General features: G+C 40.7%; 4 protein-coding genes and 2 long non-coding RNA genes across 7 annotated transcripts; 3 read left to right on the top strand and 3 right to left on the bottom strand.

Annotated features, from left to right (window-relative positions):
* Positions 1-16,074: 16,074 nt before the first annotated feature.
* Positions 16,075-17,225, top strand: LOC126801645 (uncharacterized). Its single transcript, XR_007672864.1, has 3 exons — positions 16,075-16,348; positions 16,488-16,628; positions 17,000-17,225. It is a non-coding gene; the product is annotated as an uncharacterized LOC126801645 (long non-coding RNA).
* Positions 17,226-20,828: 3,603 nt separating this feature from the next.
* On the bottom strand, positions 20,829-22,826 carry LOC126801644 (uncharacterized). 2 transcript variants are annotated; one of them, XR_007672863.1, is made up of 3 exons: positions 22,587-22,826; positions 21,687-22,369; positions 20,829-21,404 (listed from the first exon to the last, which is right to left on the bottom strand). It is a non-coding gene; the product is annotated as an uncharacterized LOC126801644 (long non-coding RNA). The 2 variants fall into 2 exon arrangements; XR_007672862.1 differs by having other exon boundaries at positions 20,829-21,979; positions 22,070-22,369.
* Positions 22,827-26,375: 3,549 nt separating this feature from the next.
* LOC126801630 (heat shock 70 kDa protein 4) lies at positions 26,376-29,185 on the top strand. Its single transcript, XM_050529049.1, has 2 exons — positions 26,376-26,690; positions 27,305-29,185. Exons 1-2 carry the CDS (start codon positions 26,477-26,479, stop codon positions 29,038-29,040), a joined length of 1,950 nt encoding a protein of 649 aa, XP_050385006.1. The 5' UTR covers positions 26,376-26,476; the 3' UTR covers positions 29,041-29,185.
* A 1,843-nt stretch (positions 29,186-31,028) lies between these two features.
* Positions 31,029-32,572, bottom strand: LOC126803553 (F-box/kelch-repeat protein At3g06240-like). The gene is made up of 2 exons (XM_050531340.1): positions 32,553-32,572; positions 31,029-31,806 (listed from the first exon to the last, which is right to left on the bottom strand). Exons 1-2 carry the CDS (start codon positions 32,570-32,572, stop codon positions 31,029-31,031), a joined length of 798 nt encoding a protein of 265 aa, XP_050387297.1.
* A 593-nt stretch (positions 32,573-33,165) lies between these two features.
* LOC126801635 (metacaspase-1-like) lies at positions 33,166-35,941 on the top strand. The gene is made up of 5 exons (XM_050529056.1): positions 33,166-33,630; positions 34,672-35,002; positions 35,103-35,223; positions 35,308-35,556; positions 35,762-35,941. The coding sequence occupies exons 1-5, from the start codon at positions 33,270-33,272 to the stop codon at positions 35,819-35,821; spliced, it is 1,122 nt and encodes a 373-aa protein (XP_050385013.1). The 5' UTR covers positions 33,166-33,269; the 3' UTR covers positions 35,822-35,941.
* A 374-nt stretch (positions 35,942-36,315) lies between these two features.
* LOC126801628 (eukaryotic translation initiation factor 4G) lies at positions 36,316-44,968 on the bottom strand. Its single transcript, XM_050529048.1, has 9 exons — positions 44,487-44,968; positions 44,161-44,300; positions 43,883-44,032; positions 43,621-43,694; positions 43,456-43,512; positions 41,947-43,248; positions 38,785-41,789; positions 36,985-37,179; positions 36,316-36,848 (listed from the first exon to the last, which is right to left on the bottom strand). Exons 1-9 carry the CDS (start codon positions 44,642-44,644, stop codon positions 36,518-36,520), a joined length of 5,412 nt encoding a protein of 1,803 aa, XP_050385005.1. The 5' UTR covers positions 44,645-44,968; the 3' UTR covers positions 36,316-36,517.
* Positions 44,969-57,870: the final 12,902 nt, after the last annotated feature.

Here is a 57,870-nt window from a genome sequence, read left to right as displayed (position 1 = left end):
AAGAGAAGCTTTCCAGTATCGTTAGCTTTGTCGCAGATTAGATTGTTGAGCCTCATTTCTTCAGCGTCAGACACCGCCAGTTGCCTTTTGCACTCCTGTATTTGGGGCACAATACGTCTTATATTTTCCTCCACAGCCTTGAGCTCTCTAGCTTGCTCAGCTTCAAGCTCCGCTAGTTGTTGCCGCAATACACTGATCTGTTGCGCACGGCTGGTCTTGGCATGATGAAGCTTGGTCCTAAGTTGAGCAGGGCTTTGCATAATAAATTGTCTGGCATCAGCATTGTGTTGTGACAGACTCTGAGATTGGTTCCTCAAGGTGTGGCATTTTGCCATGAGGCCCAGAATGGTGTTCAGTGCATGTTCAGCATTCGCGACTAGGCTGGGATCAGGTGAATGTAGCTTCAGGTAGCGAAAGGCGTCCTTCACCTTAGCCAGACGAACTGGATCAGTTAGGTCTTCAGAGGATAGTTTCGCAAGTTGTGTCCGGGCATTGACAAGTTCTTGAGACTCTAGAGACATTAAGGGGCTAGCCGGACCCAGCATATCATCCAGAAGATCTTCCAAAGAGGGACTAGGATAATTCCCAAATGGATTAACAGTAGGTGTAGATCCAGAGGCTCCAGCAGTTGGCACAATTGACAGGCTGGAAGTAGTTGTGATTGCCACAACCTACAGAGAACAATTAATAAAACAGTTAAGTGTTTACAAAGAAGAGCAGAAACGTATAAACCAAGAAGTGGTTAAGGGTGTTACCCCATCAGAATGAGGAGAGGGAGCATCGTTTCCTAGAAGAGGTTGCGGTGCAACATCAGGGCTCGCTGGGGCCGCAGTTGCGAAGGGATGCTCCACATCTTCATCTTCTTGGTGAGAGCTGCTCACACCTTCTTCATCTCCTACCTCATTCTCCAGAATTTGAGTTGAAGAGGAGTGGGAGAGTACCGCCGTGGGGATGATTGACATTTGCGACTCCAAGGTCTGAGTGCTCACAAGCGTAATAGGGGGAGTGGCTTGAATGGTTTCTTGGTTCACAGCCACAGTTAGTGGGATAGCAGTCGCGACTTCTGTGGTAGGTGATTGAGCGCCAACATGAACCTGTGTTAGAGACCATGAAGGATATCATTGATCCACAAACAATCAATATAAGTTAAAGAAACTACATCTTAGCAAACAATAAAGTGTTGCTTTGGGGGCAACATCGTGTTTGACTACTCACGGCAACATCTTCCATCGCGATGGCTGCAACTTGAGGGGTAGATAGAGGTGGTGAATTTGGGTTCTCGAGAACCTACAAATCAAATAAGAATCAGTCGAAGTGGTTCATGAATATATTGACAGTTGGAACAAATAAGGTGTTCTTTTCTACCTCAAGTGTTGTATCTGGGTTGCTGGTCCTAGTCACTAGTTCAGGGTTGACCTGGTTGGTTGTTGCACGCGGTATTGCAGCAATCGCGAGCGGGGCAGAGGTACCTAAGGCAGCTATTCTTCTCCGCTGAGTCAACTGAAGGTTACTGATATTGTTAGTGACGAACGTTTAACATCTTTTAAGAAAATCAAATAAGGGTAAGGACTTACAGGATTGAAGTCGAGGCCATCAGGATCATCCTCGTCATTATCAGGGCTAGAGGTTGTTCTCTCTCGTTTATGGCATTGGGAGGAGGAAGCACCAGCTGTGTTCTCAAAAACCTGCAACATGAACTAGTTAGTGGTTTTTAATCAGTGTTGGAACAAGAACTGTAGGAGTTTGAAGAGGCGTTAGGATTTTACCCTTGAAGGAACGATTCTGACAGCATTTGGAATAATTGTCCGCAGCAAATCCTCATCTCCAGGAACCTCAGGGTCTTCCTGCAAGTATCGCCTGAGCCCCGTCTGGAAGATGTATTGAAAGATAACTCGCGAGCGTTTCTCCCACTGGCCAGAGTTGATCATTTCCCACCATTAAGGATAAGCTTTGTTGACGCGAAAGCAGCGAAGGATACTCCCACTTGCTAATACAGGAAGGGGAGTGGGTTGCAATTGAGACGGTGGCTGGTGTCCAGGATTAGTGTCAGTAACGGGGACCATGGGGCGTCGCCATGAGGAAAACAGGTTCAGACTCTCAATGGGAGGGAATAGAACCATTTGAATCATGCCTAACTGCCTCGCGAATAGATGGGGGGCATAGAGTTCCACTCCGTTGCAAGGATGTCGGGGTAGGTCCGCTATAGATACAGCCTGTTCAAACAAATACCGACTCTCACCATCATAACGTTTGAGGGTTAAGAAGCCGCCTCAGATGCCATCAGGGTGAGTGCGGTCTAGCAGCAGCTGTGCGGAGTCAAGAACTGAGGCATCCAGGGTGTAGAAGTACTCGAAGCATGCTGCGTAACGAAGAGAGAAGTTGGGCTCCAAACCAACAAATGCTTTTCCTAATACTTCTGTTAGACGGAAGTCCCTTGCGTTTTCATTTCGCAGCTGCACAAAGTAAACCTGGATCCAGAGGTCTAGAATCCACATAGGCTCTGAGAGCTTATGATAATTGAGGGGTTCCAGGGTAAGCGCACGCAGCATACGGTAGAGTTCTGCCAGAACTATTTGCGCTAGACCCACAATGTGGCCATTGTAGAGAAGGGTCGCGAGATGCAGGTGGTGCCCAATCATCTTCTTAGAGTTGGAGCAGAACAGGAACTTGGTTAGCCAAAATTCCAAGAAGGCGATTCCAGCATTGGCAGTATGATTGAGATCAAAACTGGAAACCCAAAAGCCATACGATTGGTAGATACCAACGTCGCGAGTGGCAGTGACCGGGCACTCAGCATCAAAATAATCCTGATCTCTATAGGGCCTGGTACCAACTGGAAGACCTATGATATCATATATGTCTAGCAAAGATATACCCATTTGACCAAATTGAAAGTCGAAGGTATTACTTGCGGAATTCCAGAAGCAAGCAGCAGTCATGATGGCACATCTGTTGCCTCCAACCCGAGTGAGTTTGAAGGAGAGGTCGATACTTTCTAAGATTCCTGTCGCTTGCCAGATGTCGCGATTGATCAGGCGGCGACCTGCATTCCATAGCTGCATGGCTTCGGAAACAATGGGCCATGCTCCGACAGGGGTATTGTGGTGACTGTGTACTTGCCATCCCCTGAAGGTGGCCGGGGTGTTCCTAAAAGCAAGCATAGGAGTTCGCGAGCAGTGGTGGTAGTCAGTGTTGATGCACTCTGGGATTCCGGCAAGAGATGGGCCCAAGTACACGGTACTGTCGTCAATCACTCCGATGGTGGTGCGATTTGTGGGTTCGTTGTTTGGATAATCGCGAAGAGGTCTTACACTTGCTTGGGCATCACGTTGGTTGGGTTTTGGGGCCATTGTTGTCAGAGAGTAAGAATTTCAAAGGAGGGCTTTCTGGATTTTCTGATGATAAAGCAATCGGGTTGGATGGATTTGTTGGGTTCATGAACGCGATTTATATAGGAACTGAAGGGGTTTCTGAAATCGAAACTGACGGGTTCGGGGAAGAGTCGTGTTTGCTCGATTGGAATTGGTTTCTGAAACAGTAAGCGTTTCTTGCGTACTTCAGCTCGAAAGGTTGTAGTGGTTTGAGGACAAGGCGCGCGTCAGTTGGTAACGGGGGAACGTAAAGCGTTTCAGATTATTTTTGAAAGATAACCGTTTGGGGTTTTCTTCTAGCCCTTCTCAATTTCGCGGGGTCTTCAATTTCAAGGCCTGGGGGGCAATGTTTGGGCCTAAAATAATACTCTGGTATTATCTAGACTACTTAGTCTCGTGGACCGGATATTTGGGGAAAGTATATCACAAAGCAAGATTACCTGCCGTATTGGAATAGATTTAGGGGACTGTCGCGGTATAGAATCGGAGTTGATTAAGGAAGATAAATCTAAATCAACTAAGAAGTTCTCAAGACTTGATTCGCAATAAAGAACAAGTTGTGTTCTTTATATAAAGGGGTTGAATGCACAGAATAACACACGCAACGTCAAACAAACTATCGCGCAATCGCATAGTCAAAATCTCCCCATGGAGTAAAAGTCTGATTCGCTTCGGCAACCAAGTTTCCCATCGGAGCGGAGCTACCCAAATGCACGCCTCGCGCGGCATGTAGCAACAAGTCCGATTAACTTCGGCAATTCGAGTCAAGTCCATCGAGTCGCTAGCCTAACTTCTAGCAAACCCAAAAGTCTGCACTAGTCAGCAAATTCCATTCGCGAGAGAGTCTGGCTATTAACGACACAATATAAACTCTTTTTTTTCCCAAGCGGTCAAAAGTAAGATCGGCCATCTACTTGAGGTGGAGTGAAAGGTACCTAGCAACTCCGGTTGTGTATAGGTCATTCGAACTTCAGCGGTTTATCAGCAACTGCGGATCAATCGTCTGAGAGGAAGACAGTACGTGAGCGCGATCATTGTCAAACAAAACAACAGTTGTACCTAACTCAAAGGTATTGGCACGCTAACAACAACAGAGAATGAAGGGTCAAACCGTCCAGGGTTCAACACCGGGGCTTGCTGATTGTTCTCTGAGGAGGATCCGTTTTCCCAGCTCGAATACCCTGTTTATGTAGAGCTACAATCCTCTTATTTTTCTTTCTTTTTTTTGCCCCAAACTTTCTAATTCTCTTAGAGCCATGATAATACTATATTTTCAAAAAAAAAATTAGACATCAATATAATATCAAATAGGTTGTTATCACAATCTGATTATCATTCTATCTATTTCCTAACATAGCATATATAAACAATTATAATCAAAGAGTCACCCACTTAGCCCTGTATATGAAGCTTCAAATTATGATCAAACTAGAAAAGAAATAGGCAAATAGATTTAGAGATGAAATTGACATTGAGGAATGAAAATCATACCTTTATGAAGATTATTCTTCTTCTTTTTTATCTCTTTCTTTCTCTTTCCTTCTAACTGACAAACTTATTCTTCTTTTTCTTCGTCTCTTTCTCTCTGTCTCTTTTTCTCTCTTTCTCTCTAACTGACTAACTTTCTTCTTCTTCTTCTTCTTCTAATGGATCATATGTTGCTCGACTGCCTCGACAGAACCTTAGAGAGAGAGAGAGAGAGAGAGCCCGCATGCGATTATTTCTTGGCATTAGTTAACACGTCATGGATATATACAAATATAAAACTCCAAAAACAAAAGCTTAAAGCCTTAAACCACCGAAAGCTTTCCAACACTTTTTGAAACAAGAAAAAAAAAAGCTTTCCAAAACTTTTCATAATTCATTCCACTAAAAAATGCACCAGGCCACTAGCTCCCTTCGGTCAAAAGCACGCTTATATTAAAAAAAAATTGGAGGCCCCAGGCACAAGCCTGGTTCGCCTTAGCCCAGGGCCGGCCCTGCATGTCTGTTCCATTACGGTGAGATAAGATAATTACGGTGGGATGAGATGTTGGACAAATAAATAATAACTCACTTAGTCTTGTCTTGTCCCACTTTAAAGATCATTTGAATCTCAACCATCAAATATTTCATTATCACCATATATTTATAATTTATGAGAACACCTTGGATGCATTTGATAAGAAAATGGCTAACATCAAAGAATGAATCTTGGACCTTGGTTCATTTCCTAAAAATAACAAGTCCCGGTTAATTTTCTCATAAATATATGGTCTGAGTTATATGATAGAGATGAAGATGATTCGTGTATTGCAAATTTCTATGAACTTATCAATCAGAACCTAGCTAATCTTATATACAATATGTAATTATTTATGTTTCTCTTGTATGATAACACTAGAATTTTCATGTACAATATCTATAACGCTATAATTTGAATGATTAATCTAATTTTATAATAATTAAACTCATGGTATCGAGTGGATAATGAAAGATATTTGAAACAATCTATATGTTTATTCTATTACAATAATTCGTACTAAAATTTTATTATTTAAAGTCCGGGAAGGTGGGATAAACCAAATCTCATCCTGATCCAGTCTCGATCCTGACAAAATTGATCCCGGGTGAGACGCATTTTTTAAAACACAAGTCTCGTCCTGATCTCTTCTTGAATTTAATGAGTGGAACGGGACGCGAGATACGGATCCCGTCTCATCCCATCCAGCGGCCACCCCTACATCGGAGTGTAGCAATGTAGGATCCCACAACGCTAATGCATATTCTAGCCTAGTCATGTTTGAGTATATATTTAAAGAAAACTAATAGCTATTAATTATATTATACAGAAATAATGTTGAGATGCATAGTACGTATGCACCTGAAACACCTAATCTGACATTAATAAACGAATGCCCTAGCTAGCCTACTAGCGAGATGGACACCTTTCTTGTCTCTCGCTAGGTATACATATTTCAATTTTTCACTTCCCATCAAATTTTGAGTACGTAATTATGGGCGTCATTATCCATAATAATTTGATCCTTCGTTTCATTATATTAATTAGCATCTTGAGTAAGCTAGCTAAGAATATGATACCAAATATAATCCAGAATTCCTCATGCACCCGGCACCAGTACGTTAAGATCCACTCGATCATTCTCTGATCTATAAGTGCCTATAAATTTAACTCTCACTCACACAACCCGTGCATGTTGATGGGTCAAATACCCCTCCTTATTTGGAGGAGAATTATGTCATGTGTATTCAATTTTGTGAAGTCTCAAGACCCATTCACTCAACAAAGGCAATTCAACTCAAACTTACTCAACCCGTGCATGATGATGGGTCGAATATCCCTATGTTTTTGGAGGAGAATGTCAAGTGCATTCAATTTTGTGAAGTCTCAAGACCCATTCAATCAACAAAGAGGCAATTCAACTTTCGCTCACTCAACTCGTGCATGGTGATGGGTCGAATATCCCTATTTATTTGGAGGAGAATGTCATGTGCGTCTAATTCTGTGAAGTCTCAAGACCCATTCATCAACAAAGAGGAAATTCAACTCTCTCTCACTCAGCCCGTGCATGTTAATCGGTCAAATATCCCTCTTATTTAGAGGAGACTGTCATGTGCATTCAATTTTGTGAAGTCTCAAGACCCATTCAATCAACAAAGAGGCAATTCAACTCTCGCTCACTCAACTTGTGCATGCTGATGATTCAAATATCCCTCCTTATCTGGAGCAGAATGTCATGTGCATTCAATTTTGTGAAGTCTCAAGACCCATTCATCAACAAAGAGGTAATTCAACTCTATCTCACTTAGCCCGTGCATGTTAATCGGTCAAATATCCCTCTTATTTAGAGGAGAATGTCATGTGCATTCAATTAAAGTCTCAAGACCCATTCAATCAACAAAGAGGCAATTCAACTCTCGCTCACTTAACTAGTGCTTGATGGTTCAAATATTCCTCTTTATTTGGAGAAGAATGTCATGTGCATTCAATTATGAAGTATCAAGACCCATTCAATCAACAAATAGGCAATTCAACTCTCGCTCACTCAACTCATGCATGTTGATGGTTCAAATATCCCTCTTTATTTGGAGGAGAATTATGTCATGTGCATTAAATTTTGTGAAGTCTCAAGACCCATTCAATCAATAAAAAGGCAATTCAACTCTCGTTCACTCAACCTGTGCATGCTAATGGATCAAATATCCCTCCTCATTTGGAGGATAATGTCATGTGCATTCAATTTTCTGAAGTCCAAGGTCCATTTAATCAACAAAGAGGCAAGTTGCTATATTAATAGCAAAGTTGATGGTGTACGTATGTGGAAATGCAAGAGAGAAATATAGATTGGAGGTGAATAAAATGTTTGACTTAGAAATGTCATGTGCATACAAACATTGATGCTTAAAATAAGGAAAAAGTTTGAATTCTCTTCCTTGTGCATGGACGTATTGGATTTGCATAAGAAATACATGAAGAGGTTTGCCTATATAAAAGCATGAGGAATGGTACAATTGTAGTACTGGAGGAAACTCATCTTGTGTATTATCAAGAGTAAGAGATAGATAGAAAATTTCAAGTAAAGAGTTTTGTGTGTAACAAAATAAAGTGAGTGTGAAAGTGTATCTCTTCAAGTATGAATCTTGAAATAGTGTTTCTCCTGATGTAACCTTTATTCGTATAGTGGAGGTTTTTTTATTGTTGTTACCTGTTGTTGGCACCCCTACTAGCATAGAGCTAGTATGACATGCCACCGAGCATAAGCATCACTCTATAGGTGGATCTACAAGTCACTATGTGGCTCAACCATGATATCCATAGCGTACCTCGTCATACAAGCTTTCAAATGATAGTCGGAACTCACCAAGACACCACCGGAAAGTCACATTTCCGGCCTCATCAAGATGGCTCCATAGTAAGCCTAGAGGGGCACCTGTCCCACATTGAAGAATATGTAATGAGAGAGGTTCTCTCACCTATAAAAGGGGCCCATCATCCCACTTAGAATGAGGGAATTGATGTGATTCCCGCAAGTATACAAGGTGGATGTAATATAGTATATGGAAGAGAGGGGTTGTCGTTCCCACGAGGATATTAGCTTAATTCAAAGTATGAAAACCTAAATTACTCACTACTAAGAACACTAAAAATAAGAAACACACATGAACTAAAACAAACAAAGCGACTCTAAATAAAATTGTTCTTATAATTTTTGGGTTTTGAAAGACTTTAATATAACAAGAAAACAAAGTTACCAAGTGTGAAAACACAATAAGTCTAAAGATCAGAAGTGATTATATGATGATGATAAGTTTAGGGTGTCGGAATCAACCACAAACAATCTTATCTACTGTTTGACATAACTAACGGATTCTTTCGATTCTAAAGATAACAATTCCCGTATCTAAGTCCAGGTACGGCACTTAGGCCAAGTTTTTCTTACGTGTATGATACTCTCCAGGTATGGCAGAGGTCGCATATCTTAACATGCAATCTATCCAGGTACGGCATAAATTTAACACATAGGACTCATTAAGTTTAGAAAGCAATGAAATCATGCAAATCACTACTCCAGTTACGGAAATAATGTAATTCACAATATTTAATCTCAAGAAGCTAAATATAATTATATTGAAGGTACGCCTCAAATTATTCTTCTAATAGTTAGATGCAAAGCCTAAAGGTCGCGAATCAATAGAACGTTAACATAAGCAACAAATCATGTAGAGATTAAGGATTTATCTAAAAGAAATTAGCAATCCATCAATTGAATATCAAAACATGTAGACAGTCATGCTAGGACCTCATCCTAGCCCTAGAAAAGGAGTTTAGCTACTCATGCTTTTAGAAAACATAGCCAATATATTTAAAAACATAAGCAAACTGAATGAATGAATAAGGAATGGTTGTGATGGTAGCAGCACTTTTTCTCCCTCTGGTATGGAATGGTTTCCGTCTGTCTAGAATAGTCCCATGTCGTTGTCACAATCTTATATATATAAGCACATCTTTTCCTTCTTGCACACGGCTTTAATGATTTTGACTCCAATAGGGTATTGCAGTACGGGTCAAACTCCAAGAAAATATGGATTGGGCTCCTAGACAGTCCTTAATGATGTATTAATTATCCTGGAATTTTACCGAGTCATTCAGGCCTTCAAAACAACTCGAGCTAATATAACACATAGCAGATTCGCGCGTAATTGCTTGTACTCAAATTGCCATATCTCCCTTTAGGAATATCGGAATCATGAACCGTAAAATCCTCCATAAAGTAGACATCTAGGGCTTTCTTTTGATATAAGACATATCCTCTAGTTCCTTCTAGATTAGTACAGCTTAATCCTCAAAGTTGGCAGTTCCGCAGGGGCTTCCTCTGTTTCAGCATCAGGAATTCCTCTTTAATGTCTTTCCTCTTGTTTTGCTACTTTTTCCTCATATTTGCTCTTCACACCTACATGACATCAAATTAAGTAAAAGAACTAAAAACATGAAGAACTAGACATGGATATCACAATTACGAGGCCTAAAAGTATAACACATTGTGAACATATCAGGAATCACTACTTGTATAACTGAAGGCTATTTTCCTATACTAGTGGATTCAAGTGGACGTAGCCTACCCCAAGAGAGGGAGCTGAACCACTATACTTCTTGTGTCAAACTAACACTGATTAATAGCTAACTGTGTGATCAGCCACCCATCCGGTAATCACTACATTAACATTGGTGCCGTCTGTGGGAAGCTGACAATTAGCTTCATCGCATACCACCAACAGACCTCCCACGGTCCCCCACACCCCGCAGTGCATGAGCTCACTATAGCGCAGTCAGCTCTTAAAAAAAATATTCTGACCCTCTTGCGGTCCATGCCTTCCACGGTCCTACTCCACGGTTGACCTCTACAGTAGCCCTCCATGGTGACCTCCATAGTAGAGTTCTGCGGAACGCAACAACAAAGCCAAACGCAACACGATAATGCACCGCAGGGAGGTCACTTCCAAGCTTTGATTGCGTCGATTGTTCCATAATGGTCAACCAAAGGAACAATTGAGATTTTGAAATTAGTTCGCACATGCTATTGTGGTCAATTAATTGCGCTAGCTGGAGGGCTAGAGAAGCGCACAGAATTAGCGCAACACCAACAAAGCTAAGTCCATCTCCATGTTAATTGTTTAAAGTGATCTTTGCAAACAAGTTCTCTATGGCATGCATCAGTATATCACCTGTCACTCCGCTGGCATGGATCTAAAATTTTATAGACATTTAATACTCATGCTCATATGCATAAAGCATGCTAGAGCCTTGGCTGCGCCACGATCACAACGCCGAGCTACGAGCACCAATCCCTCACTCACGTTCTTAGCAAATGCAGCATAATGCACCGTCTAAGATGGTTTATGCGCAACTCCTCCGTGGAACACCACACACTTCTCCTCCAACGTAACAACCCCAAGTTAGTCCGCAGTGCGATGAATACCACATCACACCAAGGAAGTCAAAGAGCACACCATCACAACACTCACTCTGGGCCTTCACCACCATGCAACAAAACCAATGCAGCGTTGTGACGCCGCACGCAACATCGATGTCTCACAAGACAACATTAAAGCAAAGTATTGTGGCGTAGTGCTTACCCCGTTATCGTCATGTCTAGTTGTCAACTACGGGGACTACCTCGGAACGCCATGCACTACGCTCTGCACTGCAATATCAGTGCCACACAGCACCGCCTTCGCATTACGCTAAGTACATCAAGGCCAGCGGCCATGTCAGAGCGGAAACGTTGTGGCTTTGGGGACTCAAAGCCCGCAACACCACCTCCACATAGCTCTCCAATCTACAGTCCAGTGACACAGGTGACCCTCTACAACACTAGATGGCGCAGTCCCCCATAACGCCAAGGACAACACCGCTTTGGCAATGCTAAAACTAGCACGAAAAGAAGCAGCACTAGACTACTAACTGCCGCAATAGCCTCTAACGGCCAAGATAAGCCCGCTATCGAAAGTTTTGTCATTCCTAAAAATTACTTCGAGCAATGGAGCGCCATGCTTGGACAACTCCAACATGATTTTGATACTTGTATCTGGATCGCAACTCCACTCCAAATCGGCATAAGATAAGTAAAATGTTATATCTCCCCATACTCTTACGTACAACAGAGTCATTACCATGTCTTAGCATGATTTTATTACGCTACAAAGCATACTTACAATGAGTACCTGCCACATATGCTTAGAGAATGTATGACTCACACACTTGAATATCAAACTTGATTGTGCTAATGAAACTAGGAATTTTTTCTAACCATTGTTCACGAGAACAATTAAATTCCTTATGCAGACTGTTTCATCACACAACACTCTGACATCACGGAGTCAAAAATACTTTCCTCACCAAAAAGTGAAAGATACGCCTAAGAGGGCTCAAGCCGCGTAAATACGCGCACAAGACATCCTACGCGTAACGCTTATCTACACTACGATGGATACATTATGCCCGAAGTGGCTCAAGACGTCCTACGCGTAACGCTTATCTACGCTAAGATAGATGCACTATGCCCAAAGTGGCTCACGACGTCCTACGCGTAACGCTTATCTACGCTAAGATAGACGCACTACGCCTGCAGTGGCTCAAAGCCATCCCATGCGCACTGCGATATAGGACACACTAGCCTTCAGAGGCCGCACTAGCTTTCAAAGGCCATATTGGCATATAGAAGCCACATTCGCCTGTAGTGTCCATATTAGTCCAAAGCGTCATCGCACAAGACTACTTCGCCTAAGTACACCGCGCACATAGGCCATATCACTCGAAACCGCCTTGCTGACTAGGGGTTTCGGGGACTTACGCACACTTGAGTACTAAATCATATTCGGGACCATACATATACACATGCATCATTATGTGTCAAACTGTGGGGGGGACATGTTGGCACTCCTACTAGCATAGAGCTAGTATGGCATGCCACCGAGTATAAGCATCACTCTCTAGGCAGATCTACAAGTCACTATGTGGCTCAACCATGATATTCATAGCGTACCTCATTGGAACTCACCAAGACACCACCGGGAAGTCACCTTTCCGGCCTCATCAAGATGGCTCCGTAGGCATCCTGTCGAACCACATTAATTTGTGGTGTTCTCTATCATTTTATTTTTTGTTCGTGGTTGTGAGTTAATTTTCGATTTTATTCTATAATTTATTCTTTTTCATTCCCCAACAATGGTATTAAAGCTCCTGGTTCTGATTTGGAGCTACTAGAATGGAAGGATCACTGAGTACAATGATCAGACTCAACCACTCCAACTAGATCACCTGGAAGCTGAGAATGGAGGATATTCTCTATTGTAAAGATTTGCATGAGCCAATCGAGGGAGACGAAGCCAAGCCAAGTGAGACTACACTAGCAATTTGGACAAAGATGAACCGCAAAACAATCGGTCATATTCGAGAATGGGTGGACGATAGTGTATTTCACCATATTGCTAATGAAACTAGCGCGTATGAGCTTTGGTTGAAGCTAGAGTCTTTATTTGAGAAAAACACTACTGCCAAGAAAGCTCTTATCATTAAGAAACTTGTTAACATGAAGTATCAGAGTGGCGTTCGAGTGACGGAGCACCTCAACAACTTCCAGAGTGTACTGAATCAATTAGCCACGATGAACATGAAGATTGATGCTGAGTTATAAGCATTTCTACTGCTCGGGTCATTACTAGATAGATGGGTGACATTTGTTGCTACTGTAAGTAACTTAGCTCGTAATAGTGTATTATCTATGCAAAATATTAAAGATACTATATTGAACGAAGAAACCAGAATGAGTTCTTCATCAAGTTCAAAATATGGTCAATTCTTCGTTGCGGAACATAGAGGAATGTGCAAGAGGCAAGGACCTAGAGGCCATGAAAAGAGTATGAGCAAATCTAAAACAAGGCTCAGCAGAAAGTGTCACCATTGTAGTATTCTTGGCCACATGAAGAAACATTGTAACAAATTGAAACGGAAATTCAAAGGAGTGCGAGAAGCCGCTACTCATCAACAAAAGGAGAACACGAACAATGTTGTTCTTGTAGTGTCTCATGATGAGTGTGAGTTCTTGGCACTTGGAGGTGAATGTCTACTAGTAGATAATCTTGGAGTTCAATGGATTGTTGACTCTAGAGCCTCGTTTCATGTCACCTCTCACGTAGAGTTCTTCACTATGTACAAAGCATGTGACTTTAGTAAAGTGAAGATGGGCAATGACAACTACTCCAATATTGCTGGGATTTGAGGAATTTGCTTGCAGATAAATGTGAGATGTCAATTAATGTTGAAAGATGTGAGACATGTTCCTGGTGTACGTCTCAATCTTATGCCAATGGGTGTACTTGATCGACAAGGCTTTCATCATCATGGTGATGATGGAAAGTGGAAACTTATAGATTTCTTGTAGTTACTAGAGGACAAATGTTTTGCACACTCTACAAGACCTATGGAAAGATTTGCAAGAGTGGGTTGAATGCAGTCGAGGAATCTTCTCCAAGTTTGTGTCATAGACGTCTTGGCCACATGAGTGAGAAATGATTGCAGATGTTGGCAAAGAAGTCACTAATTCCTGTTGCCAAAGGTAACTCATCACTAGACACTTGCGATTATTGTTTATTTGGTAAGCATAAGAAAATTAGTTTTTTAAAGACTTTCCCAAGGATAGAAATATTCTAGATCTTATACATTCAGATGCGTGTGGTCTGATGAAAAAGAATCATTGAGTATGCATAAGTATTTTGTTACTTATATCGATGATCACATAAAGTTTAGATATATTTGTTAGAATAAAAAAATCAGATGTTCCAGACGTTTTCAATTTTTCACACTATGGTAGAAAGGGAGTCTGAAAGAAATTAAAGTGTCTTCGTAATAAAATGGCGGAATTGACTTAATTTCCAATGTTCTCTATTTTTAATATTTCCACTTGTGATTTTGAATTAGTTTCGATTGATTTTTTTATTTTATAGTTTATTCTTATGCATTCCCTGACATATGCATATCTTTCTCCCTCAGATTCAAAGATGTGCAGTATCCTCAACATGTAAGTAGCCATTGACTGTTCCTATTGCCATGGTCAACTAAAGCTGCCCCTATCACGTACACAACCCGAGTCCGCTGCCTTCGGTGCAATACTATAACCCGCGTCGCCCATCCATACTACCTCTACCTTGGAGGTGCAAAGCCTTATGAAGACTCCTCCAAAACTCCCTCTGATGAGAAAGATTCGACCGGTTCTTCTCAAACACAACCCAGAAAAGACGATGGTAACATTATTGTTAATGGTGTTGATAATATTATTGTTTTAGGTAATCAAGTTAGTGGGAAAAAAAGCAGACTGTAATGAACAGTTCTTGTTAGGAGGTGCAAAGCCTTATTTAGACTCCTCCAAAACGCCTCTGATGAGAAAGAGTCGACCGGTTCTTCTCAAACACAACCCAGAAAAGACGATGGTAACATTGTTGTTAATGGTAATGGTAATATTATTGTTTTAGGTAATCAAGTTAGTGGAAACAAAGGACACTGTAATGGACAGTTCTTGTTGGGAGGTGCAAAGCCTTATGCAGACTCCTCCAAAACGCCCTCTGATGAGAAAGAATCAATCGGTCCTTCTTAAACACACCCAGAAAAGACGATGGTAACATTGTTGTTACTGGTGATGGTAATATTATTGTTTTAGATAATCAAGTTAGTGGAAACGAAGGAGACCGTAACGGACAGTTCTTTGTTGGCAACAAGAAATAGAAGACTGTTACCAATACTTATATATGGATGTGTAGCATCTTCGGAAGGATATGTATAGTTGTTATTTTTGTGTTAATCTTTCTAGAATTAAATAATGAGGAAAGAATTAATTATGTTGCACAATTTGCGTATAATAAGCCCATATTTAGGGAGAGTCGGTCTTCGTGTCTGTGTGCATACTCAATGTGTCTTGACTGCTCTAGGTGGGTGGAGAGTTTCTTACTTCATCAAATGGTCGTTGCCGCCTAATGGCAAAAGGAGACTAAGTGTCGTCGAATTTATTTTCCCGCAGTAACATAATTGGGTAGCTGGTTTATTAGACATTTGGATATGTAGGCGATGCTTCATCGTTTTTAGGTTTACATATCTACTGTCCTCTCAACTATGTCACCGTTTTTTCAAAATAGAGCAGTCATTGGTGTACTTAGTACTCTTGCTATTTGATGTTTTGTTGGGTACTTGTTTATAGAGATTATCGAAATTATTTTAGGTCTTTGTAATTAGGAGTTTAGACTTCATGTCCCCCATTTGTATTCGACAATTTCATTTGAGAGTAACCACATGTGAGCCCCTGAAAAAAAAATTCTTTCTTTTTTCGGCGTTTCTAACATGCTTACCGATATTTTTCTGAAATGGCAAAACCAAAATTTATTTTCTTGTGTTGTATATAAACTTTGCACTAGACTACACGTCGTCACGAGTGGGTAGATTTTCGCGGAATATTTTTTTCCGCCGCTTGATTAATTTTCTACGCCATTTTAAAGGTTACGAATCCTTAAATCGCATTTTTTTTTTCAGAAAATACATGCCGTACATATTAAATCTCAGCCCTTAATCTTCATCATACAATCTCCACCGTTGGTTTCTCTTTAAAAAAGTCAAACCCTACCATCAGCCCACATACCCAAACTTACTGTTCACACACACTCTCTCTCTCCCCCCTCACGCGCCTCCCTCCCTCTCCTTTTCTCTGTTTGAAAACAGAGGGAGATACCGACGACATCTCTGAGCCACACCGCCTCCGTCCAGCGACTCCTCACCACGAGACCGCTACCACCATTACCGCCTCCATCTCCTTCCTCCGAAGGTGCCAGAAACTCCGACATACAGGCCGGTTTTGGCAAGATTTCGGCTTGAGGCAGTGACGACTCCGACGAGGGATCCACCGGTTCCGACGGTTGAATCTGCCTCCTTGCTGGTAAATTCGAACCTCATCTCCCTTTCCAGCACTTACCTTCCCCGAATCCATCAAGTTTGAGCCAAAAGCTCTAACCTTTTTCGTTTCTGAACTCGCCGGCGTGTTCTTGAACTTCGGCGAATGTGTTCTTCAATCACAGGAGCTTGCGAGTGTTTCTGGGTTGCTGGTGAAGCTCGGAGAGGCGGCAGAAGCGGTTGGAAGGAGTGGACGACGTCGCAGTAGCTCGGAACGGTGGTGCTGCAGCTCGGAGGCGACCAGACCCGTTCAGATCTTCGTTGAGGTACTAAACGAACTCAAATCTCACTGAAATTGTTGTAATCCTGTTGGAAATCTCGTTCTGGTGCATGTCGAAAGTAGTTGAGTTTAGGTGGAGGTCTTGGGCAGAGAAACCCGTCGGAGAAGAAAGGGTAATTCTCTGGTTTTTATCGCGGCGAAATTACTCTTTTACTGTTACTGTTTACCTAGACAGTAATAAATCTGAAATTACCCTTTTACTGTTATTGTTTTACTTAGACAGTAATAAATCCGAATATAACTTTTACTGTTACTATTTTACCTAGACAGTAATAAATTCAATTATACCTTTTACTGTTACTTGAAAGCCGGCCAACCCAGTTTTTTCCTTAAACGCCATTTGTTCATGATATTCAGGTGATCGGAAATTGTGCGGTTCCCCTTGATATTCAAGAATCTAGCCACCCCGGAATCACGCAGTAACAATTACTAATGTCTGACAAGATACCAATCGCGCTTGTTGCAACCCTAGAGGAGCTAGCTATGGAGTATTCTCCATAACATATTACTCTTAACTACAACTCAAAATATGTACGTATAGCATGTACAATAGCACACGTACATCACTTCTTCCACATGTAGATGCATGTATATATATATATATATAGAGGAACTGAACTAACTCAGCGGAAAATTATGATCAACTACTGATTTTTTTTAAGTAAACACCTTGTTTACTAAAGCCTTTGGCGTTTCCAAATAAGAATAAGAATGAAGGATAATTGCTAAAGGCAAGCAAGAGTCCAGGGCGCACGATGTCACATCCCGGGATTGGTTCTACCGTAATATGATATTATCCGCTTTGGGCATAGTCCTCAAGGTTTTGTTTCTGGGAGCTCACAAGCAATTTTCTAGTGGGTCACCCATCTTGGGATTGCTCTAGCCCGAACAAGGTTAACTTCGGAGTTCTCATCCTATCCGAAGTCATTAAGCCCCCAAAAGGCCTCATGTTAGATGGAGGTAATCATGTACATATAAGGCACATCACCCCTTCTCTGTTAACTGATGTAGGATATTACAATACCGTATATATATATATATATATATATGTCACACCCCGAGATCAATTCTGGTCCCGAAATGCAACAGTAATCGCCGCAGTCCCGAATTAGAAGCAACCGATACGGGATCCAATGTATTGACCACCCTCATTCGCTACTGCAAGGCTAAAGGGTAATGAAAAGAAACAAAGAAATTGAACATCGCAGCAAAGGAGGCTCAAATTTCGATGATCACAAATATGCGGAAGGTAGCGAAATATAATAAGGGTTCAATTATGATATGAGGAAAACACATCAACTTAATAAGTACATGCCAAAAAGGAATAACCGCACGACTAAAGGCAGACAAACAGAGTTTGCATCATGCAATTATTTAAACAAGAACGGAGATCAAGAAATAAGGGAATCACACCGGAAGCTGACTCTTCGGTGCCAAAGGTAGACCACGAGCAATGCCATGCCACTAGCGCCTAGTCCAAGTGCTCCTGAATACTGGCTCAAGATCGGTACCTGAAAATTAGGGGTGAGCACCCTCGTCCTAACATGTCTCCTAACAAATAGGGCAAATCAGTAAAATCATGCAAATGTGAAATACGCCGGTATCGCCAAGGTATCGCCTTCGGGCGAACCGAGAGCTAAACATTTACTACAGTGCCAAACACGAGCATCACTGTAACAATAAATATAAAACTACAGTGTCAGACACGGACATCACCATAATAATAAATATAAACTACGGTACCAAACATGGGTATCACCGTAATAATAAATAAAAACTATAGTGTCGGACACGGACATCACCGTAATAATAAATGTAAAATACGGTGTCAGATACGGGCATCACCGAAGAATAAATATGACATAAAATAAAAATGTTAGTCTCGAGACATCATGACCAAAGTAAAGTGCAAATGAATGCAAGCATGTGATAAAGACGTATAGCATATACATTTTATATATAGAAAACCACAAACCCGGAAGGTACCGGCTTACCCTAGCGGGCGGTCACCCTACTTGAGATAGCAGTGCCGAAGTTCGCGCCCCAAGTCTTGCTCCTCGTGCTCCGCGTAGAAACACATCCTTTAAGTCCGTCTCGTAACTCAACGAAGACCCCGAACAAGGTCTCGTCGCCTTCGAGCTGCAGCGCTTCCGTTCCGAGCTGCTGCGACGTCGTTCGCACCTTCCAGTTACTTATGCCACCTCTCCGAGCTTCACCAGTAACCCAGAAACACTTGCAAGCTCCAAAAAGGAGGGAGATTTGGCCATCAAAATTGGTGAATCTGACGTTGGAGTCGTCACTGCCTCAAGCTGTAATCTCACTGAAATCGATTTGCATGTCGGAGCTGCTGGCAGCCGGAAATAGGAGAGGGAGGCGATCACGGTGGTGGTGGTGGTATCTTGGCGAGGCGTCATTGGATGGCGGTGGTAGGCTTGGAGAAGAGAGCGGTTGCAACCTCTGTTTTCTAACAGAGGAGAGAGAGAGAGAGAGAGAGAGAGAGAGAAAGACGAGGTGAGGGAGAGAGCAAGTGAACAACGGGTTGAGTGTGTGGGTTATTGTTAGGGTTGAGCTTATTTAAAGAAAAAAAAGGTGGAAATTAGCCAAGAGGAATTAAGGGCTGAGATCTAATAATGTAGAAATTGTATTTTTTTTAATATAAGATTTAAGAAAATTAAACTTCGCAAATGCGTAGAAAATTAATTGAGTGTCGGAAAAATATTCCACGAATCTCTCCGTGCTTGTGACGACACGTAGTCTGACGCAAAGTTAATAAAACAAAATTTTGGCATTCCGGAAAAATGTTGATAAACAGATTAATTAAGCCGGAAAATTAAAGAAAATTTTCAGCAACTCAGTGTACTTCATACCGAAAGCGTGGTGTATACCGGCCGGTACGTACCTTACTAACTACTTGCGCCGCTACTCCAAATTAGTTAAAGAGTATTTCCACCTGTTACTAATCAAACAATTTTCTCAACGAGTTAATTAATTAAGGCCTTCATCTAGACTCTGTTTAATTCCCCGGCCTCCAAATCGCGATGAAGCTACAACTTAGTATTTGAGACTCCAGCTGTACGTCCGTGTTATGAATAAATTAATAAGGGGGTTTGAGTTCTTTTAAGCTACTCTTGGCCTGTGCTAACTTTCTATCTTTTGAAACATCTATTGCAATTAATATTCACAGAGATAGTTTCCATTTTCTCTCAAGTCTCCAAGTTTTCTTCGGTTCCAGGTTAGCCATGCACGAATGCAATGTTATCAGGAACATCGTGACCAACTCTGAATTTCTTTACCTACACTTTGATTACTGCCTTACTCATGTTCAGTTTGTTTTATATCATACAATTAAGGATGCACGTAGGTTATTTAGTGCATGCTAGAAGCTTGTAGCTTAGCTTTGCACAAACCACTACAAGAAATATGACTTGAGGGGACATTTGTTAAGTGTCATTTGATACCTATAGAGACATATATGTGTTCCCTTTGAGCTATAGAGACACATAACACAAATGTCCCTTTTGCTAGTGTTCCTATTGATTTATGGCACATATAAATTATATGTCCCCAAATAAACACAATGGGGCCTATGATTTCTCAAACTACAAATGTATTTCTACTCTCATATCTTTATACAAATACACTACACTTACAAGGACACTTGAGCTATTTGTGCCCATTGACAATCTTTTTCTTTTGGTTTCCCCTCCTAATGTGGAATAATTGCAGATCTAGGCACAAAAAAAATCAATGTTTCATTACTTACCACAACAGTAACTGCAGCAAGAATGTAATACTTACTGAATCAAAAATATATATTGAACTCAAATATTCAAAAATACATCAACATGACCTAGAACCTCTTGTTCTGAAAACAAAAACATATCCTAGAACCTCTATTACATTCTCTCATGAACAATAGATCAACCCAGCTCTATAAGAGGTACTATTGGGACAACTTGTGATAATAAGGACATAGAGAGACATATGATGGCCAAATTCGCTTATTACTGCCCTATCAAGTAGAAAAAAGTAGTAAGAGGTAGTCGGAACCTGCTCTCTGACGTCATCACTGCTAGATCTTAGAAGGTGCACAAATAGGGGAACTGCACCATTTTCAATAACTCGATCTAGGATGCATATATAGCTGAGGTGTGCCCCCAAAAGGTCTAACTTTAGTTCCCTGCAACCATATAACATGGCATTTAAACGAAGACTTCATATACTGATTTGAACAAAACTGAAAGAACACGTGCACATGTAAGTACAACCTATTCATCCAACATTGTAACACAGTTCAAAAAATGAGATTCATAACACTAACAGACTGTAGCATAACCAGCTGATGCAAGGAGAATCTCTCCAACAATTATTTTCAAGATTGTGTGACATATGTGCATTCCAACCTTTAAGAGTCCATGTCATGTTAAAAGTACAGAAGGAATGATATAAGCACTCACGTCGACACAATATTTGCAGAGTGGAAAATATCACCCTGTCTGAGTTCAGAAATGACTCTCAATCAACTGGTTCAAGTAACCAAATACCAACTAGAAGGTGTAAGTATCTATATCTAAACAGGGTAAACTAAGAGATACTTAAAACTGATACTTATAAGTTTGTGCATGTATTGTGTAAATCCCTTTAGTACATAATAGAAGTCTTCAAGGCCTAGATTATAACCTTCTACATCCACAGCATTATAATCCATTTGTTTGTTCAAATTTTGCTGCTTTTGCAAGTAACAGTCTTGTAGGTCGTTGTACTGTTGCAATATGAAGAGATGAAATCAGGAAAAGAAAAGCCCCAAATAATGATTCAGGATACTATGAAAGTTTAGCTAGTAGCCTATCTGAAGTGCAGAACTCCTCGGCCTAACCACAACAAGGAACTCTTAACATCACACATTTCTAATGTCACATTAAGGTACAAGTCCTGTTCTGGAAACAAACATGATAAGGAAAGATATAGTGGATAATCTAAAGGTCTTTAACATCCACAACAATTGGCCAGGCTATTAAAAAACTCACTTCACAACATTGCTAACCTGTGAATGGACTCGCCTTTTCCTTGCCACCGACAGTCCTCCTTGTGGATTTACAGGCTGCATATGCCTCGTATGGGTTTGCACATTGTTTACAACCGCCTTGTTGCTATGTAAATTGATAGAACTCATATGCACTTGCACATCTTGCGCACTATAACAATGTCATTTCTCTGCTGTTCATCACCAAGCAGCCTCAATCTCACTAACTTACCCTGTTGTTGGCTGTATAGCTCAACTCTACGTCACTCCACCGCAATCATGTCTTTCTTAATGTAATCAATATCAGCTTGTCTCTACCACGGAAACTCTCACATTATCATATAGGCCAAATATTTATATCAGCCAAAAATCACCACAACAAATTTTATCAAGTCTCAATCTACCTCATTGAGCTCCTCTAGCTTTTGCCTCTTAAGGCAATGCAATAACCCAAGCATGACCTCCATGCTCGACTCGGACTCTTGAAGTGAGTACCCAATTTGAGTGGCTATAGAAGAAAATGAAGAACAAAGTAAATATTTCCTAAAAGCTAGCATGCAAAACCAGATCAGAGAATAAAATATGATCATTTATGCTTTAACTACACCAATTCAAGGAAATCAACATTTAGATTCAAAGCTATAATTTTACCTTCAAATTTCCCAAATGGCAGAAGCTTCCTCATGAATTCGGTGAAGCAAAATCTGTCAATGTAAAGTCGGATAATCAACTCAGCTTCTTGATACCTCACCAAGCTGCATACAAAGACTAATGAATCCTAGAATTGACATAAAAGTCTACAATTTTCGAAGAACAACACCGAGCAATAAACCCAGAAAAAATCAAAATCGAATTAGTCAAGAAATCAATCAAACTAAATCACCAGGATGATGAAGACAACGAGATGAATGATTTCCATACCAAATTCGATAGAATCAGTGGCTGCAAACGCAGGTGCCATCTTGATGCTCGACATTGTTCATTGTGATTTCTCCTTCCACAATCGCCGATCGGAAAAGCGAGAGCCGGAAACTTGTCCGCGACATCGAAATAGGTTGAACGGAGGCGGTGCGGCGGCCTAAGCGAAGCTAAAGGCGGAGGAAGGACAGCGGTTTGGTGGGTGGGTCGTTAGGTTGCGAAAAGGGAGGTTTGTTTGAGAGCTCGATCTGTTTGCTCTCATTTACTCTCCAATACACATACATAGTCTATATGATCCAAGGGTTGAAGTAATTCAACCAATTTCTACATCTAAGATTGCACCGTGACCATTTTCTGATTTCCCAAATAATTTCTTTAAATTTCTCAACTTAAGAAAAATCATATACATAGCTTGATAAGCCAGAAAAATCCCCAAACATTCTCAAATACTCGACGTAACGTTATAACTTTTAATATTCTCGAACATTTACTTTAATTAATTATTAATATCGTAAAATAGTCACTAATTATTTCAACTTAACTCGTTAATAACTCTGGAGTTTACATCATCTCTTGGTTTGGGTATTCTACTAAGAGCAAGAAGAACAAGAATCATATGTTTGAGAATTTTTTTGTCAAAGACGTCGATAGATCTGAGTGAGAATAACAGAGATAAGGTAATGAGTTAGTTTGTTGGTGGCCAAGGATTTTTGTATGGCACAGTATTTCATAAATAAAAGAAAAGAGTTTGAAGAGAGTATTTTACTATTTGTCTTGCAGAAGCAATGGTAGTCTACCAACAAAATATACATTTTGTGTAGTTTAGAGACATATATAAGTCTCTAAACATGAGTGTAGATATACCTAAAGTGTTTAAGGACAAATAAGTGTGTCTTTTGCATATATAGAGACACATGATTTGTGCCAAATATATATTGAGAGACACAATGTAAGCGTATGTCCCCAAATACAAGAATATAGAGACACTTATTTAAGTGTTCCCAAACAAAATGTCCCCTTGGCCCGAAAAAACGAGGTTGATTTTGAGCCAAAAAAAACTTATTTATGTTACTGCCACACAAGAACGCGTGCATCCCTGTGACACCGTATCAGCCGGCTGAAACTTGCCCTAATTAAAATGACTACGCTAAACCTATAAATAGAATGACTAGCTTTCTGTAATGATTGGTTAGTGGACCGTCTTAATTTGGTGAGGCATAATTTTCTTGATTGGCTATTGATAATTTGATAATTTTCTAGATCATCGAATTTGTTGTCAATTTCATTATCCAAAATGAATCTGATACTTCATAACATAGCTTCTTAAGTAGGCTAATGAAGAATTTGATTCCCAGTTTTCTCAAAACCACCTACTGTTCATCCATCTTTGTTTGTCTCAAAAATTAAATCCTTAAATTCTACCCGCTACCCTCCAACTCATGCATGCATGCATCTAGATCATGGACTACTAGCAAAATAGGCATCTAAACACAGATCCGAGCGCAATTTTCCTCCGGATTCAGAATGAGCACCAATCGAGGCAAACGACTAGTTGTCGACTGTTCCCATTGCCGCACCCAACTCCGACTGCCTGTTGTGGCATACTTCGTTGGCACACCCGTCCGCTGCGGTGTCTGCTACGGAAGCACCCGCCTTGCTGGTCCGTCCCTCTTCCGCTCTCGCTTTAGTTCTGTACCATACTGGGTTCCCATAAACCCACCACGACGCGCCGCTCCAAAGCGCAACCCTCGTGCAGCTACGTCTTCAGCTCCAAACAAAGGCAAAGCTAAATCAAGCAATTCCTCTACCAACGGTAATTCGAAAGCCAAATCAAGCAATTCCTCCACCAACGGTAACTCGAAAGCCAAATCAAGCACTTCCTCCACCAACGGTAACTCGAAAGCCAAACCAAGCACTTCCTCCACCAACGGTAATTCGAAAGCCAAACCAAGCAATTCCTCCACCAACGGTAATTCGAAAGCCAATTCCAGTAGTTCCTCTGGCAATGTTAATTTAAATGCCAAATCCAGCAACTCCTCCACCAGCGGTGATATGAAAGCCAAATCCAGCAATTCCTCCCCCAATATTGGTAAACTAAATCCTCCTTCTCTAACGCAAATCACTAAAGATGAAATATCTAAAGATGATGAAATCCCCAAAGATGAAGTATCTGAAGATGATGAGATCACCGAAGACGAAGGAACTGAAGATGATCTGGACACCGAAGACGAATTTGGATCTGAATTCCAAGATGATGAACAGGACACCGAAGACGAAACATCTGAAGATGATCAGAAACCTTTAATCTTTGTTAATGGTAATCAAGTTAGTGGAAACACCGGGGACCATAATGGAGGTTTCAGTGTCGGCAACACTATAAATAGGCACAAGTATTTTTACTTTTAGAAATACAAACAAGCATGCATATAAGTAGTTAACTGCAAGTAAGTTTGTGTAAACATTAGTAATGTTTGACGGGATCTCGATCACGAGTCTTATACTCGATCATGTACTGATATAGGTATCAGTCAAACCAGAATACCCTCTGGTATATATCAAGCGGGAGTATGATCCAAATTGATCGAAAATGAGTAGATGACTCTAGTTTTCTGTGCATTGTATACGTGCAATATGTGTTCAAATATTCAACGTAATTAATCAATCTGGTTTGATTGAAAACATTGTGTTATCATATATTTGATCGATCGATCTGTAGACTCATCGCAATGTTAATTTGCAGTCACGCACTAGTGATACTTTAATGATCTAACGAGTACGTAGTTTGCTAGGTGATTATCAGAGTTATTAGCTAGGTGATTCTGTTAAAGAGCCCTTTCCGTGAGCTATATATGATTAGGCTCTTACGTTTAGACTGTTGCGTGATGTTAAAGTCGATTTATTTCTGTCTGATTAATTGTCTATTAGTTAATTGTCCTGTTGTATTCAATATTTAAATTAGCTCTTCTTCGCCGCAAATCTTTGTTGCACTAATTATCGAGCTCAAGTAGTACTCGGCCTTGTACCTAAATTCCAAAGGTGTATATTTGTTACTAGACAACTATTCCAGCTAGCGAAACCTTCAAATATAATTAGTGGATCGGGAACCCTAGGTCATTTCAAACTTAATTTGATGGCTATATATGTTCACCCTCCAAACTGTGTTGCAGCTAGGTTTCTTGTTCAAGCAAAAGAATTGAAACTCTAGCCTCTTCTTACTATGACCAAAATATTTGGCCTTGTTCATGGATATTTTCTTCACTGAAGATTACCCCAATTTTCTTCAAAGGCACTTGGAAAATTCTAATCTCCTCACAGATAATTGTCATGGAAGATCAAGTTTGTGGTTCAAGATATAAATGACAGTACTCATCAGTTTCATTTAATCATGTCTAGAGCAAAACAAATTCAAAATCAGATAATTTAATTATGTTTTGGCACTCTATTACTTATTTAATTTTGTTTTTTCAAAGGTCCAATTCTTTGTTATCGAAAGTTACCTTTCAGTAACACTCTCTTTGAAATTATTTTCTTTTAACCAAACCAAGTATAAAAAATAAAAAATAAGAAAAGAGAGAAGAAGACGGAAACTTCTAAACAGTGCTAGAGTGTACCCCATTCCAAAAAGGCAACACAGATCAGCACCGTCCACTCTACCAAATTTGAACGGTCGTCATTAAACCAGAAGCTTCTAGACCCACTCTTCCCCCCAAAAAAAACACAGGTGACCCAATAAGAACAATCCAGACCCAGACTCCCCCACCTCATATATAAACCCCTCAAACTTACACAAAACAATAACCAGTTAAAAAAAACCAAACCAAACCAAACTAAACTCTGTTGGCATTCTTTGTTCCAAGTCTACTCTCTGAAAAGCTCACCTGAAAAAGTACTCAATGGCCGGAAAAGGAGATGGACCTGCGATCGGGATCGACCTCGGCACCACCTACTCTTGCGTCGGAGTATGGCAGCACGACCGTGTCGAGATCATCGCCAACGACCAGGGTAACAGAACCACGCCGTCTTATGTTGCCTTTACTGATACGGAGAGGTTGATCGGTGATGCCGCCAAGAACCAGGTCGCCATGAACCCCGTCAACACCGTTTTCGGTAAGTACTCAAAACTCCCTATGTTTTTATTCAATATTTGTATTTGGGTTTTATTTTGTTTGATTCTGCTGGTGTTTTTGATGCTGTGGTTTTGTTGTTTCATGGTGTTGATTGTTTTAGCTTCAATGCATGTTAGATTTGGCTGATATATACAATGTTTATGTTGTTGATTTGATATTCCTCACCTTCAAGCTTGATTGTGCTTTATGATTGTTAAAGAATACTATTTCTATTTAGTGAACTGGATTATATTGAATTGGTCATCATTATTTTAGATGTTTAGCTTGGATTTCCAGAGCTCGCGGGTCTATGATTTGATTTTTAACTTATTGGGTGTTTGTTATTAATTGATTTCGCCCAAAAAAAGAGGGTCTATGAATTGTGCAGTAGGTCGAGTTTGCGGGTCTTATTTTGTCTATGTTCAATCGCGATGTTGCCACTTGATTTGTTTCTCTGTAGCTTTGTGTTAGCATCACTCACTTAAAATTGGATTTTCGTATATATAAAGATGAGAAGGCAAGACTTATGTAGGTTGATCTGTTGTATATAGTGGCTATATAATCTCTGCTTATAAATGTGATTTCTGATTGGGGTTCGTTTTGTTATCTTTGCAGATGCAAAGAGGTTGATTGGTAGAAGAATTAGTGACCCATCTGTTCAGGGTGATATCAAGCACTGGCCCTTCAAGGTTGTTGCTGGTCCTTCTGAGAAGCCCATGATTGTGGTTTCATACAAAGGTGAAGAGAAGCAATTCTCTGCTGAGGAGATCTCATCTATGGTTCTCGTCAAGATGCGGGAGATTGCCGAGGCCTATCTCGGCTCAACAGTGAAGAACGCAGTTGTTACTGTGCCGGCTTATTTCAATGATTCGCAGCGCCAGGCCACAAAGGATGCTGGCGTCATTGCTGGTCTTAATGTGATGCGTATTATCAATGAGCCCACTGCTGCAGCCATAGCTTATGGTCTCGACAAGAAGGCGACCAATGTTGGAGAGAAGAATGTATTGATTTTTGATCTTGGAGGAGGAACTTTTGATGTGTCTCTACTGACGATTGAAGAGGGTATATTTGAAGTCAAGGCTACTGCTGGTGATACTCATTTGGGAGGAGAAGATTTTGATAACCGGATGGTAAATCACTTTGTTCAAGAGTTCAAGAGGAAGAACAAAAAGGACATTAGTGGGAATCCAAGGGCTCTTAGAAGATTGAGGACTGCTTGTGAGAGGGCGAAGAGGACTCTGTCATCCACTGCTCAAACAACCATTGAGATTGACTCTTTGTTTGAGGGCGTTGATTTCTATACATCTATCACTCGTGCGAGATTTGAAGAGCTGAACATGGATCTATTTAGGAAGTGCATGGAGCCAGTCGAGAAATGTTTGAGAGATGCAAAGATGGACAAGAGTGGCGTCCATGATGTTGTGCTTGTGGGTGGTTCCACTAGGATTCCAAAGGTGCAACAGTTGCTCCAAGACTTCTTCAATGGAAAGGAGTTGTGCAAAAGTATCAACCCCGATGAGGCTGTAGCTTATGGTGCTTCTGTACAAGCTGCTATCTTGAGTGGTGAGGGCAATGAGAAGGTGCAAGATCTCTTGCTTCTGGATGTCACTCCTCTGTCATTGGGACTGGAAACTGCCGGAGGTGTTATGACGGTGTTGATCCCGAGGAATACTACCATTCCGACTAAAAAGGAGCAGGTTTTCTCTACATATTCGGACAACCAACCTGGTGTTTTGATTCAGGTCTTTGAGGGTGAGAGGACTAGAACTCGGGATAACAACTTGTTGGGAAAATTTGAGCTCTCTGGCATTCCTCCAGCTCCAAGAGGTGTTCCACAGATCACTGTTTGCTTTGACATTGATGCCAATGGCATCCTCAATGTCTCAGCTGAGGACAAAACCACTGGACAGAAGAACAAGATTACCATCACAAACGACAAGGGAAGGCTATCTAAGGAGGATATCGAGAAGATGGTACAAGAGGCTGAGAAATATAAGTCAGAAGATGAGGAACACAAGAAGAAGGTGGAGTCGAAGAATGCTCTGGAGAATTACGCCTACAACATGCGGAACACAATTAAGGACGACAAGATTGCCTCAAAGCTTGACGCAGCCGACAAGAAGAAAATTGAGGATGCAATTGAACAGGCAATTCAATGGCTTGACGGCAATCAACTTGCAGAGGCAGAGGAGTACGACGACAAGGTGAAGGAGCTTGAAGGCATCTGCAACCCAATCATTGCCAAGATGTACCAGGGTGGTGCTGCGCCTGACATGGCTGGTGGAATGGATGAAGACGTTCCTGCTTCTGGTGTTAGTGGGGCTGGTCCCAAGATTGAGGAAGTTGATTAAGTCCTATTCTCTGTTTTAGAAAGACAAATGGTTTCTGCTGTTGATCTTTTCAAGTGTATGTTCTAGTCTTTCTTTCTTTTGAACAATGTGTTTGCTAAGAAAGTGTATTTTTAGCTTTAATTTCTGAAATACTTTACTCTGCTCATGGTTGGTGTTTATTAAGTGCTTTCAGGAAGCTATCTTTCAGCAAAGATGAATCATTCCTCGATTTATACTGATCTGCTGATGGTGGTGTTTATTAGTGTCGTGTCTATCACAGACGCACTACAATCCACTGCTCAATGTTTTTGCACATAACTGTGAATTGTTAGTCTGGACATACGTAGTCAACGAGTTCTTCCTTACATTGGAGACTTGTCAGAATTCTTAGATGAACCAATTCAGGCTTTATTGATTATCAATAGAAATCAGGGAACTATTCTCAGAATTTATAGGAATGCAAATTTCTGAGTCAATTTGTTGAAAGAAGGCAAACATTGGACCAAAAAATAATTTCCTGCCTAATTGTAAATGTGCACAAGCGAGCAGCTAAAGTGGCTTCTGTTTTGACATGAAGGGATGAGTACAGGCAACAACTGCCAAAACTTGAAAAATGTACTTAGCTCTGTTCATTTTTAAAAGGGTTGAAGAGAGTTTCCAATAATGAATTTAATATAGGTGCTTCTACCACACTTCAGTACTAGTTCGCATATATGAAGACAAATTCATGAAGCGAAATTCTTAAAAAAGATGACAACCAAAAATCAAAAAGACCAAAACAAAAAAGAACTCATAATTCAGTTGAGTAAAACTAGACTCTCTACATAAGTATTGACCATTACGTAGCTATATGGTTCAACTCTTGTTATTTCCCTAGCTTCTTGTGACATAGGATCATATAGAAACAAAGTTTTGAACTTTCTATGCAATTTAAACTCCATGTTCTGTAATGCTCAATGTCCACGCCCTACGTCTGTACCTTAATGAGTAAAGTCTCACTTGTGGTAGAAGAATAGTGCGAGTCATCTTCCATGTATCCAGTCCCATAACCCAGATGTCACAGCAAGCAACATTCCCTTCGAGCTGATCGCCTTGTCTCAAGTGTAGCAAAGAAAGGGATTTCTCAAACACGCGAATATCGACTGAACTATTGAGGGCTAGTGTATCAGGAAGTTCCATTCTGTGGAAAACTTCATTGTACATACCAAAAGAAAGTATGGAAGATCTTGCACTGGTTCTCTCCCTTACCATCCAGTACAGAACTCAATTAACATGTATTCCACAATGGTTCAGGTCTTCAGAGTCGAGCAAAATGGGGAGAACTGCATTAAGAGACCTCCATGAATTCAATCTAAGGGAGTAGACCTCGACATGGAACTTATTATTCGAGTGTACAACAATCCTCACAACTTCATAGTCGTAATTCTGATGAACTCCAAACCCGATACTAACAAGAGAACCAGAAATGGGGCTCTTCTTAATTCTTATATTGGTATAGACCTCGTGGAAGTCTCTCGATTTTTCTGTTTGATGGATTCCATATATGCAACTCAAGGAACTCATTGTGCATAGCGATGCACAGTAATCCATTGCATAAACCATAAACAAAGATATCACTGGAATCTAAATTCATCTCGCAACATCGATTAAGATCCAAGTCCATATATTTCGTAGAAGCAGTTTTTGCACAATAGAGTGACTTTGTACTATGAGTCTCTACAAGTCAGTTGATGAAAAGTACCAAAGCGCCATTTCATGATGAGTTGCTTACACTCTTACCTGCGACTAAACAATAAAATATAAATGGAGAAAATTGCAAAAGACTGAATGCACGAGTAACATAAAATAGACGTATCCAACGAATACATGAATCTTCACATTATGAAAGGGCTAATTCCCGAAGAAGTGAAAAAACTGGTACTAAACTTGATCAATTGAGGGCAACAATATACTTTCTTTATATCTATGGACCTGTACGTCACATGAATGCGCTTTAACTCTAGTTATTCCTAAGCTTCTTGCGAGATACGGTCATATAGAAGTACAGTAGTATTCAACTCATATCTGTTATGAGTCTTCTCATCCGTCCATGCAATATAAAGTCTATCCTCTGTACGGCTCAATGGCCATGCCATACGTTCTTGTGTTACTGATGAGTGAAGTATCACCTGCGGTAGAAGAATAGTGCTAAGCATCTTCCATGTATCCACTCCCATAACCCAGATGTCACAACAAGCAACATTCCCTACAAGCTGATGGCCTTGTCTTAGGTGTATCAAAGAAAGGGATTTCTCAAACAAGCGGATACTAACAGGGTCAGTCGCTTGGAGTTCTCGTGTTTTACTGATAGAATCAGGAAGTTGTATCCTTTGGAAAACCTCATTGTCCATGTCAAAAGAAAGTATGAAAGATTTAGCAGGTGCGCAACGTGATACAATCCAGTACACAACTCCATTCACATGTATCGAATCTGAGTTTGAGCGAATATAGAACCACAAGGGAAGAGCTGCAGTAAGTTCTCTCCATGAATTCAATCTAAGGGAGTAGACCTCGATTTTGTACATTCTTTTATTTCTTTCCGCCTGAACAAGAATCCTCACAACTTTATAGTCGTTTTTCTTATGAAGAAATCCAAACCCGAGACCGATAGGATACGGAGGATAAAGACCTTGCGGAACTTGTAGAAGAGGTGGTGGAAGTCCCTTGATTTTTCTGTTTGATGGATTCCATATATACAGCTTATGGTTAACAGAGATGCACAGAAATCCATTACAGGAGTCAATAACTCTGAAATAATTGGAACCAAAATGCATATCACAATTTCGAATATCCAAGTCCATATATTTATGGAAATTTTTGCACAATAGAGTGCTTTCGAATCGAAAGTGTTGACAAGTATATAGTCATAAGAACTATTTATGACATGATTTTCAATATGAGTGTGTTACGGGAGCTAAATCCGGGGATCGAACTTCTTGTAGTCTTGTATTTCAGTGTGTCTGTTTGGTGCGACCTACACACGACAAGTCAAAATCAAAGGGCTAGCGGTGCGCTGGCCTTCAACCCTCCGAAGTTTAAGTTAATATTCAGAACGGAATAAGTTTGAGAGTTAAGGACTTAGGAATACGTTACCTCTTTTAGATAGTTTCGGCAGCCTATTTATAAGTGCACTTGGAGATGTGTCTGACCCTTCTCTCAATGTGGGAACGTGTGTCAGTACATCGTATCTGTCTTTGAAGGTGAGCCACTGTGGGCGGCATTAATGGCGATACCCGAACAAGCAGAGGGGCTGCTGGGTTTTCTAGGTCTCCGGCCACTGGTCCAGTGACCGAAGCAAGATGAGATTAAGCTGGAGATCACCCCATTCAAGGGGCGTTAACAGAGTGTCAATAAAACCTGGACTGCTAATTAACGACTTCCAAGACTTGCAAACACATCTGAATTTCAGTAAAGATCTCTCACTGGTAATCTTGTGAGGATCTCACACACAATTTCCTCGGGCATGAGTTTTAAGTTTTAACAATTGTGCATACCTCTTTGTGCCTCGCTCCATCGCTGACATGTAATACACGAATATCAACTAATGATCCTCGTAACAACGTACTGCAAATAAATTGACCTTGCGAGAATGTCATAAAACCAAGCAGAGTCGATTTCTTTGCTGCAGTGATATATGGAGGATCAGACGGTACGGTACCACCGTACCACTCATGAACAAATATATGCAAAGAAGAGTGCATGCACTACTATAGCTAGGGTTCTAGGAAGATACGAATTCTAATCAATGAGGGGCAATCTATATATATAAGATTACATGATACCATTGATACGTATATGGTAGGTACCAAAAGCTGACACCTCCAACTTGTGCTAGCTCTAATTAGCTTGAGTTATTTAGTGTTATACAACTGGAGTCAGATAATTTAAACAATCATTTTTGGCTAATTATTTCTAAAAATTTAGAATGTTCTTCTCTCTACCCAACTCCATCATCTTGTTTCTGTTTTTGGGTCAGAAATCGCATCCTTCAAGTTATGTCAAACGTGTTCGTCTTCTACGCGTTATTAATGACGTCTTGAAACGATAGGGGGATTTTGTCTTCTATAAATTCCAATCAGAAAACCCAATTTAATTCTTTTAACACCCTTCCTCCCTCTCCCTCTCCCTCTCCCTCTCTAACCCCATAATTTGATTCCCATTCTACCCCTACCTTCTCCTCCGAATCCCCAACTCAGCCCCCACGCGCCGCCATGTACAACAACATGATGCTGGTCAACTGCTCCAACTGCCGCACCCCTCTCCAGCTCCCGCAGGGCGCCGAGTCCATCCGCTGCGCCCTCTGCCAGGCCGTCACCCTAGTCGCCGACCCACGCGCCCTCCACTCAGCCCCCTCCTCCCACGCGCCCACGCCGCCCGCTCCCTCGCCGTACAACCACGCTCCACCGGGGCCGCCGCCGAACGCCCACGGCCGGAAGAAGGCGGTGATCTGCGGCATATCGTACAAGTACTCGCGGCACGAGCTCAAGGGTTGCATCAACGACGCCAAGTGCATGAAGTACCTGCTGATGAACAAGTTCAAGTTTCCAGAAGACTCCATCGTCATGCTGACTGGTATAAATCGTCACCGTGTTTCCACATTGCTGCTTTGTCATATAGAATTGTTATGATTAAGAGTTAATTATGCTGCTTAAATCATTAGGATGCGAAATCGGCCTTTGTGAGTAGAAAGTTTAGATGAGAAATGCAGGTGGAGATTTTGATTGTTTAGTTTTCGCCTTTTCGGAGAAGAGAAGAGTAGGAGAATGCCAAAATGTGGTTTAGCTAATTACAAATGCCAAAATGTAGATTACTAGGGGTTATGGTGGCTTGATTTTAACCATCATTTTACACTTTTTATGTCGTCTTTATATGTAATTTAGAAGACATCAGGTGATGTGTGGCATATGGTTATCTTGTTGGTCATGATACCTGTGGCATGACTTGATGTTTAGATTGAAACTGCAGTGGTTTGAGTACCTATGAATTTCATATGCTGAGATTTACTTTCAGTAGGAGCATTACACTGGAGTGGTTTGAGTGGATCTAGAAAACTTTGTTGGCGAGCAATATGAGAATTCCATTGAAACTGCAGGCTGTCAGTACTCTTTTTTAATACAGTAGTTGTATCTGTGTCTGGGGTACTTCCTCTCTCTTGAGGGGGGAATGTTCATGAAATGAACAAGACAAGAGAATGTTTAAGTCTTCTGTACTATTGCAACCAATTGTTTTTGGCTAAATGCTGCCATGTATCGGAACTGATAGGGAAAACAAGAGCTGGCCTAGTTCAAGTCAAGACTAGTAGGCACACAGCTTTGGTAGTTTTGATATTGTATCCCTTGGTTATTGTCAATTCTAATTCAGTATTTTAATTTTGATAATCAATCTTATCTTGTTCTTTGGTCTGTTCATCATCAGGAGTGACAAAAAGGCTTTTATTTTTTATTTTTTTTAATGTCTTTTGATATCTTTCTAAAAGAAATGCTTGCAAATATTTCTTGATGCACATCATTTGGCAAATACGATGCAAATGTAAATAGTCTCTGGTAGATTATCGTTTGAGTTCTTATTTTCTAACATATAAATTGTTAATTCTTTACATAAATTATACTGCAGAAGAGGAAACTCACCCAGCTAAGATTCCAAATAAGTACAACATTAGAATGGCTTTACATTGGCTTGTACAAGGATGCCAACCAGGCGACTCCCTTCTGTTTCACTACTCTGGTCATGGTTCACGGCAGAGGGATTATCATGGTGACGAGGTTGATGGCTTTGATGAAACCCTTTGTCCCCTTGACTTTGAAACCCAGGGTATGATTCTTGATGATGAGATAAATGCAGCAATCGTGAAGCCTATTCCACATGGGGTCAAGCTTCATGCCATTATAGATTCTTGTCATAGTGGCACCGTACTGGATCTGCCGTTCCTTTGCAGAATGGACAGGTTAGTGGGTACAATATAAAGTAATGCTTGTCCTGCGTCACTTTTTATATCTATCCTAATATGATTTTTTATATGTGGATATCCCTTGTTGTTGATTTAGGAGTGGAAAATATGTATGGGAGGATCATCGCCCTCGATCAGGCAAATGGAAAGGAACAAGTGGTGGAGAAGTTATATCTATCAGTGGTTGTGATGACGATCAAACCTCTGCCGATACATCTGTAAGTTTGACAAAGATGTCACGAGTTCAGTAATATATATAGCTTCAGTTTGCACAACATCTGATTGATGCTTTTGGGGTACAGGCTCTATCCAAGATCACGTCAACAGGTGCCATGACTTTCTGCTTCATCCAAGCAATTGAGCAAGGACACGCAGCCACATATGGGAGCATACTCACTTCTATGCGTAATACCATACGAAGTACGGGGTCTGGTGGTGGTGGTCCTGGCAGTGCTGTTTCATCTCTCCTTGGTGGTGGTTCTGGTGCTGTTACATCTCTTGTTGGCATGCTTCTAACAGGTGGAAGTGTTGGTAGTGGTGGGTTAAGACAGGTATTAGCTTGCACGACATTCTTTGTGTTGGAATTGAAGGTTAATGATAGTTGTCATTTATATCTCTGTGAGCTTTTAATGTGAACAAAATTCATCTGCAAATTCGTCTGAAAATTTTATATGTATTAAAAATTTAATTCTCATATATCGATGTTTTCAAAAAAAAATTGTAATTTCTTGTCATTGTATGTTGTTCTTGTTACAGGAGCCTCAGTTAACTGCCTGCGAGCCGTTTGATGTGTACGCCAAACCGTTCGCCCTATGATCTTGAAGTACACACAGATCAACACTTCATTATATCTCTCGAATGTATTTAGGATTTTGATAATTGTGAAACAACTTGTGTTGAGTAATAAATATAGTAACATTCTTTTTCTGATGACTATTGATCGGAGTTCCTGTTTGCACAGCCTCACCTTTTAACTTTGATTTCTCTGGTATAACTTTCTGTCTCTGTTCCACGAGATGTTTTGGGTGATGCAGGATATGCCCCTTAAATCCCCAGTATATGATAGTGTGTTACCCTGTTTACTGGTTACTTTTCTGTCTCAAACTCAATAAAATGAAGTGGCCGAAGAGAACTAATGCTTGAAAATCCATGAAACGTTTACTTGCAAACAAATTATTCATGTCCAATTTATAATTATAGTAAGTGCATGAGTACATTGGAAAACATTGAACATCTATGCCACATCAATTGCAAATTGAAAACAGCAATCAAGCACATGAAGGCCAAGGAAATTTAGAAATGATGCTCAATTGAACCTTTCATAACTGCAGTATTGTTTATAATAAATAACATTGAAACATGGAGAATGTAACTACAAACCCCACTACATAAACTTTTCCACCACCCGCCTGCAAAAATATATTTTGCAAATTCATTACGCACCCTAAGAGCACTGCCCCTTGAATTTTTTTTTTCTTTCCTACCACAAGATTACAATGAGCATCACTATGTCTAAAGAAATTTCTCTAGCATCCTTGATTTGAGAGGATCTGGAGGCCGGAAATTCTCCAACCGCAAGTTGGAGGACGTGCGAATCTCTTTGAGAACACTCTCTCCTTTTTCTGATTTAATAATTTCCAAGATATAACCAAGAACATTACCTGCAAGCCCTCCTTCCAGAAGACTTCCCGGCTCCTCTCCGCCTTTAAGTATTGACTGCCCAATCTGATTCAAGGAAACTACATTTTCTAAAATGACTTTGGCAAATATGCGGGCAAGGAACTCTGGTGCTCTAGGGGCATCATTCACAGCATCCTCCAAGGTGGAGAGAGTAGAGTCAAACCTGGGCAAAGGAAGAAAAAGTAAAACAAAAGAAAAAACCACACAATAAATAAGGCCATATATTTCAATTAAGCGTGAAAAAAGTAAACGAGTTCAGCCAAGTAAAGAAAAACGGGGGAGAAGTAACTTTTCCCTACCCTTCGATAAGCTGTGATTGACTCAAAGTTCCATCTTGGGACTTCGTAAGACTAATTAGAAGCTTCGCAAAGAGATCTCTTTCTCCATCCTTCCTCTCAAATGAGTCCGTGACCCAAAGAGATATCATTGTTGGATGGAAGTCTGGTGAGTTCAAGTCTTTGATACATAGAGCAACTTCCTTCTCGTCTCGGGCACTAAAATATTACACCAAAAATCAGTTCTTAAGAATGAGGACATAGGAATCACTACAAACATATTACTACTTCTACAAGAGATCAAAAGAGGTACAAAAGACTTCATGAAACATAATACTTTTACAATTTACCCACATTTAAATAATCAAAAATAACCCTTTTGGATGATAAATGATAGAGAGAAACCTACAGACAAAAGATAGATACATTCTGGCAGGGATGAACTGCGTATATATGATCAACCTAAAACCCGAAAACAAATTAAAATTGACTGAAAGTACTTCCTATAAGTTTTATTCAAGTTCATCAATCCATACACAGAGAATTGCACAGCAATGCTGTTTTCAACTACTAGGGTACTCAGAATAAAACTCTTATTTAGAATTAAACAAACAGGAACAATGTGACTAAGGATTAATTAAAAAAATCAATATATATTTTATTTTCATAGCATGCAATCCTTTCGAGGATAGACTGTAAGTGCTACAACAATCCAAATTTCGTGATTTCTAAGATACAAATTGTGGAAAGACCCAAATAGACATCAGTAACACTATCGAGGTAGAGAAAAAAAATCTAAACTTTAACAGTAACAAAACGAGATTTAACTGTTGGCGTGAGAACTTAGGCATGTGAAACTGCATATCAAGTTACAAAGAGTTGGTTAGGAAAGAAAATTCCAGAGCATATAGAAATCATTTTCCACTACGCCTTATACCTATATTAATTTTCTTTTCCTCTCATTTAGCTTTTCTTATGACCAAAAAAAAACCTTAATCCATGAAACCCTCATCACATGTCACTCCACAGCTAATAAGGCTAATGGACCCTGTACTTTTATAATTTCACTCCACAGCTAATAAGGCTAATGGACCCTGTACTTTTATAATTTAAGAAGTTATGAGTCCAATCTCCATGCTTTGGTCCATCTAATATTAACAAACGTTTTGAGTCTTTTGACTCCCTTCATATCAGGTAGGCTAAATGTTATGGCTGGTAAATCTGGTGGGGTGACAATCAACAGTCATGTGGAAAAATAGTTTAATAACACCCTGTGGTTTGTAAATGCACAGATTCTTCCAAACTCTTCACGACATAGATTTATTGCTGCTCTTAAAATATAGAATTTAACCAAATTGAACTAAGAGTTGATAATTATAGCAAATTAGGAAGGAAGGAAACTAAACCACTGGGGTAACAATGAGCGTCACCCAACCACAAATTTCAGCGTACACATAAGACAAACAAGCACTAAAGGAAAAGAAAGGTTGTGTAACAAAGCAACCCTGACTCGAATTTCATTTCTTTAATTGTACTGATACTTTCCTTTCTATCTGATTGACCACTCTTATCTAAATAAGAATTGCATTAGTTGTGGCCAAACCAATTAGTCTCCCAGCGCAATTATATGATTGAAGTTAATTGTGCTTAACCATGGCCCAAATCCTATCCATTACCGAAGGCACACAGCACGCATGCCTATATCTCTTCCACTAAATAAATTTTTTTTCCTAGCACCTTAGTACTTAAAGTTAGCACCTGATGACCAAGAAAGTAATGCAATTATATTAAAGCAGTGAAAACACTCGAGGGATGAGAATGTACCTGTAAAATTCTTTAATTGCTCCCAACGACTTATCTCTAAGATATTCTTCCGACTTTTCTGAAGAAACATTTTTTACTAAAGCTGCCCCCTGTGCACGTGTTGGTGGTGCAGTAAGAGATCTATCAAAACTACGATCTGAAGTCCTTGGGTCCCTACTACCAAAACTTAAGTTACGCTCTGGTGCTGACTGATCATAAGCAGGACCTCCAAATCTATCAGGCCCGATTCTTGACATTGGACCCTCCCTGGGGTTGTAAGTTCCCCGCTCTGAGTGCGAACTGAAACCATTCAAACCAGCTGTCATCATCCGGGAGTCTCCAGGATTAGAAGATAAATCAGGGAAAGCAGCAGCTGACATCGATGGTGATCCTCTGACAGACATTCCTCTGGCAAGACCACCCTGGGGACCCAAAGTAATGGATTCATCACCCATGGGTCTCTGTGTCAAGGGAACTGACAAGGTCCTACCCTCATAAGAATGTTTTTCATCTACACGGACATCTGTACGAGCATCCTGACTGCCGAAACCACGACCCGGGGAGGGCATACCACGGAAACCACCCATTTGTGCATTTGATGGAGATAACATAGGTGACCCTCTAGGACTAAATTCCATAGGAGCACCCCTTCTCGCTGACGAATTCATTCCTGGACCACGGCTAAGCCTACTAGCTTGTGCCTGTCGTTCTTGCGCAGCATCTCTGTGCACTTCCTCAATTTTTTTTGGTCCTTCAACTTTCCTCCTCTGCTGCCATCTATTCTTTCGCAGGTCAATTGTATCCTTCAACATGAACCTGACCCTAGATGATAATTTCATATTATTCGATAAACTCTTCATCCTTTCAAAATATGCATCCATGTGCTCCTTGGCTTTCGGATGATCAATCATCTCCCCAATTGTGCTCATTAGTTTGCACAAAGATTCAATATCTTCCTCATCCGGAGTCTGCTGCTGACCTAACAACTTTTTAATGCACTCATCATGCATTATTCTCTCGGTCAACATTTTCTTCTTGTACAACTCCCCAATTAACCTAATGTTTCCAAGCATTCGTCTCCGTGCTTTAATTCTTTTCTCTTCTCTTTCTGCCTCAGACTGTTTCACCTCACCCTCCTCATCAGCCTTTTCAGCTTCCTGTTGCTCTCTTTCTCCCGTCTCAAATTCTTCCTGACACTTGTTCAAAAGCAACCTCTTAAAGGTTATCTTTTCATTGTCTTCACTGAAATCAGGCAACTCTGCAGCAAGATAGTAACAGAAGTTTGCATACATCTCACAGAAAGTAGGCTCCATCAAAGCCTTATCAAAGATTTGTGAGATTACACCTGACAGTGTTCTGGCATTATCAATATTTACAGCTTTCACTTGGTCAAACAGTTTTTCAAAATTCTGCGGAGTCAACTTGTTTAATATAGCCTTCAACTGCCTTTGCTTGGCCTGTTCTTCATCACTCACTTTGCCTACTTCATACTTCCTCTCAGCTTTGTGCATCACCTGTAACGGAGTCTGTGGTGAAGACATCGAACCCTTGGGTTGAAAATTTGTAGCCCGCTGCCACCTGTCAGCATCAGGATTATTTCTTTGCATCCCAGAACCTGGAATTGGCCCAGGTAGGATCCCTCTGACATGCTGAGGTTGCCCCCGTGGACCTGGACTCCGCAAAACACCATAACTCACTCCTCCTTGGACAGGTCGGAAATTGGCATTACCACCTTTGTTCCACCTATCATCTTCAATCATTCCACTCCCACGTGCTCTTCCTGCCCCTCCTGGCCTATCAACAATTCTTCCAGGACTTGGGATTGAATCATAATCAACAGAAGCAGAGGTATTCGCATCAGCATCCAACACTTCTAATATATCAGATGTAATCTCAAAACCCTCCGGTACGTCACGGAACTGCATAGAGAACTTCAAAAGAAAATCTCTGGAATACTTCTTTTCCCCGTATCCACTCCCATCTATGTCACCATGGGGCAGTTCTCCACCACCTGAGTTTTCCAGTTTCGGTGTTGAGATGTCAGCAGCATCTTCCCAATCATCTGGCTCAGCTATACTCTGTGTACCTTCATCTCTGACTGCAGCAACTTGCTGAGTAGAATCAGCACCTTCCTGCTTTGACGATACACCAGTAGGAGTGTTCTCCACGCTTTCAGAAGATGCTACATCTTTCTTGTCTTCAGGGTTCTTATAAGCCCCATATAGATCAGATGTTACCCCAGCAGCATCAGCCTTGGAAAGAATATCCTTTAATTTCTTCTTCGGTTTCGAAACAGTACTCTTAGTTCTACTCAGTTCTGGAAGGGGTTTATCCTTCGAACCTGACACTGTAAGCGAGTCACCACCAGCATTATCCAAACTTTCCCCTTCATGCTTTGAAGTAGTACCTGATATTTCTGTGGATTGAAAAGGAGCAGAGGGCTGATCTGGACTACTAGGTTTTGCAGAAGCAACTTCAATATTACCCATGCTATCACTTCTGCTTGAAGAATTATTAATCGTATCTAATTCTGAATTGCACCTGACATGTTGAACTTTGACTCCTGCAGTTTCAGAAGTTCCAATAACACTGCCTTCGGTGGTTTCCTTTGCAACAGAGAGCTCTGCTTCTTTGTTAACAGATTCCAGACTTTTCACAGAGGCCGATTCTGAAGAAATACTAAGGCTACTAGCTTCCTGTTTGTATCCTTCAGGCAAACTCTCTTCTGATTGTTTTTCTGCTCCAACCAATTCCTGTTCTCCTTGTTCAACAAGGAGAGAAGAATTTCCTATTTGACTAGCACCAAATACTTCAGAAGTGGAGATGGTGCCTTCTCCAACAGCTTCAGCCTTTGAGTCAGAAACATCAGTAGTGGCCGAACTAACATTTGATGATGATTCCCTGGCCAACTCTGACACAGATTCAGTGCTCTCTGGAACAGGAACTGGTTCAGAAACACCAATACTAGATGATACAGCCTGTTCCTGAGAGGTTATACTTGCTGCAGTACTAGAATGCCCAGAAAGCTGTCAACGTGCGAGCACATAAAAAAAATAAACAGTTAAGTACTTGCATTGTTTTTGTCATAAACATCACTAGTAAAAGACTAGACAGAAAGTGATCTCCACACCCCCCCCCCCCCAAAAAAAAGAGAGGAAAATTTCAAAACAAAATAAAAAGTACCTGATGCTGTGGCTGAATATTCCCTTTCTTGCCTTGTTTCTTCTGCTGGTCTTTAATTGAATTTGATCGACTAAGGGAGTCCTTTTTTTTGGCTTCAGTGGCAGATACAACTGGTACAGACTCCTCCGCTGGGGCAACTGAAGTAGAGGATAAAGAACTTGACACCTGGATTTCAACAGAAGGTGCAGCAGGCAAATTGGCAGATATTTTTGCCACAATTGGCAATGATTTGTTAACCGCTGGGTCACTGCCTGAAATTCTTTGAGGATGAGATGAGATAACTTCTCCAGCCGGCCTTGAAGGCTTTGAGAATTCATTTCTTTCAACAGCAGCTGTGCTGTTAGGAAATGAGTCAATAGCTGGTTTAACAGTAACTGGAATAGCTGTGGATGAAACAGAGGCAATTTTATTATGTACATCCCGTGCATGTTCCAGGTTAGGTGTGTGAGCTGACAGATTCATGAAAGGCATACTTTGGGGCGGAACCTGGCTCACTGGATAGCTAAATCTTGGTGCTTGTGAATTGGATGGCATGTGATTACTTGATAAAGGATGCGAATTTGGAGATGGAAAAAACAGGGCATTAGGATTGTAAGAATTGGTATAATAGCTTGTAGGATGAGAACCTGCAAATGAAGGCATGGGCTGGGATTGAGACACATTATGGTGAGTCCTGGCGGCTGACGAGCCACCATCTGGATATGAATCTGCTCGTTTATCAAGCCTCAACTCTTCATGTGTATCTGGATGAGTAATCTTGACAGGGGTTTTACGAGGGCCTGCAAACTTTCCACCTTGCTGTTGGGGGTACTGTGGACCTATGCCAATCCCCAAGTTGCCCAACTGAGGACCCATTTGGGGGGTAAAACCCAGGTTCTGGCCCTGATGCATTATATTTGGAGGCTGCATTGGATGGGGTTGTAAACCTGGGACGAACACCGGCTGCTGTACTTGACTGCTACCTATTGTGGGTAGTTGAATTGGCATTGGCATTTGGAGTGAATTGGGAGGCATACCCTTAGATTGGATCTGCTGGTTGGGGCCACCAAACTGCAGAGAAACTTGTGGCTGGTGAAATGGAATTGCCATAGAGATCCCAGGCATTGGAGGACCAGAAGGTTTCTGAGTTTGGCTAGCAGGGGGCGTAGGAGCAACTTGCACATCCTTTTTGGGCTTTGGTTGCAGATGAGCCTCAGCAGCACTAGATTGGTCGACAGAATGTTGATCTTTCCTAGGTGGCTGCTGCTTAGGAACAGAAGGGGTCGGCATGGATGGCACAGGTCTAAAGGACTCATGTCGTGCCTGCAAGTTTAACAATGAAATAATACTGATTCAGTCACTTGATGGTATTAAATCAACACATTGCGAAAAATGAGATAAAATCACACTTTAAAAGTACTAAAGAGGGATAACACGAATGAATGAGAAATACACTAAATCATCTTTATGTCAAATAAATTTCACGTAAAAATTGAACCAAAAGATATGAGCTCCAAATAGATGGCTAACCTGATCGCGTTTCTGCTCATCCAAATTCGGTGGAGCTGAGCTAGTTCGAGCAGGAATCTACATGCACGAAAGAATATTTCAAAGTTAAAAAAAAAAAACGGATTGTATAGTTCAGCACTAGAACACTAAAACTATAGATTGGCATCAAATTGAAAATAATATTACCTGCATCCCATTCATCAAACCAGGACTTATGGACCCAAACTGAAAGGAAAATCCCTTGGACGCATCCCCTGGGGCTGAACCATAGATATAAAAAATACATTAACAGCTACATCCTACCAATATTTTATCTTTTCAAATTGTTCTTGTGTGTATATTGTGAAGCACCAATATTGAGAAAAGCTAAACTTTCCATGATCCAAATATGTTAACATTATGAAAATTTGCTAAAGCCATCAATGACACAAAAATCCCGCATACTTACATTTTACAGGAGTATGCGGCCCTCTTGAGTCTGTATTCATGGAGGCAGGCTGAGGAGCTGGAGCCTTCGGAACAGCTCGAGGGCCTCTCTGTGCAACTGATGGCTCTGTCTGCTTGGGAGCTGTGTTTGCAAAACTTGTCTCCGAGGCTCCTACATTAACACACATAACCAAAACAAAAAGTTCCTAAATTTAAAACCAATACATCTCAGACATTCTATAATCCAAACTTATTCTAATACAAAAAAAGCACACAGCTCTGAAATTCTAACATCCATACCGTGATGTTGAGGCTGTACATGGCCGCCATTTGGCACGCCACCGCGTGGCGTGGAAGCAGTCCCGGGATCCAACGGATTTAGAGGGGCTACATTCCCCCTAGATTGCCCTCCTTGTGCATTAGTGTTTGTCTTCTTGAAGCTGCCAATTCACAACCACCACACAATTCAGTTACACAACCACAAAACAAAACACAGAAAGCCGAAAAATCGCAGTCGAAAGCTCGAAAGTAATCAAATTCGAAACAAAAACAAAACAAAAAAAAACGGAGAACTTTACCAAAACAAACCCTAGAAAAAAGGAGGCAGAGAGAGAGAGAGAGGGGACCTGCGTTGGGAGGAGATGGAAGGGGCGGGGCCAGGGGCGCCGGAGCCCTTAGGGAAAGCCGGAGAGTATCCTCTGTGCTGCTGATTGGAGCTCGCGGATCGCCCGGTTTTACGATACTGAGTCTCGTTCTTATCGGACCTTGATTGATTGAAGGACATAAATTCCTACCCTTAAATTCCCAGCTTTTTATTCTTCAGAACAGAAATTCCAGACCTTTTTTTTTTCTTGTCTCTGCAAAACAGATCCGCCAACCGCCACAAACCCTAAATAACACGGCGAGTGAAATACAAGAGTGATTAGAGCTGGGGTTGTCGTTATTAGTGTGTACCTGCGGAGAGTGTGAGAGACAGTTGGGGGAATGGAATTAGGGTTTTATTGGGGAACCATGAGAGAAAGGAAGAACGCAGCGAGTGATTGGGAAAAGTTAAACAAAGGAAAACGAAGATGTGGAGAGTTTTTGGTGAGAGAGAGAGAGAGAAGGAGGAAGGGTTATTGTGGGTAACAAACTGACCCGTCAGGTGGTCAAAAGGTAGGTTTTTTAGGAGATCAAGAGACCCATTCGATGCCCTTCCCCCACTCTATATTTTTTTTTTCACTCCCACTCTTTGCGTAAATTGTTTTTATTTTTTTATTTTTTTACCGATGAATTTCTCTACTCGAATTTTCAAGAGCGACCGTCGAAATGCGGTGTCTTCTGTCTCGCTCTGGTTCTGTAGGAAATAACCCCCGAAAAGATGTATAAAATAAATCAAGGGAGCACCGGAGAGCTGACACGCCGTCATCTGTTTTGTTTCAAAGTCTTCGTTTGCTGTCAAGTTGTGTTTGTGTTAGAAGATGGGTTGGTCGAGCTTGGATTCTTTCGCTTATTGTGATGCATCATTAAACACGCCATCCTTTCTCTCGCTTCATTGAATAAGTATGACCGTAATGGACATATTTTGAGAGCATCTTTACCAAAACATGCTTTACTACATTGCTAAGGGTTTTTACCTATAGCGTATTTTGTTATTTTATGCTATTATGCTACTCACTTTCTCTTAAAAGAAAAACCATTAGTCATGTATTAATGGCATAAGTTTCCCTTTTGATTTGGAATGAATCTCACAATAGACTAGTTGTTGCTTGCTTAGAGCATCTCCAATAGTAGCATCTCCAATAGTAGCATCTATCAAATTTCTATATCTAACTAAAATTTTGGATTTTGGCAATCGATTTAACAATGTTGCTCTAGCAATAGTTGCTAAATGTCATGTTTTATTAAATTGAGCTAACAATTGAAATACGTGGGAAGCAAATATTGAGCTATTTTCTTAGCAATGAATGAACAATTGACAAATTTAGCAATTCAATTTAGCAAATATCAAATTTAGCAATCTTTTAACAATTTTGTTAGAGCTCCAATTTGCCTAAAATTTTGACGATTTATCATAATAATTTGAAATAGGAATACTTCTAGAGATGGTCTTACATAATCAGAACTGAAAATCAAAGAGGTATCTTGCTACTCCTCCTATGTAAAAATTTAAAGATACGCAAAGAAAAAAATCATAATCATTAATTGGAGCTCATACCTCATAGTTAGTATCATAATCATTAATTGCCAATTGTTTGTTTGATTGTGTCTACAAGTATGTCGGTCAAATTGGTGTTTTCTCTTATTCCAATAATATAAATAAATATATATACAGTCCCTATCCAGAGTGAAGGTTCACTCTGAAGTTTCAGAGTGAAGGTTCACTCTGAAGTTTCAGAGTGAAGGTTCACTCTGAAGTTTCAGAGTGAAGGTTCACTCTGAAGTTTCAGAGTGAAGTTCCAATTTTGGCACAGTTTTCGGTCAAATTTTTTCAGTATAAGCGATTTAATATTTAGGTATGCTATTCAAGATCATCTCTACAAAATTTCATCCAATTTGACAATGGTTTGAGCTTTTAAAATTAGGATTTACACGAACGGTTCACGTTGAACAGTTTTAATTCATTCATTGATTTAATCTAATTTCAATACCTTAACGATGTCCGAATTAGATGAAATTTTGTATAGATGATCTTGAATATCATACCTAAATATTGAATCGCTTATGGTGAAAACATTTGACCGAAAAGTGTGCCAAAATTGGAACTTCACTCTGTAATTTCAGAGTGAAGCTTCACTCTGGATAGGGACTAAATATATATATATAGCTGGTTCAGTCGTCGTCAATGAAGGGAGAATCGGAGGTTAAAGGCCTTAACTAGTCTGTGTCTTGGTCAGCGATTTCCGGCATCCTCCGCCTTCTTTTGCGTTCCTTTCGGTACCAAGCCACATCTCCTCTTCTTTGTATATACATTTATGACTTTACCCATCGATTTGATCAAATTATGGACTGATTCCATTTTTGGATTTCTGGGTTCTTCATTGTTCTTCGTCATTCTCCAAGATTAGAGGTTGTTCCGGCAGTTCTGGGCTTCAAGCCGACTTTGGGTGCATCTTAGCGGAGCTTCAAGTTGATTGGGAAGTTTTCTGGACTAAGTCAATCACCAGACCCCAATTTGATCGACTATGTTCATTGTGTTGATCGATAAGGGCTCCTGCAAATTTGAAATTCCAAAGGTAGAGTACAACTTTGAGTTCAAAGTTAGTTTAATGGTATTGGTTACTTGTTGTAATCGCGTACTTGGAATTGGGAAATGAATTGGTTATATATTGTGAAGTTTCTGTGTAAATAGAAATTGGTGAAGAATTAAACCTCTTTGATTATGGCTGCTATATTGAAATTGAAATCCATGGTTATAGAGTTTTGTGGGAATGTTTTGCTTAATTCCCTGTAAATGAAAATTGGGGGAAATTTTCTTATACGTTGTGAATATGTTCACGGTTATCCATGGTAACTGTCATGTGCTTTTTTGAAATTGAGTATCTTTTCAATTTCTATTTCGAACCTACATGATTCCAACTTGATTCGGAAATTGAATGTCATTGATGATTTAAAATGGTAATCGGACATTTGATTAAATTAATAAATTTCTTAACGGTTATAATTAAATCAATTATTTTCTGCTTAATTTAGTTATGAGAATAACTAATTTTATATTAATCAGAAAATATATATTGATTTAATTATACAATTAAAGAAATTTATTATTTTAGTGTCATTAAAATATTCTATAAAATATAAGCATTAACACTATAAATACCCATTCCAACATGAAGATGAGTGGACTTGAGAAGAAAAGAGAAAATCACTTAAGTAAGATCACTCTCGAGAAATCTCGAAGTCTTCCAAGTCCACGAAGAATCGTCAAGCTACCAAATCACTCGTTCTTCATCAAATCCAAATCCAAACTCAAGTCCACGAAGAATCGTCAAGCTACCAAATTGCTCATTCTTCATCAAATCCAAATCCAAACTTAAGTACATGAAGAATCGTCAAGCTACCAAATCGCTCGTTCTTCATCAAATCTAAATCCAAACTCAAATTCTTAAGATCAAGTACATGTCACCCTTGAGCCAAGTTACATAAAGAGATAGAATCAGAGGAGTTCACAAAAATTATAACCTTGCGCTTAATTATCAATAAATTACATTATATTTGTACACGTGTTTGCACTCTTATTTTGTAATAACCCGAATTTCGTTATTCATTTCTTGTAATTTCATGGAGATTAATGAAATGATATTTTGGTTATATCCATACTCTATGTCTTTTAAATAGCCTTCATTCGAAGTAGGAGTCGGTTCGAGAACCATTAAGTCGTTTTTTTTATTTAATTCGGTTGACTTTTAATTTGTCGCTCGTTTCATGAAACTTCCTTCACAAAAGTCGTAGAGCTCGTCAAAACGAGTTTGTAGACATGTGACACGTAGTAATCGGAAGTTGGAGGAGTGAGATTTTAATTACAGAAGTTGTTGTTGAAAAGGGTAAAAGGGGGAGAGAATTGGGAAACAAATATCTTCTTTCCCTCTCATCTCTTCTTCATTTCTGCCCCGTGCTTATCTTCTCATTCTCTTCTTCTTCATCTTCTTTCTTCTTCTCTTCTTTCTCTCCATAAATTCTTCTTCTCCTTTGATTTTCTCACCCAACCACCGTGCTGCTTGTTGTTGCTTGTTGTTTGCTTGCTGTTGTTGCTGCTTGCTGTTGTTGCTGCTTGATTACTGCTGCTGCTGCCCCTGTTGCTGCTGCCTGGGGAGTGTTGTTACAGCTGTAGCCGGCAGAAGGAGACCTTGAGGTGCTAGTAAAGCTGCTGGTTGTGTGCACCAGTGGCTTGGTTGGTTGCTGCAGATTTTGGGCAGTGACTTAAGGAGCTCAGCTTGGTGATTTCGTTTTCCCTTATTGGTTATGTTATATTGTTGTTTGGTGGTGTTCTTAGTGGTAATAGTGAGTTATTTGAAGGTCAAGAGGTATTGTAAGTTTTGGGGTCTTGGTTGTGAGAAGTGGAAGGGTTTAAGAGAATGTACAAAAGGTGTTTGATGGAATTCATGTGAGAGATTTTGATATAGTGGAAGTAGTTAGGCCACTGTTTTGGTGTTTTGGGTAGTGAAGGGGTTCTTTTGGAAAGCAAGAAAGGCTTGAGGGAGTAGGGGATGTTTGAGAGTGCCATGGTATTGTTTGGGGAAGTTGTTTAGTTAAGTTGTGACATTTTTGAAAGTTTGGTTTTGGGAAGTAAGAGAAGAAAAGGGTGAAGAGGTTAGAGTGGATGCCACTAGTGTGTGGCATGGGTGACCTTAGTACCTTCAGCATTCTTGCTGAAATTTATGAAGTGTTTATTATTTGAGTTGTTTTGGTTCCTTTTTACTAAGTGGAGCTTTGTTTAACTTAGGTGCTTGAGTTGGAAACAAGTGTTCGACTTGTTGAGTTAGAAGTGGAAGCAAGCATTAAGGTGAGTAAACCTCACGTTTGGTCTAGTTACCTTGGCGGTAACTAGACGTGTGAACTTACATTTTATATATATATTTTACTTGTTGTGTGATTCATTATAGATGTGTATATATTTTGTGATTTATATACGTATATCTAAATGGTGATATGATATGCGTATATTTATCACTAAGTATATAAAGCTACTATATTGTGTATTTTTAGTTGGTTTTCATTGAACTGTGGAGGATGGGACTGATGGGGAATAAAATGTACCTCTCGGTAAATTAGAGGTCTTTGGATGGATTATTGTATAGTCGTAGTGCTTATATGTTGTGTGACCGGAAGGGATGAAAATGTACCTTCCGTCATTATTGTGTGGTGATTATTTTGTTGTTACCGAAAGAGAAGAAAATGTACCTTCCGGTATGATTATTGCGTGTGTAGCTTTGTGGGTTGTGGTGTTGTCTTTGTGGCGGCCTTATGAGGCAAAAGACTTTGTGTGAGTTGTTCTGCCTTAGTGGCGGCCAATTTGGCGAAAGAAAATGAATACATATGATTTAGCCTTAGTGGCGGCCCAAGTGGAAAAATGTATTTCAATGTTCTGCCTGTGTGGCGGCCTTAGTGGCGTAGGCATATGTCAGAACCATTCCTTGGCCGGTTGTGGGGATGATCATCTAGAGCTCTAGTATTACTGCCAATCTTTTGGGTGCGACTTGAGGGTCGCATTAACCCAAAATGTTCTGCATGTGTTGCGATGTGATTGTGAGTTGTGATTATGCTTGTGTGGCAATATGTGGCGTTTGTTGTGGCATTGGTTGCGAGTTAACATTGTTAGTGTTGTGATGATAATGTTGTTTTATATATATTCTGAGTTTAGAAATATGTTATATTATCCTTGAGTATTTCTTTTAGTTTACTCATACTAGCCTTGTAGCTGACCAGGTTTGTGTTTACAATCCTGGTGTACCATTATTGGTGCAGGGGGTAGTACTGCAGGTACTTCGCAGTAATAGAGGCGGAAGGAGTGAGCAGTTTAACAACAGTGTGTTGTTTTAGCTTCTGTTCATTTTCTTATTTTGATGAGGACTTGTGAGAGTTGAATACTGTACAACTTACACGTGTAACTACGTTTTGTTACAGTTTGAAATCTAAGTGTTTTGTTAAACTTGGATAAGATATTCAGCTGCTGTATCGTAATTTCATTTATTGAAGTTATAACAGAGTGTTAGCATCCATAAATTCAAATTTTACTGTTATGAATTGAGGGATGTTACATATTTGTTTTCAGATTCTCGTTCTACAAATTGGCACGCCCAGTGGGACATTTTTGGCCTCTCATCTCCTTCTTCGAAGAAATTTTCAAATTCGTTTGTGCGATGGCTTCCAAGAATAACCAAGCCGTCCCATCGACGAAATCCAAGTTCACAACCGCGAGGTTAAGCAGAGAGGTCGAGCCGGTCAAGAAATCCAAACAAACATTCTCCAAATCAAAGAGTGAACTGATTAGCTTTGTCAACCAGAGCGTGGCTAGAGGTCAACCCACGACATTTATGGCACTTGCTAGTAAGCCTCGTCAACCAGTCATCACCTTAGAGAGCTTGGGAGCAATAGAGCATGTCTTTCAAAGTGGGAAGAAGCAAGTGTCAAAGGAGAAAGAGCTAAATGAGCAATCTCCTCTACCCGTTCATGGTGATGGCCCTATCCTGGAAGATGTTTTCTCTGATGACGAATCGAGCACGGCATCATACCATGGAAGTAACAAAGAAGATGGCGATAACTTTCATTCTATGGCGCATGAGTCCTCTTCTGACAATGCATAGGTTTTGGGGACGGAGACATCCACAATCGAGTAGCAATTTTCTAATCTGTTGGAGATGGTTGAAAAGCTCACCCGAACGGTTGAAGAAAATGACGTGCAAATCACTGAGCTTTATTGCAAGTTAGAAGATCACGATGATGAGAACTCCACCAAAGGGTCGCCTAGCAGGAGCAAAGTAAATGAAAAATGAGAAACGTCCAAGAACAATGACAACTCGTTTGGTTCATTGTCACTCCAGCAATTGCAGGACATCATCACCAACTCAATTCGGGCTCAATATGGAGGTCATTCTCGTGACTCCCTCACTTACTCCAAACCTTACACTAAGATGATCAACAACTTAAGGATGTCATCGGGGTATCAGCCGCCAAAGTTCCAACAATTTGAAGGTAAAGGGAACCTGAAGCAACATGTCGCCCACTTTGTGGAGACTTCCAATAACACTGGGACAGTAGACGATCACCTTGTCAAGCAGTTTGTTCGCTCATTGAAGGAAAATGCTTTTGAGTAGTATACAGACCTAGATCCGGAGTATGTTGACAGTTGAGACCAGATAGAGCGCGAGTTCCTCAAGTGATTCTATAGTACAAGGCGGACGGTGAGCATGATGGAGCTAACTAGCACGAAGCAACGAAAGGATGAACCCGCAGTCGATTACATCAATAGATGTCGCTTACTTAGCCTTGATTGCAAGGACCGACTATCAGAGGTGTCAGCCTTTGAAATGTGCATCAAAGACATGCACTTTGATTTGTTATACATCTTGCAAGGAATCAAGCCTCGTTCTTTCAAAGAGTTGGCTACTCGAGCCCATGACATGGAGCTAAGCTTGGCAAGTCCTAAGAGAAAGAATGAGTCCCTGATTGACTAACGAAAAGACAAAGTCTTCGTAAGCAGATTTGACAAGGTTGTTAAGAAGCCTTCCAAATAATCAATGGTCATCAACACTGCACCACTTAAGATCTCTACGTGGGATAAGATGAAGTACAATAAGGTGGAACCTCCTCGAACCTAAGATAGAAGTAAACGCACGTTGAAGGAGATGGAGCGAAAGACGTACCCGTTCCCAGACTCTGATGTGGCAGGCATGTTAGAGGATCTGCTCGAAAACAAGATAATAGATCTTCCGGAGTGCAAACGTCCAGAAGAATTGCATCGTGTCAACGATCCGAAGTATTGCAAATATCATCGCCTCATTAGTCACCATATAGAGAAGTGTTTTGTTCCCAAGGATTTGATAATGAATCTCGCCAAGCAAGGGAATATTGAGCTGGACGTTGACGACGTTGCCGAAGTCAATTGCACTACCGTAACACTCGGGTCATTCGAGCCACTTCCATTCCCTTCTCACCCAATGAAAGCATCGTTCTACTTCACAAAGGAGGCACACGAACATAAGAAGACCAAAGAAGTTAAAGAATGTCCTGCTTCCACGACTATCCTCCAAGTTACCTTTAATGCCGATGATGAATGATGTATATTGGTCACCCGGAGAAGAACTCGCAAAGGTATGATGTCAAGTTCACCAATTGCCCTACCAAGTCATAAGAAATCACCGCTACGACAGGAGGAGAATGGACGAGGACGTTTTGAGACGAAAGTCGTTCCACATTTGTGGAAGCCACTTCGCTGGAACTTGTCAATAGAGCACTTGCCTACAAAACAACCGAATGTCACTTCAATGGCCACAAGTTGTGAAGTCAGCTCCAAAAAAGACGAAAAGTCTGAAGCAAGAGAAATAGATACAAGTTAAGTGTTAAAGAGAAATGAGGTGTTGAAACAATTGGAGAGTCTACCGTTCCAACTTAGCATCTCTGACTTGATGCAATTGCTAAAATCAACAAGATGTGCACTTGTGGAGTTGCTCATTGATGTAGGAAAACACTTCACAAGCATGAAGGAATGTGGCGTGTGTGATGCATATTGTGATGCCATTCACTTCACAGATGATGACCTTCAATTGGGCTCTAAGCCACATAATCGGCCTCTTTTTGTGACAGGGTACATGCGAGAGCGGAAGTTGAATCACATGCTCATAGACAGAGGGTCATCAGTAAATATCATGCCCAAGTCAACCATGTCTCAACTCGGCATCAACGTTGATGAGTTATCAAGGAGTCGTCTCATGATCCAAGGTTTCAACCAAGGAGGACAAAGAGCCATAGGGATGATTAGACTAGACATGGACATCAGAGAGCTAAACTCAAACACCTTGTTTCATGTCATCGATGTCAAGACCTCATATAATTTATTGTTGGGACGACCATAGGTACATGAAAATTGCATCGTGCCATCTAGTATACACAAATGCTTCAAGTTCTATCGCGGAGGTGTGAAAACCGTGGTAAGTGATACCAAACCATTCACATAAGCTGAATCATACTTTGCGGATTCAAAATTCTACACAGATGAGGAGTCAATGAAAAAAGTCTTTCCGGTCTGAGTACCCTCTATGGGGAAAGCCGCTAAAGTTAGGGAGAATGATGCCAAATCAAAAGACATTGAGTTTCATGGTGAAGTGTCGCAAAAGGTCTCATCCGAAGTGGCAACAACGTCTGCGGAAAGAAAAGCCAGCCATGCCTTTCCGGTCCTTCGCTATGTTCTGAAGTCTAGACGAAGGGAGGGGGAGTCTCCATTTGTGGGGACAAAGTCACAAGAATGTCCACGAAAACTAGAAGAGGATGATGTGAAATTGTTGAGGGAGGAATCAACATTGCCATTAAAGCAGGTTAGTCCGTCTAGCGCCTTTCGGTTGCCCAGGTTATATTTTATAGTCTCGAAGGCAGTCAACGTGTCAGCCATTCTTCTCCCGCAGCCACTAAACGGGTTTGTCAAACCAATTCAAGGTAAGACGGAACATGGATTGCTGCCGAAGAAAAGAACAAGTGAAGGGTTTGATCCTAACGCATACAAGCTGTTAGAAAAGGCCGGATACGACTTTCGTTCATCAAGCAAAAACGACGACCAAGTTGCAGTAAAGATGACGCATGAGCTGGACGAGCCACAAAAGAAGTTAAAAGAGCAAGGGGCAATAATTGATTCTTCAAAAGCTGGTCTCGGTTTCACTTCGAGCAAGCCAATCATAATTTTAGGAAGGAGAAGGGCGGAGAGAGCCAATGTGCAACATATCAGTGTCGAGGTAGTTGAAGAGAAGATTCAAGAGGTTCAGTCAACCCCTCGCATTTCGTCATTCGATCGCATTCGTCCAGGTTCTCAAAGAGCAACATTTGAACGTATTAAATGATCAATCACAAGGGTATCGGTGTTTGACCGTGTGAACATGAAAGCAAGTAGAGGTTCAGTCTTCAATCGCATCGGTAGTCCAACCACTCGGTCTTTCGTATTCAAAAGGATGTCAAGTTCAGACAAAGATAAGAAAAAGTCAAACCTCATTGTGCGAAAACCTGCATTGGAAAGAATCCAAGCACCAAAAGAACGACAAATAAGCAAGAGGAAAACGACTTGTAGTCAAGCGGAGAGCAAACAAAATCCGAAGTCTTATCCACGGATCAGTTCAAAGTGAAGCAACATACCATCATATTCACTGGCCAAAAAGGCGATAGCGACCTCAGTAATGGCGGTGAGGATAACATTGTCCAAACCTCTTATCATGTCATGGTGGCAGAAGCAGATGTCGTAGAGGAAAGACGATCATGAAGATTTTCAAATTAAAGTAGATGAAGCTCCTCCAAAACTTGAAGACGGGGGGCAAGCCACTATAGACGAATTTAAAGAGATTAACTTGGGAACAAAAGAAGACTCAAGACTTATTTTTGTGAGTGCGTCTTTAAGTTCCGAAGAAGAAAAAGAATATCTTGGACGTACAAAGATGTCTTTGCTTGGACGTACAAAGAAATGCCCAGCCTGGATCCAAAGGTAGTAGTTAATCGACTTGTTGTCAAACCGGAGGCTCAGCCAACTAAACAAACAGAAAGAAGCTTTCGAACATAACTTATTTCTCAAATTGAAGCAATAGTTGATAAGCTGATTGTCGCAAACTTCATTAGAGAGGTTCAATATCCCAAGTGGATCGCGAACATTGTTCCCGTTAGGAAGAAGAACAAACAAATCCGTCTTTGTGTAGATTTTCATGACTTAAATGAGGCATGTCCAAAAGATGATTTCCCTCTGCCAATCATAGAGCTCATGGTGGATGCGACAATCGGGCATGAGGCTTTGTAATTCATGGACGGATTATCAGGTTACAATCATATAAGGATGGCCTCAGAGGATGAGGAACTCACTACATTTTGAACTCCTAAAGGAATTTATTGCTATAAGGTCATGTCATTCGGGTTAAAAAAATGCCGGAGCAACGTACCAACGTGCTATGCAAAAACTTTTCAGTGACATGCTGCAAAAGCATGTAGAGCGTTATGTTGATGATTTGGTTGTCAAAACAAAAGAAAAGTTATCACTTGCAAGATCTACTAAGAGTGTTTGACAAGTTACGCAAGTACCAGTTAAAAATGAATCCTTTGAAGTGTGCCTTCGACGTTAGTTCTAGAAAATTTCTTGGATTCATCGTGAAGCACCGAGGCATCAAGGTAGACCAATAAATTAAAGCCATCCAGGAAATGCCAGAGCCAAGAGATTTGCGCGAGTTGAAAAGCCTCCAAGGACGACTTGCCTTCATCAGACGGTTCATATCAAACCTAGCGGGTCGTTGCCAACCATTCAGTCGACTCATGAAGAAAGATGTTCCATTTGTATGAGATGAAGCTTGTCGCAATGCCTTTGAGAGCATAAAGAAATACCTGGCGAATCCTCTGGTGTTGGTCAAAAGAGATCACTTGGGGCCCTTCTTGCCCAAGAAAATGAAACCAAAAAAGAGAAATCCTTGTACTACTTAAGTCAGACCCTCACCAGACCTGAGCTAAATTATCCGTCGATAGAGAAGATGTGTCTTGCACTCGTCTTCGCCATTCAAAAGTTAACGCATTACATGCAAGCTTACACAATGCACTTGGTGGCGCGAGCTAATTTAGTTAAGTTCATATTATCTAAACCAGTTCTAACCGGACGCATGGCTAAGTGGGCGTTACTATTGAACCAATACGTATATGTGCCCGCTACAGCAGTGAAAGCACATGCGTTAACTGACTTCCTGGTAGACCACCCTATTGCAGCGGATTGGGAAATCTCAGATGACTTCCCGGACGAGAAAGTCTTCCTTGCAGAGGTCCTCCCTACTTGGAAGATGTTTTTCGATGGCTCATCTAGGGTAGACGGAGCAGGGGCTGATGTTATCTTTGTCTCTCCACAAAAACAGATATTGCCTTATTCTTTCACTCTTGGGGAACTGTGCTCCAACAATGTCGCAGAGTACCAAGCGTTGATCATGAGATTGCAAACCGTGTTAGAAATTCAAATCCAAAGTCTCGAAGTTGGTGATTGATCAACTGCTCACTAATTACGAGGTCAAGAATGAAGATTTAGTACATTATTTCTAACTCGCCACATAACTCTTGAAGGGCTTTGATAATGTTACACTCATACATGTACCACGGAAAGAAAATCAAATGGCAGACGCATTGGCAAAGTTGGCGGTGACTTTAACATTGTCTGGAGATGAAATTTTGGACATCCCAATTTGCCAAAGGTGGGTCATGACAACAAAGCCTTCACTCCCATGTGCCAGTGATCATGTTGTGTCAGTTTACACCATTGATGTTGAAGATTGGAGCCATCCTTTTATCGACTATCTTGAGAATAACAACCTTCCCGAAGATTCGAAGCAAAGGTGGAGCATCAAGCGGCGAGCACTGCGCTTCCTCTACTATAAAGAAACTTTATATCGAAGGTCATTTGACGGAGTACTCCTTCGATGCTTGGGAAAATATGAAGCGGTCAAAGCCATGTAAGAGGTTCATTTTGGAATGTGTGGAGCACATCAGTCAGGACCGAAGTTACATTTCCAAGTAAGACGACTAGGGTATTATTGGCCCACCATGGTCAAGAATTGTATGGAGTATGCACAGAAATGCCAAGCTTGTCAGTTTCATGCCAACTTCATTCATCAGCCACCTGAGCCATTGCATCCGACAATTCCTTCGCACCCATTCGATGTCTGGGGAATTGATGCAATCGGACCCATCACTCTGAAATCATCGGCTGGTCATATGTACATTCTGGCAGCCACGGATTCCTTCTCAAAGTGGGCAGAGGTGATACCGCTCAAAGAAATAAGGAAAGAAAATGTTGTGGATTTCATTACGGGAAGTATTATACAACAATATGGTATACCACGGTGCATCATCACGGACAACACCAAGTATTTCTCGAATACCGCAACAGAAAAGTTGAGCAAATTCCACCTCAAGCTTTACTTCTCTTCGATGTACAACGCCCCGGCAAATGGTTTGATAGACGCATTCAATAAAACACTTTGTAACATTCTAAAAAAAAACTGTCAGCAAGAAGCAGAGGGATTTGCATGAGAAATTGGGCGAAGCTGTATGGGCTTATAGAACAACGTATTGGACAGCCACAAATGCTACACCTTATTCTCTCGTCTATGGTGTCGAATCCGTGTTACCATTAGAGAAAGAACTCCCGTCATTAAGAATTGCTTTGCAAGAAGGTCTCACAAATGAGGAAAATGTCAAGTTGCGCCTTCAAGAGTTAGATGCTTTGGACGAGAAGAGGCTTGATGCACAACAATACTTGGAATGTTACCAAGCTCAGATGTCACACGCCTTCAACAAAGGTGTTCGACCACGGTCATT

Source organism: Argentina anserina, chromosome 7 (assembly GCF_933775445.1).
Source record: "Argentina anserina chromosome 7, drPotAnse1.1, whole genome shotgun sequence".
Lineage (NCBI taxonomy): Eukaryota > Viridiplantae > Streptophyta > Magnoliopsida > Rosales > Rosaceae > Argentina > Argentina anserina.
Note: the sequence above shows the minus strand (reverse complement) of the source record. Positions and strands in the feature narration are given on the sequence as shown.

Bases quoted from the DNA above. Each gene is read 5' to 3' on its own strand.
- LOC126801630 (XM_050529049.1), top strand. From the start codon at position 26,477: ATGGCCGGAAAAGGAGATGGACCTGCGATCGGGATCGACCTCGGCACC. The intron at 26,691-27,304 runs GTAAGTACTCAA...TTATCTTTGCAG, and splicing joins CCCCGTCAACACCGTTTTCG to ATGCAAAGAGGTTGATTGGT.
- LOC126803553 (XM_050531340.1), bottom strand. From the start codon at position 32,572: ATGGAGCGAGGCACAAAGAG. The intron at 31,807-32,552 runs GTATGCACAATT...CAATTATTTCAG, and splicing joins ATGGAGCGAGGCACAAAGAG to AGTTATTGACTCCTGTAATG.
- LOC126801635 (XM_050529056.1), top strand. From the start codon at position 33,270: ATGTACAACAACATGATGCTGGTCAACTGCTCCAACTGCCGCACCCCT. The intron at 33,631-34,671 runs GTATAAATCGTC...ATTATACTGCAG, and splicing joins CTCCATCGTCATGCTGACTG to AAGAGGAAACTCACCCAGCT. The intron at 35,003-35,102 runs GTTAGTGGGTAC...TTGTTGATTTAG, and splicing joins TTCCTTTGCAGAATGGACAG to GAGTGGAAAATATGTATGGG.
- LOC126801628 (XM_050529048.1), bottom strand. From the start codon at position 44,644: ATGTCCTTCAATCAATCAAGGTCCGATAAGAACGAGACTCAGTATCGT. The intron at 44,033-44,160 runs GTATGGATGTTA...GTGTTAATGTAG, and splicing joins TGTACAGCCTCAACATCACG to GAGCCTCGGAGACAAGTTTT. The intron at 41,790-41,946 runs GTACTTTTTATT...GCACGTTGACAG, and splicing joins ATATTCAGCCACAGCATCAG to CTTTCTGGGCATTCTAGTAC.